The sequence below is a fragment of the Poecile atricapillus genome, chromosome 1 (genome assembly GCF_030490865.1).
Source record: "Poecile atricapillus isolate bPoeAtr1 chromosome 1, bPoeAtr1.hap1, whole genome shotgun sequence".
NCBI classification, from domain to species: Eukaryota; Metazoa; Chordata; class Aves; order Passeriformes; family Paridae; genus Poecile; species Poecile atricapillus.
In genome coordinates, this window is record NC_081249.1 from 13,324,190 (window position 1) to 13,385,137 (window position 60,948).

Below are 60,948 nucleotides of genomic sequence, written 5' to 3' on the forward strand. Positions count from 1 at the left end.
CACCTACATCAGACAACAGTGGCTTCTGACAGCTTCCATAAACACACTGCTAAACTCATAACCTGCCATAAGCAGAATGAAAGGTACTTATGTTTGATGTGCTTAAAAGTCACACTTACTGTTTCACGTGGCAGCAGATAAACAGTTCTCTCAATATTTTTCACTGTCACACAGCAGCTGACATAGGTGGTTGCAGATTCAATCCAAACTTTGCCAAACAGAAATACCACACCTAAGGGAGAAGGGCAAAGAATTCAATATGCAATTTCAAAATTTATCATTTCTAATCTTGCTGGAAGCAGCTTATAATGTATTCTTGCATTGAAACACAACCACTTCTGTGTTAGGTCCTTGAAAAACAAATCTTTCCAATGTATCAGCACATTCTAAATTGTTTTAAACACCAGCTTTACAAACAGACACCTGTATCATTCTTCATGTCTCTACCTCCATTGCTATAGTAACACCTGGTATGTAAAATTCAAAATGGCATTACACAGCCAATCTCAAAATTCTGTTCTGATATTCCATTGCTGCCTGTATTAGTTTGATAATCCCTGGAGAGAGGGAGGAAGGAAAGAGATGTCAGTGAAAGCTGAAGATTATCAGAATGCCTATGCTGTCAATCAATCCTCTAACATGTGCTATCTACAGTTTTTCACTCTTCAGCCAGACCAGTACAATTAACTCCTTTTCCCTACACTTCAGTACCATGAGACCAAGACTCTATTGCCAATAAAACCTTTAGAAATACATTTTGAAGACAACAACTAGAAGCTGATCTGCTTTCAAGTGGCTATTTTTAACAAATGAGGACACCAAAAGATTCATGACATTCCTAGGAATCCTGGATGCCAAGACAGCAGTTGTAACCAAGGGAGACACTCAGAATGATTATACAGAGCAGGATTAGTGGCAACCGACTTCACTGTGGACAGTTACGGTACATGCACATCTCTGAGCCTAGAGAACTTGGCAATAGCACAAAATGATGCAGACTGCTAATCAAATTATGTCAAACTTTAAAATAACATAGTACCAAGCCACCCAAATGTCACAAACACTTTGCAAATTACAAGTATAAAAAACTTCCAAGTACAACTCAGAAACCTGGCTTTACCAGGTTCCCTTCAAGCTCCAAACAATTTGGAATTTGATCATATGAAAGACACTCTTTCTACAGCATACTATTGATGAAAAAAGAAATATCCATGCTGAGACTGTCTCAGAAACAGGTTTTTATGCATAGAAGATTTTGGAATCTGCATTTCTCCTTGGCCTGGCAATGCACAAACAAGTCCTTGGTTAAGAGTTATAATTTATCCTTGCCAGGAGATCTATCAGGCATAAAGGCACCTTTCTTAATGCATTAGATCAAAGATAAATCAGTGAAGATGCAGTAAGATGGATGACAGAGTCAAAGTGACAGGCTATGAAAAATCATTTTCTGAGTGCTTGGAATAGATGTGAACAAGACTACTTTTGTCAAGGATAGAGAATGCTGAGGTTTTGAAGATGATGAGAGCAAGGATACAAGCTTCAGCTGCACAAAGTATCTTAAGAAATTTTAATACAGAGGCAATCTTGAAGATTTAGACAGTTTGAATAGAAGTATTGAGAAAGAGCTCCAATTGCAGATCTAAGTGACAGGGAAGATGAAGTTCTTGTCCCCAGCAATCTTTTACTTTTTTGTTAAGGGATAAAAAAAACCCACCTCATATAGGTTTGTATCATACAGAAAGATGAAACTGTGAGAGAGACCACAAAACAGTAGCTGACTGCTTGAACAGGCAGAAATATTAAGAGCATGGAGTAGTTAATCTGTCAGAGGAGTACATATAAGCAGGGGAGGTAGAAAGAAGGATACATGAGCCAGTCAAAGATAGGGTAAAAAGCTGCCCAGATTGCAAAGACAAACTTCCATCAACTCTAGCACAGACAAGTAAGTGGTCTTAATAACCAGACTTCACAGAATCACATTAATTTAGAATGGAAGGAACCTTTTGAGATCATGCAGTTGAACACACAGTATCACCCCCACAGACAGTAAAAGCGGAACTAGCTTTAAAGACTTTTCAGAGACACTTCATGCAAAACCAAAAAAAAAAAAAAAACGAAAAAAAGAAAAAAAAAAGCAAAAAAAAAAAAAGCAAAAAAAAAGCAATGTAGAGGTATCAAACCCTATCCCCTGCAAGACTATGGAAAGAAGAAAGAAAGAAAATATCCAAATAAATCAAAGCCTGTGAAAAGCAAGATCATGCTACTAAATGAACCAAAAGGTAAGCAAAGTCAAGACACAGAGAAAATGTCTTGCAGAGGGGAAAAAAATAAGGGCAGGTTTTATTCATTATTTCTTTAAAATGTTAATAGGATCACAATTCTCGAGTTCTCTGCCTAGACCATAAAGGGAATTATGAAAAGTAAGGCTCCAAAAAATCATTAAGTTTGAAAGAGTCTTATGATTATGCTATAGTATTTACTCTTCAGGCAATGCATTTGACATCACAGCAAATGAGGCATAAACAAAGATCATGAACATGTTAAACAAAAAGCAATATCAAAATTTTCCCTTCTACATTACTAATTGAAAACAGGTGCAGTCTTTATTATTCAATCCTGAAAAAGTCATAATGAGAAAAAAACACTCCTTGCATGCGAGGAACAGAAATCCTTTCATAATTATGTTCCATTCAGCAATCACTGACTTAAAAGACAAAAAAAGGAAAAATAACAATAGCGGGTTCTTTAAAAGTAGCAATTTTATATTAGAGCTATTGATTTCATCAAGATATCTATGATTATTACCACCCCCATCACCAAGCTGTTCAGCCCAGCACAGTCTCATATTTAAGTTTGGCATCCCTACTCACAACAAAAGGTGTTAACAAAGAAATGTATCTGACTCAATGCTTAAAGCTTCAACCGAAAAAAACCTCCAACAACATGTGAAAGAACCTTCTGGTAAACACACATGAAGCACAAACTAGAAACCCAAGATCCTAAAGCTGCTGATGAAATGAGGGGATAGATGGGACGTGCTCATAACAGATGTGAACACAAATTGTTTTGTCAAAGCTAAGATGAGAATGATGCAATTTGAAGATTAAGAGAGCTAGGATTCACACTTCAACTGCACAGAGTATTTTACCAATCTTAATTCAAAGACAATCTTGAAGATTTAGTTTGAATTAGGGAATAAGAAATACAAGACAGACCTGGTATTTTTCCACCTTCCTCCCTTGACAGACAGACCTTTCCTCTGTATAAAATCATGCAACTTCTACGATAGAGGCTTTTTAGTCATCCACGTGAATTTTAAGTTACTTTTCCAAAAACAAGAAAGCATGCTCAGTCATTGCATCACTGAGCAAGAAATTAACAACTTCAGCTTGTTCCCAGAGCATAGAAGACTTTAAGGACAATGGGTCACCAACACTGGACAGTGCTAGTAAGTCGCTTTTACTTCCCTACCTCTATACTAGGCCAAGAGATGACACTCTTCTCCCACTCACAGTGCCCTGCTCTGCAGACAGAGGTGCAGAGAAACAAGAGATGAACATCTTGGAGCACAGAGATACAGGGAACTGGACATAATTCAGTCAAGTCTGAAAACCCCAATTTTCAAAAAAGAAAATCTGAACAAAAAAGATCAGATCAGCATTTTCTGCCTTTAACTGAACAGTTACCTGGCTGACTGAATTGATCTTCATAAGCATCCAGCCAATAAAACCTTAAGACTTGATCATCACTTCCCCCATTCACAAGTGGAAGGAGATTGGGGTCCAGCTGAACTTCTGTTGCTACTAGATCAGCTTCGTCCTCATCAATTCTGTCCCAACCTGAGAGACCTGGGAGAGAACTTCTGCAGGTTTTGCAGAAGAATAAAAAAAAAACAATTAAAATTGTGCCTTTGCAATAATCATCATTTTGCTTTTTTTCCAGGCCTACACCTTTTGTTTTCCTTTCCACTACCAAGCAGCATTCCCAACAGTTGGGTTTCCTCAGGGGTCTTCTGAAAAGAGGGATGGAGTGACAGAAACCCACATTTAAGTATGGTTCTTGATACATCATACAAAGGCTTTAAAAATCAGTCAGCTGGTATTTCAGCCTTGGTCACTTCAAGTCTTTACATACCAAATACGACCATCCATCTATACAAGTTGCTTAGTGGTAACAACTAAGTGGATTATTTCAAAAAAACTACCTTTTCAGTCATTAGATGTTTAGGTCTTTTTCATCATTCAATTACTTTACAGTTTGAAATATTTTCTTATGTAAACATATGATTCAAGATTTTCCAAACAATTAAAAAAAACAAACAGGGAAAAGCCCACCTTTTTTCCTATTTCCAAAGACATAGCTGTTCACCATTACTTTTAGCAACAAAACTTTTACCTCCATCTATTAAGAAATACTTTCAGATTCACTTAGACCTAAGTATTGTCAGAAATTCCTTGTTTTTGCTTACTGACATCAAAGTTCAGTATTTAACACCTACATTGAGTCACCTCAGTGTGCTGAAACACATGGTGTTACATGCTAGATCCCAAAAATATCAAATATTTTTCAATTAAGTAACTAGTAGCACATTACCGCTCTTAACATAATTGCAATAAAAAAAGCATTGCATAGCATTATTACCATTCTGTCTATATCACAATTATCCCTTTGGCAAAGACAATTATGAAACTAAATCTAAGGTTTATGGAAATTGAGAGCTTTCTTAGTGGAAGAAAAAACGGGAAAAAAAAGAGATTCTTACAAGACAGATGTCTCCTTCTTCTCTGATTCAAGCTGCTCAGTCTCTTTCTTCTCAATTTCATTGTCTCTTTTCAAGCTTTCAGCTGTCTCAGGTATAGTTTCCACATGCTCTGCTTCCATAGGTTCATCAAAGTCCTCCTCATCAAAATCCATAATTTCCTGATCATCATCTGGAAGTGCTGCAGGTAGAACTAAAGGCTTGAATCATTAAAATGACACACTGCATACTATAGCAGTATGCAGTGATAGCACACTACAAGCATGACCATAATATACAGTATTAAGATAGAAAAAAAGTGTCACATTTAAGCTATCTAAAATAATAGAATTTAACAGGTGTTTTAACACTACTATACCATATTTAAAGAGTTTCCAGAACTGGATTTTGATTTACTTATGATACCTTTAGTAGCTTTCTCTCCTACTGCCTTCACTATTCCCTCATTTTCTATAGGTTTTTGCACATGCTTGGTGTCCTCATTTTCAGAGACTCTGACAGATTTTGCCGTATAATTGGGATGTTTAGGATGAAATGCAGCTGGAGGAAGAGTTTCCTTTCTGACATGAGCAGAAGCTTTCTTTGATATAGAGGTGATTACCTGAAAAACATTTCCACCATGAGTTAAAAATAATCTTGTAAGAGCAAAGAAAGAAAAAATAAACAACGAAACCTTTCACTTGCTATTTGCAGATCTAGTAACCAGGGCTAGAGGAGAACCTCCACATATTTTGCACCATTACCCCCTCTTACTACATCTCCCCTTTATTTTTCCAATTGCTTTTCATTTTGAACACAACTGTTGAGTAGCACTGGTGATTATTTTCAACGTTAAGAGTTGATGTCACACAAGGTTTCATACATCAGATGTGTCTAAACTATTCCATTTTCCTTCTACAGACCATTACAAACTAACTATCTCATTGTATTTCCAGCTATAAAGTCCCTTGCATTTACCAGAACTCCTAACAAAATGCTGGCCTTCCATCCTTAGCAGCCCATCCTCCTTTCACTCCAAAGTCCTCCACTAGGGAAAACTTCTAACCATAGTTTCAATTTTCCATTTGTTTTCCATTTCTGCAAACAATTGGTTTCTTATCCTTTTCCACGCTCCTGCTTATTTCACCTCCCATCCTCCTCTCTTTACCACAAGGGTCTTTTCTATCTTTGGAAAAGAGATAGAGCAGAAATTCACATTCATGTGATGCACTGACCATTGTAACAACAGTTTTATCTGTCAAATGTAACAGCTACAAACACCTACTTATACTACAGACACAACACTAATTGTACTGTTTGTGCGTTCACATGAAAGGAGATGCGGAAAAAAGCAAGTTATGCTGTAACACTGCTATGGAAACTAAGAAGAAAGTTAATTTGCAGGAGGAGAAATAAAAGCCAACCGTATACTAATCAACAAAAAACACAGATAAGTGCTAATCAATAAGAACATCTTTCTTTTCCCCTTTACCTTAGAAGTTTGGGATGGCACAGAGAAAGGATTGCGTGGTACTCCAGCAGATCTTTTCCTTTTCAGCATTATAATTGGTGGTGGACTTAGCTGAACTGTCTGAATATTGAAAGAACAGTGAAATTGACAAAAGGAAGAACTGTTTAGTGTTTTCTTTTGCCTTGGTTAGTAACATTTTTCCATCAAAGTGAAAGAGGGACACCAATATTCTTTGCTGATGAAGAAAACACCTCCTGATACAAAACTCAGCCCAATAAAATAATGTTAACTGAGCAATCAGCCCATGAAGATGCACTAGATTTTTTTGGGGAGGAAACTATCTGAGAAAAACTGCCATCAGGAAGTGAGACAGTTTTCAAACTGGGAATTTCAATACCTAACAATGCCTTTACTGCACAAGTATCAGAATAACTTGTGTTGTTTTTCATGCCTGCTGATGCAGTAGTATCAAACACGCATGCCCTATGAAAGGCAGAAGTGTTCTTTCAGCACTGTTCCACTAGAGAAAAACACATTTTAACTTATTTATATGTACAGGTATTTTATTCTCTAACCTTATCAACAGCTAATAACAAAAGAAATTTTACAAAACAAACAACAAAACAAAAAAAAAATTAGTAGCTAACTAGTATTTAAGTGAATAGAAACCATAGTGTAATTATTAGCATTATTTTCCCTAATCAATGCTCCACAAATTTGACAGCATTAAAATGCATTTCTTTAATGATACTGGGAAGGGAGCAGGGGGGTTGGGAGGGGAGCAGAGGGGTTATAATAGCCTCAGTCAGATATCATAGGGAGGAATAAAATAATAAGAGCACAAAACTAAGAGAATAACTTTATATTGGGACATCCTCTACCCTTTATTGCGCTGAAAAAACATGTTAAGATTATTATTAAATAATATTAAATAAAATATTAAAACATATTAAGATACTATTATGGCTGCAGATTCAGTATCTCACCAGTACAGCAATTTCAGCATTTGCATGTGAGCAATCCTTGTGGTTTTAAGAAATCTTGCTGAAAGAGCATTAGGTATTTGAGACAGTCCAACCCTGTCACAGCAGCCATCCTGCACTCCTGCCTCCAAGGGAATGTTAACCTGGTTCTCTGCAGCAAATGGTGGGAAGCAGGAGGCAGACAGAGGTTCAGGTTGTATCACCTGCTGAAACACTGTTCCCTCAGCTCCTCCTGTGAACCCACATAGGTCAGATGTAGATGTCCTACAGTTCCCTGGCTGAGGGGTGGTGACAGATACACAGCACACAATTCAGAGGCAGCCAAGTCCTCTTTCACTTCACAGTGACTAAAACTCTGAAGGCTGCATTAGCTCAGGCTCCACATTACCTAACTAGAAACCATTTGTAATCAGGTCATAGAGGTATTGCCTTATGAAGCAATACAGTCATGCAACATCTGCATGTTGCATGCATCTGCATGGTGGAGACAAGAGGCCAACAGCACACATATGTGGAATATATCAATGAGATGTGCTATGGAGGAAATCAGATTGTCTAGTTTCACAAAAAAATGCCTTTTTTTGATATGTTCCATGACAAATTAATAGATTAAGGTTGTTTCCACCACATTTTATTAACATACTTACTTCAGCACTAATATCTTGAAGAATATCCCCAAGTAAATCATCCTTGGACAGGTCCACAGTTTTCTGTAAGGTAAGATTAGCCAAACAATTCTGTTAAATGTGCAAACCCCATCAGGAGAATAGCAGTAAATGACTAGAGGATTTCCACAAAACACACACAATGTTTTCAGAAATGCTCCATACACAAGAGATCGTAATAGAAGCTTGTCTTGCTAGACAGAAGAAACTAAAATGAGCCGTTGGTTTACTCCACTCCCACTAAAACTGTGAACAAGTCAAAAATATTTAAATTCAAAAATGTAAAAACTTACATCTGTGTTTTTCTTCCCAGCACTGGCCATAAACATAGATTTAATTGTGTTTGACTTTGACACCACAGGTTTTTTCACGTTCTTTTTATCAGTTGTAGATGTTCTGCCACCTTTTCCTACCAAAACAAAAAATTAAAATTTGTGAAAATTACATAAGAAAAGTTCAGTGTTTACAGGTCCAGTTATTATCAGGGACAGATAGCCAAGGTAGTCTATTTCTTCAAGACTTCAAGGTAGTCTGGCTGAAGTGAAGCCTAGTCATCTTTCAGCTTTATAGCAGCTGTCCTGCACACACAAAAAACAAAAAACCCTCTCAACACCCTGTGTTTCCTAGTCATGTTAGAGATGCCTTTTGCATACTCCTGAAAAAGTACAAAGATACTTTACATGGAAGCATCTCCAGGGGGAAAAAATGAAGAGTCCAGGAGTTTGGCACTAGGCTTGGATTCTCAACATCAGGCTCAGTTTCTCAGTTTGCCACCAGATCCCATAAAAAAGTTGAGAAAAATCACATGAGCCTAGATTCTTACAAACATGAAAGTAATTTTAGTGGTCAAGAGAGACCACACATCTTTTAGGCACCAGCTTTGAAAACCAAGACTCCTTCCAGATGCATTTGCTCTAGAAGTGAATCCCCATTCCACAGATGACTGCGAGCAGCAGTGCCCCAATCATGCTGAAGCAGTTAACAGCGATGTGATCTCAATTTGTGAGCCTTCTTCCTCTGCATCACCAGGGCTGAACAAAATCCACGGGCACAGAATGACAGAGCTCCAAGTAATCTGTCATTTGGCCATATTTACGTCATATACTGATGACAGGAAGTTGCCCGTTTTGGGTAACTTTTAAAAGACCCTGGCAGACATTGTTCAGTGGTCACATGCAAGTTACCTTTCTTATTGGAACTAAGAGCATCATCATCCAGATCTTCATCAAATATTTCCCTTCCATCTTCGACATAACCTATCCCATCTGTAGAAAAATTGTTAAAAAATTGCAGTTGAAATTCTGTCTTCTGATATTCCTGAATTTTTTACATATTTAAACACTTTTCCCCCTTTAATATAGAGCAAAAGTTACAAAAGCAAGCATTACAAACTACAGCACTCTCAGCTGTATCTTCTATGAGACTAAATATATTCTTATATGTTTCATTAGAAATTACAATTTTATTAAAAAAAGTACTGTTATTGGTAACACTGATAACTGGAAATAAAATTTCAAGAACAAGTCTTCATGGAAAAATATTTTCATTACAATCCTTACAGACTATTATGAGAACAAAGCAAATATTAATTTCTATTAAAAGACTGCCTTTCTCTTGTCTCCTAAAACAAATTTTTTAAGAATGTAGTAACAATAACTTACCTCAAAGCATGAACATTATGAAGCCTAATTGAGTTATAACATTAGAACCAAAATAACCCTCCAAATTAACTTACCATCATCAACAATCCAGTCATCATCCTGACGGTCTCTGACCATCTTGGAGTATTCATCCTCATCTATTTCATCATAAACACCCGTGAACTCCTCAACCTACAGTTAAGGTATACTGAGGATTAACAGTTTCCATACCATCAATACTGCAAATCATCAGTCAGAACACAGAAGCTCCCAAGAATGCACTTAGGGTTCTTACACTGCTACATTGTTCACAACTAGTAAGCACAGTTATTCATTAAGTTTCTTTTTTGGAAGAGATAATAGGTAAGTTATCAATTTTTAAAGTTATCACAGTATACTGAAACTCAAAATCTACTGAAGCACTGGCAGAGATTTAATTGAAAATTACTTGCTTTATTGCTCATTTCATATTACCAAAAAAAATTTAAATAAAAAACCTAGCAGTGGAGACTTCTGACCTTGGCTCTGCTCTCAAACACCAGCCTGAGCTCAGTGAAAAGGAAAGGGATTTGATGTACCCAAGCAGAGTGCTCAGAGAAAATTTGCATGTTAATGATCTACAGACTTCTGATTTCTTTACATTTTTTCACCTCAATGAGGAAGTCACTTCCTGTTGCCATCACGATTGGACAATGTTACAGTATCAATGTTACACTGCCAGATTTCAGTTCCACCACTTAAATTTTGGTCTCTTTGTGGAGACACAGCATATCAATATTAACGGATTTCAGCTCTGAAATTAAAGTTTAAAATCATCTGCGATAAAAAAAAAGTACTTCCTGTCATAACATTAACTGTGCAATTTTAAAAATTAGTCCTTCCCTGTGGCATAGCACTCAAGCAATGGCAGGCATGTCTGACTTGCAGTTAACAAAATTGGGTTCGTTTTGAAAACAGAAATAAACAAATAAATTATATTAGAAACCAGAAAACTACAGCTACATTAAGGAAAACATACACCATTAAAAACACAAAAGGTTATCTGAAAGGCTTGTTTTGTTTCCCATAACTTTTACATATCTATAAATGGTGTTTAAGCTTCTCAGCCCACATTCCCTTTTAATTAAGAATAAAAGATGAGGAATTTTCACCTCATATTTTAATTTTTCCCCAGCTTTGGCTTTTTTCAGACGTTCAAGTGCTTCTTGCTGGCCCTTTCTATTCTTCCTCTCACGTCTAGAACGTGATGCTGCAAAACTTCCAGACTCAGTCATATCTGTATTTAATTAGAAACAAGAGAAATTAGTTTAACAATGAGCTGTTAGCTTTGGTACTTAAGTGTTCAGTGATGCACTAATAGATGACTGTAGTTTTGCTTAAAACCAAAAACCTACTTGGCTAAAAGCACAGTCACAGATGGCTCTTCCTAAGCCAATTCTAGAATGATACTGAAGGCATGGCCTGACAGGGAGCTCAAACAGCCCTCACATGCCAGCTCATGCTCAATGTGAAGCCACCACCTAGATTTCCAAAACACCTCTCAAATCTCATCAGCCTTTCCCTGTAAGGCATCCCCCCCATCCCTTCCTTGGGAATTTCCAGCTCCTTTTATTTTGCATGTCTCCATGACAACTCAGGAATACCAGACTTAGAGAAGGCCTACACTGCTACAAAGCAGTGATGTTTTTAGGCAGTTTCACAGCGTTTGAGTGTGACCAGATTGAGACAAACTAGTAAACTGTTGACAGCTGACACCCCATTTCCTCTTCCACTTCCTTCCCTTCCAAATGCTCTCCCCAGCAAGTTGCTTTCTACTTCTCCTGACCTTTTTTCTTCCTCTTCATTTGGGTGAGGAGCACTTATCTGACCACAATGGACCAAATCCAACTTCTAAAAGCAGACAGCCCAGGGACGAGGCTGCGGGTTCAGCCTGAGGAGCCGCATACGCCGTGCAGGCAGAGGAGACCCAAGGCTGGCCGGAGGAGCAGGGCAGTCCCCTCCTGGTGGCAGCAGGACATCACCTTGCGAACAGAGCTGCACCCCGGCAGCGCAGCCGAAAGAAGTCCGGATTTGTATTGCTAAGGGCTGGGGTAAAAAGGGCATTTACACTGCCTGCCGCCCCATGAGGGAGAACTGCAAAGACGGACCACTTTGGGAGCGCTTATCTTCCGCCAATCCTTCACCTTTACTGTATGCCAGCGCCTCAGGCAAGGCGCTCCTGTGGGACAAGCGCGTTTCCAGCCCCAGCCTGGACCACCCGCGCCCGCCGCTGCCCCCTGCGCCGAGAGCGCTCCCACCGGAGACGCGACACGGGAGAGCCGCGCCGCCCCCCTGCGCTCCCCGCGGGGCCGTGCGGCCCGAGCCCGCCCGGAGAGGCTCCGGCCCCGCCGAGCGGCCCACACGGGGCGCGGGACCCCCGCGCGGCGCTCTCCGCCCCCACCGCGACCGACCGACCGCCGCGCACGCGCGCTCCCGCGCCCGCTGCGCGCGCGCTCGCCCTCGCCGCCGCCAGCGCCGCTGCCCGCGCCGCTGCCCCGTCGCCCCTCCGCGTGACAGCGAAACGCCGGCGCCTGCGAAGGACGGGGACAGGCAGGAGGACAAGGACAGGGGCCCCGGCCGCCCCGCCGCCCCCGCGTCTCACCGTCCCGGCCCCGAGCGCCGCTCTCGGCCATGGCGCTCGCGCCAAAGGCTCCCGAAAGTGGCGCGAGACGGGAGCCCCGCGCGCCGCCGCCGGGGCCGCATCCAATCAGCGGGCGCGGGGGCGGGGCCGCCCCGGGCGCGGAGGGTGCGCGGCCCGCGGGAAGGGCCCGGCCGCGTCCCGCCCCCGCCGGGCCCGGAGCGGGAGCGGAGCTCGGAGCCGGGCGGAGCCGCTTCCTGCGACAGGCCTGCACCGCCGGCCGCCAGCCAGGCCTGGGCTGGGCCCGCCGCTGCGGCCGCGGCTTTGCAGCCGTTCGTTTGGCGCCGGGGCTCGCGGTATCCCGCGAGTTGCGCCTGAAGGATCTGAGCACGGCTCCGACTGCTGCACGGGCCCATAGCCCGTACGGGTCCAGTGCCGCGGTTGGGGCAAAGTCATGTTAAAATGCCTTGTCATAAATATATCACGTCTAAATGTGTCTGGTATTAAATACATCTGAGCTGGGAGGAGGCGGTGGTTGATGGCAGTTGGATAAAGGCTGGAGCCAGGCTGGAGCCTGAGGGTGAAGGATCAGCTGCAACAAAATTCTCAGCGGGAGAAACGGGGACTTCCCACACGGTTTCCATCGACCTGTAACCCCTGAAGGTCGAATAATGATCATGACTAACATATGTAGGAGTCATGGTCTTTTTGCATATTTAAGGTAGGTGTGATGCTCTATCACAAGTTTCAGGAACTTCTTCAGTAAATGACTCCCTAGAGTCTTTCAGAGGCAGGTAGTGGGTAGCCAGCTGAGTGACAAAATACGTTCATATATATGTGTGTGTGTGTGTGTGTGTGTGTGTGTATGTGTGTGTATGTGTGTCTCTGTGTATTTAATATAAATGTAATTTATATAGTTATGTGCACATATATATATATATATGTAATATTAGATGCCCTCCTGTTTTCCAAATCCCTTTTTCTTTTTTTTTTTTCTTCTTTGCTACAAATCAGGGGGAAAAAAAGGTATATTCAGACTGGATTTCTGATATCTTAAGAGGCCAAGTGTGTGGAAGGCTCTGAGAAAAGACCTGCCAGACTTTGTCTTGTATACCCCTGACTTGGTCAGGGTGGGGAGGTGGGGTACATTCTCTTCATTTTGATGCTACAGAGATATCTTTACTCAAATGTGTCAAGAGCACTTGCACAACAGCCTTCAGCTGAGGAGCAAGGACTGTGTCCAGGAAATTAAATATTTCAGTTTCAAGCATAAACGGGAAAAGGTTTTAAAAGCTTATTTAGCAATTTAGACAACTGAAGCTTTACAAAAGCCCTCTCTTCTAAAAGGGTTCAGATCTGTGTGCGTGCATTCAGAAACCCAGGGAAACTGATGTGGTTTGTGCTGTTTCAGCACAGACTAACCTCGATATTTTGTCCAAAAACATCAGTGCTGGCCATTCATTACTCAAAAAACCTACCACCATCTTTTGTAGAATCTTGTGGGGAGGCATTTACTGCTCATGAAAATATGCAGACACTGACTCCAGCTTCTTCCAAAGGCAGATGGCACCACAGGGCTCTTTCCTTAGGGCTGATAAGCTGTGGCAGAAATGTGAACTAATATTATTTAGTCTGAATATCCCTGATTGTTTTCAACTATCTGGAAGAGAGAAATTATATGGTTCTGAAAATTAAAATTATTTTCCTTCCTTTTCCACCAGGACTCCTTTGTGTTGGTAAGAGAGAAATAAAAAACCTCCCAATCCTCCAAACTTACATACTCAGGTGCTAGTACAACACTACCGCACTGCTGGACCTAGTCTTAGCTGGAAGCAGAAGAATGACCTATGGCAGCTCCCTGGTGCAGACGGAGGCTGGACACTGACAGACGGAGTGCCCATTGCCAGGGAGAATGAGACTCCTCCCAGCAGTACCTAGTTAGTAGGCCAGCTTAGCTGTAGCAAACATGCATCCTTGGAAACGCTGGCAGCCACAGGAAGAATGCCTCTCTGATTTGCTGTCCTGGTTTCCACTGCAATCGAGTTCATTTTCTTCCTAGTAACTGCTACAGGGCTGTGTTTTGGATTCTGGAAATAATAATAATGCAGATAAGACACTGATGTTTTGGTTGTTGCTGGGGAGTGTTTACACTAAGTCAAGGGCTTTTCAGCTTCTCACCCCATGCTGCTGGCAAGGAGCCTGCAGGGCACAAGGAGCTGGGAGGGGGCACAACCAGGACAGCTGAACCCAGCTGAGATTCCATACCATAAGATGTTCTGCCCAGTATATAAAATGAGGGGGGGAACTGGCCAGAGGCCACTGCTTGGAACTGTCTGAGCATCACTCAGTGGGTGGTGAGCAATTGCAATGTGCATTGCTTACTCTGTATATTCTAATTATTGTTCTTTTCTGTTCCTTTTTTTCCCCTATTAAACTGTTTTTGTCTCAACACCCATAATTTACTTTGGGAATTCTCTCCCACATCCCACTCAGGTGGGAGAGGGAGGGAGGGAGTGAGTGAGTGCTGTGTGCTGTTTAGCTGCCTGCCAGGTTAAACCAGCAACACCTACACACAGCCTCCTTCACAGGAGTGTGACACCATTTGCTTTACTTCTTTTTTTAAACACATGCACAAAACAAGATGACATCACCAAGTGTCATGTGGGATTCAAAATCAAAAGTTACTCAATTTTTAAGCTACAATACATAAACATTTATAAAATAACAATATCTCTAAATTCTTCAGTTTGAATAAAAATAGAATGCCACTGCATTTCATGTATACCTAGCCTTCACATGCTTTGGATTTTTTTGAATTGGCTGGGTTTTAATGCTTTTGATTAAAATTAAACAATACTCTTTGTCAGCTGTCATGTGAACAGTCATGTTTGTCATTCAGGTGATGCTGTGATTTGAGAGGGTACACAGTGATACAGTTAAGTTCCCAAACGGAAACTGTTGCCTTAGCTCCACTGTGGGACAGCACAGACCAAACAAAAGACTTTTTCATGGATGCTTGTTCAATCCTGACATTCATCTCTGGCCCTAACAAGAATGCATCTGTTTCCCACAGCACACCATAACAAGCATATTTAAATACTGCAGGGGGGGAAAAAAAAGAAGGTGGGGGGAGCGAGGGATGGGCTTTGCTTTGGGAAGGAAAAATAACCCAGCAAGATTTGGGACTTCCTCTGCTGAAGGCATTATCACAGCAGATTGCTCTGAGCTGATCTTTAACCTCCCTTTGGACAACCATACAAGAACAACTTGGCATGACCTTTGCTCAATTGTCTTTTAAGAACAAGGAGTGGGAATTCTGGTGGTTCAGAGCCAAAAAGATTCCCTCAAGGCAAGTGTGATAGCTGCAAAGAGAAGTGCCAGACAAGCATAGTAACGAAGATGGTAGGCAGCAAAAAACACAGTACAGAAGAAGAATCTCAGGAAACTCCCAGATTTCAACAAAAGGTGACAAAGATCTACTTTTTTTTTGTTTCCTCAGAGCTGTAATTTAAATATGTAAGTTATTAATAGTAAATACTGTAAACTCATTCCAAGTGTTCCGAGATAATATAAACAGTAGTTTACATTAGCATAGGAAAATACAGATGGAGTATCAAAATTAAGTTAAATGGACAAAATAATTACTGTATTGAGGATTATTTTTTTCTTCCTTTTAATGACTAGAGTGTGCTTGATCTGCTGCAAAAACAGTAGGACAAGAAGTTAAAACTCTCAGATTCAGGCGTTACACATTGAGCTTATGGTAGGTAATGCTTTTGATGATGGAAAACCATCTGTTAAAACTAAGAGTGGTGGTATAAAAACTGCCAATAAATCATGAATGACAGCAAGATAGCAAATTCATCTGTACTATGTCTACCTCAAAATGCTTAAACGTTATTATATTGCTGTTAAGTACAGACTGTATTCATGGAGAATTGTGTGTGTGTGTGTGTGTGTGTGTGTGCATGCTATTCAAGATATGAGTGTATATGTTCTATGTGTATGTTTCCTATGAACATAGAGTATTTAGTTATCTTACTTTTAATCTTTACACTGATCTGAATTAATGTACATTATCACTAAATTAACTTAAAGTTTTTCCTTCTAATTTCATCCAGCTCTGACCACTTCTGCAGCTCCTTACTAAACTGTGCTATGAATGTTACATTTCAACAAGGATTATTTTACCGCTTGGGGTACTAAACTCTTAAAGAAGCACAGATTTCATAAATTTAAAATGAAAAAAATCTCGAATTATTACTTTATATGACATCTTTGCTTTCAAAACTCTTCGCATATAGTTAATTGACAGAAGTATAAAAAAATCAATGCTTCTCCTTGTGTTTATCAATAATGATAACGCAGACATTTATGGTAAAAGGGAAAATTTCTTGTTTAACAGGCCTCTAAATGCCTTTTGTTCACTGCACAGCTCTTTTTAATTTCCTTCCTGAGTTACTTGCTAACAACAGGATGAAGAGAATAAAGTTGTTATCAGGATGTTAAGGCTCTGAAATAGAAAAAAGAACACACACTAATTTCCATTGCAACAGAAAAAAAAATCTATGGAATGAACATTCAGAGGCACTTTTTTTCTTTCTTAAACAAACACAATTCTATTCTGATTGCAGTTAAATTACAGCAAAGACTGGTAACTGGACCAGAATTGGTGGAATTATGCTAACTGGAACAGAGAGCAGAATCTCATCACCTGCTTGCCTAATGCAATATTCCTATTCAAGCATAGAAGGAAAGTACAAAATATTATAATGTACATTAAATAGGGAAGACAAGTGAGAGCAAACTCATAGAAAATGAGCCCTCACATAATTATAATGTCTAAGAATTAAGTCTGATGCCAGTGGTATTCAAGAGCGTACCGTTATTGCCACAGCATGAAAGTCTCTGTTTTAACTACTTTCAGCACTCTCTCTTTACAATTGCACAAAAATGAACAATTAATGTATAAGCAGAACATTATTGCAGAGAGGCTGTTACATTTCAAGACCTGGCTGAAGATCAAATGTGCTTCCATGGGTGAATACTCTCAGCATTCACTATTTCACACCACTGTGGCAGAAGGGAGGACAGCATCATGAAATGCTGCTAAGTCTTGTCATCCTGACAGCTCTGGTGCTGGACTGGGACTGGGGAACGCTGTGATCACACTGTGGGGAAGCAACAAGGGCCAAGTGCTCCCTGCAGTAGGGGAGCCTGGGCAGTAGGCAGCCTTCCTGGCAGGAAACTGGGGCCTTTTCCCCCAGCCTGAGGACTGTGAGCAGGGCAGCCTGGGGATGGGAGTCAGGATCAGCCAGAACATGTCCATGGTAATGAGACTCATCTCAAAACAAAGCACACAACTCAGGGTCAGGTCCTGTGATCGTAACCTGGGTTAGATGCAGCCCAGTGATCAGCAGGCAAGCTGTAGAATGATCTGGGTTTGAAGGAACCTTAAAGGTGATCTAGTTCCAGCCCTTGTGTCACAGGCAGGGACACCTTCCATTAGACCAGGTTGCTCAAAGCCCAGTTCAGTATGGCCTCGAGCACTTCCACTGGGGAATCACTAAACAAGTCCATTGAACAAGGGGCAGGTTCCAGGACAGGCTAGGGAGCCAGGTGCACAGCTGTGGCTGAGCTGGATGGAGACCAGCACTCCTACAGGTCAGCTCTAGCAAGGACCAATAGCACAGGCCAGAACCCAGAGCTCACGAGCAGAGGGCAGGGGACCCAGGTGGGGCTTGGTCAGGACTGTCAGTGCCCTCACAGCCTTGACAGCAGCTCCCATTCCCCACAAACAAGGTATGTCCTCACACCCGAGAGCTCAGAAAGGGACAAGGGATTTAGTTGGTGCAGGTTGTCAGTGGATAGCTTTATGGACACTCAACCAGGGCAGGGACAATGACCTACAAAGAGGCCACAGCAGATGGAACTAGATGGTGGAAAAAACCCTATAGACCAGCCCCAAGGGGCTGCCAGGTGGATTCTGAGAGGAGATTCACTCAGGAACTGGGGCTGGACAGGGGGCCAGTACAATGAGGACACCAAAACCAGTCAGGCTGACGGCACAGGTGGAATTGCAGAAGATCCCACACAGCCATGGGCAAGGCTCCACCTGGAGCCAGGGTCTGCTCAACTCAGGAAGGCCTGATCTAGCTGTCAGGTTTAGCAAGGGGCAGCTGCTTCATGAGGACAAGGACAACAATGACACAATATGGCTGGTGGGAGTGGGGGACTTGACACCCAGGGCTACGTCCCACAGACCCAGGCACGGTGATCTGTCAGGCTCAGCTGAGAGTCCAGATCATCATACAAGATTTTAGACCTGCTTCATCTCCACAGGCAAGGTAGAAACACAAGTCAGGTCAGGCCTAGTGGTGATGTGTCGCTGTTCAAGTGGCTTTTGGATCCAGCTTTCCAACACTAGCAAGTCACAAATTTTTAATTCCTTTCAAGTCCAGCTTTTGATTCTTCCTGTGGACACTAGCAGAAAAGTAACTGTGAAGCTGAGAGGAAAGGTCCTTCCAGTTAGGTTTGCTACTTGATCTACCTTAGTTTAGGCAAAATGGGAGAAGCTGTTCAGGAAGAGGCATTCAAATAATAACTAGTAAAAGCTATACTGGCTCCCACATAGCCATTTTACAGTGCATAAAGTAGATGTTTTAGTTTAAATAAAGTGTGTGTCTTTACCCAGATTATGAAACTCTATTATGAAAGTTATTAAGTTTTTGGTACCCAAAATGTTAATGTGAACCCCTAACAATCACTCAAATGGAGTTCACAGTATAATTTCTTATGTTTCACTTGGCAGGTTTGCCTTTGGAATAGTATGGGAAAAAAGCTGTGAAGGCACTTGCGTGAAACATTGACAAATGGAAAGATAAAGGTTGACAGGAACAGTGGAGAGAAAAAAAAAGTATTGGAGACTTGTAATCCTGAAAAAGATAGCATGACAGAATAGTGATGATCTGTCCAAGAAGTTTGAAATTGAGCTGGTGGAAAAGGAAGGCACCAAAGAGACTGAAAATGGATAGAAGTGAGTGCAATACAAATATGTTCAAGAAAGGTACTCTTAGCTTTGTGTGGATTTAAGGAGATTGGAGTGCTTATCTGGAAAGCCAGAAGAAGAAAAAAGGGATAAAAGGTATAACAACACAGTTTAAATGTAAATAGTAAAGAGATTTTTATTAAATAATATTTTGGCTGTAACAATGGGAGGGAGGGCAGAGAATATGAATCATTTAGACAAAGTTTATACTGAGATATATAAAGCAGAGAGATCTGTAGCATTCAGCATTGTATTTTTTTGGTAGCAGTAAAGTTGCAGCTGTAGTCCTATGCTTGCACCACTCTGTAAGAAATCTACAGAGAACACAAAATAGAGCAGGGAGGAAAATGGAAAGATTATAACATGTGACCTATGAGAGATTATTGCAGCTGGGACAGTTTAGTTTAGAAAAGTCAAGAGACATGTAACAAAAGTACTAACCTGCCTGCTGAATGTCAGCTCTCTACTCCAAATTCTCAAACTATTGTTTCAAAATCTTAACCACAGTAGGCATACAAGAGCCAAGGAGAGTAAATCTGTTCTCTGTGTCCAGTAGCAAAAGCAAGCAGTGACAGTAGTTTGCAGCAATGGAGGTTCAGATTAGACATTTAGAAGAACTTTCTGGTAAAAGTGAACAGTGGTAAGAGTGAATTAAATAGATAATTTGGGTTCTGGGAAGGGAAGGACCAACAGAGGTTAGCTAATCTAAGTGCTTTCTAACCTCTGAGTATCCATCAGTAAAGTGTCACTGCTGAGAATCCCTCAGCCTCCCCTAACATTTACTCAATACGTAAATGCTTGATTATTAAAATTAGCAAGGACAATCTAATAACGGGACAGACCAACTTAGCATTTCTCACACTAAGTGAGCATCTCTGACTCAAGAAGAATGAAATGAAGACAGATATCCTCTTGATCAAAATGCAACCATGATTTCTCACCATTTTCTTCAGAAGTGCCTATAAAAGTAATCCATGAAAGAGAAAGAGCACAAAGAACTTTTCCCAAAGCAGGTAACTCCATTTACTCAAAATAGTGCTACAAAGCACAGATGAATGGCATCACCAAAGCTCACTATTTTCAAAAATTTATGTACTTCAGATGATTTACATGTAAACCATATCAGAATTAACATGACATTATTAGTTAAACTCTCATATAAAGACTGACTAATTTAATTCTATACAAATATCCTGAGAATATAGATTTTATTAAACATCACATCTTCACTATGGAATTGTGGAAAGAGCCAGGTATAAAATCACACTGTACCAAATGCCATGGTTTTACTGTTCATCATTTATGGACTGTCATTGCATATAGAAAAACTTTGTGGATTTAATCTGCATATATTTTATAAGACTATTTCGTAAGTAGTAAATATTTTTGATTTATTCTGACAAAAAGAGGATAATTTAGAAGCATTGTGCATTCCACTGGAATGATGAACTGCTCTTAAAAATTAATTAAAGCTACAGTATCAGCCAACATTACATGGAAGCAGCAGAGTGATTGTTGTTGGAGGCAATGAAAACCTAGGGTGTAGTTTAATTCATAACTTTCATTCTCTACCTTTTTTTCCTACCTACATAGGAGGGGAAAAAAATATCAACCATTGTGGGGTTTTAATCTTGGTCTAAAAATATGTTAATTAACTAATTGATCATCTCAGCAATAAGGTACCTTTTTCTGCTATTTTTGACTATTAATTCTAGCATGTCTAGAAATAGCATGATATTGATAGATATATAGATAAATAAATACAGGGATTCATGCATACATAAATATGTATAGCATACATAGAAACACATTATTTTAACAAATCTGCTCTAGACATAAACCATTCCTTCATCTTAAAAAGTCTTACAATTGATCTTATGAAGTCTTGCAGTTAAAACCTTCAGTATATATTAAAGCTCATCTGTTATATATTCAGTAATTTATTCTGTTTTCTTGTAGAAGCTTGGCTTTGAAGTCAAACACTATTTAACCACACTTTTTGTTTCACAGTTTCATGATGACTTTTGAACAGAAATTATGTGAGGGTCTGCTTGTCTTTATTTTGACTCAGTTATAAGTCAGGAGACTTTTACAGCTTCTCTCAGGCAAAGACTATTTTAAATGCAACTTCTGCTGTGGTAACTGGTGGTTGAGATCCATGAAGCTCAGAGAGGGATCATGCTTTCTGTTTGAGAAATGAGAGGATTTAAACAGAACATCTAAACATATTTTTTTTATCTTTTATAATTAATAGTTGCAGTTTGAGAACTGAAGTTCTGTATAAAATAACCCAAATCGCTATGTATCAGGTGAAACTTTCCTAACAACTGAGGCTTTTCCCTGTTTTTTGCCTATTCAATTCAGACCTTGAAATTCAGTGCATTCAGGAGCATTGGTATCATGGTTTCCTGACTTGTTTCCCTGAAATTTACACCCTGAGACAACATTTTTATGCATCAGATGTCTATTCAACTCAAACAGCTGTTGCAAAGAGCTCAGTCATTAAAGTCCATGGTGATGTGTCCCTGTTACTTGGGAAGAAATGGAAGGAGGTTTCCCAGGAGACCATGATCAGCCTGGCACAGGATATTGGTTACAGAAAAGAAATTAGTTGCATGAACCTCCCCACCCATGACGCTTGCTCCACTGGTCTTTTAAAAGCTGCCTGACTTGTAAGGACTCACAGAAGACCATCTGTTGAGCCTTTCCAATCAAACCTAATTTGTATTTATTTTAGAGAGTGAAGAAGACACACTCCAGCCTTTTGAAAGCTCATTTAGCCCCAACAGCTAGAAGATGCAGTTTAAGTACCTTATTCAAGATACACAATATGTTGACTACGATTTTTAGACAAATTCCATTTGGACAGATATGACAGACCCTACATCCTTTTCTCTGGCATTATTTCAATTTCCTCTCTCTCCTGTAATGAGGTACACAATAATTTCTTTTCATGCTCTTCAAACAGAAGGACAGAATACATGAAGTATTTACCAGAGATGGAAATTAAATAAGCAGCATGAAAAGTATTCCACTTCCACTTTGAAATTCTGGCCCAGCTTAGATAGGTGATAACACTGCTGCAAGAGACACATCATTCTGTTACATGTATATGGAAAAACCTATCTGTGGAGATTAATCAAAATGCACCTGGAGTCAATAGCACACTCTCAGCATGAAAGCAAAGATGAAATTCGGCCTTTCATACTAAAAAGAAATAGAAGGCAAGGGAATTTACATTTCCAGTATATTGACAAGCATCCAGCTTCAAGAAAGTCTGCTTTCCTTTCATCTCTATTGCCGTGCACCTGCCTGGTCAGGGAGGGCTAGACTCTCACCCTGGATAAGTCCATACCTGGTGCTACTCCTTCAGGATACCAGCACCATCTCTGAAGAGCAGGCATATGTGGCTGGGTCTATAAAAGAGCTGCCTGCTACCTCTGACTGCTCCAGTCCTAGCACTGCTCATCTGTGCTGTCCAAATATTCTTCTAACAGCGTAACACTCCTGCAAATATTTTTCCTCAGAGAAAATGAGCTACAAATTTCAGGCCGAGTGCTGCATTAATCATGGTTTAATCATTTCCCTTGAGTATGCTTTCCATAATGTGTGAGTAGTTCTTGCAGAATCACTGATAAAGGAACTTAGTTAATAAGGAAAAGATTCAGCTGTGAGATTCACTTAGTTTGGCTACCTGTTTTTCTTGCTTAGTCACCTCTTTTGACATGTATTTTCCTTTTTTCTTGACAGCTATCTCATTCTTTCTTTTGCCATTCTCTTTTTTTTTTCTACTTTCTTTCTCATCTCCTCTTATTTACTTATCTACCCCTTTCCCCTAGTTCATGTATGTTTGTATTACACTTGGTTTTCTTTTGCACTGGAAGGTATGCAAAAGATAAATACATTTGAAATTCGGGTCTCAAGGGGAAAGACCCTGAGGAACAATTCTCTTGTAACTTCTCACAGGTCGGGATGGCCTTACATGTGTGTCTTCTGATGAAGTCTGATTTTTAAAAACAACACTGACAGTGCCCACTGAAGCTAAGTACTACTGAAATCCACTTCCTTGATTCTGTCAAGGTTAACAATAGCCAATGGAGCTGTCTGCTCTAAAAATTTTTAGCTTTATATTATCTTGATCATATTCTCGTGCTATTTAAGAGTAAGAAGGATGGTAATTTCACTTCAGCAGTGTAGAAGCTACAGTCGTGTGTGCTGAAGCAGCTGTACAGCACAACCGAAGATGTAGTGGCTCCTGGGCAGATGTCAGCCAGGTTCCACATGAAGGGCCTGGGAACTCTGAATTTGCCTATGATAGAAACATTTTGCTGCATTTAGAGACAGCTGCTACCATTACAGCCACGTTCTTTATCCATCTCTCGGCAGAACAGGACGATGCTTTTTCCAAAATATAATAACTTTCACTAAAAGGCAATTAATTTCTTCAGCACCGAGAATTTTGTACTCCCAGCACCGTGCTCCTCCTCGGGGAGGGGAGCGGGCCGTGGCTCTCGGGCAGCCCGGCGGTGCAGGCGGCGCGGCAGGCGGGAGCTGTCCGCTCAGCACCGCCCCGCCTTCGGCTGCTCCTGCTCCAGCCAAACCTCACCGTGGGTCGCTGTGAGGGGGCTACCGAGGCCGCCCGGCCCGGCTGTGCAGCTGCGGCCGGGGCCGGGGCGGACACACCGATGCGGTTCCTGGTGTGGCGCTGCCTCCTGAAGCGCTCCGGCACTGACCGCGCCTGCTGTGCTCGGAACACGGCTCGGGATTTGAGCCAACAGTGCCCTTGTGGCCAAGAGAGCCAGTGGAATCCTGGGGTGCATTAGGGAGAGCATTGCCAGCAGGTCAGGGAGGTGATCCTGCCCCTCCATTCAGCCCTGGTGAGATGAATGTATTTGGAGTGCTGTGTCCCGTTCTAGGCTCCTCAGGACGAGAGAGATATGGAGATCCTGGAGTGGGCAGTGGATAGCAACAAACGATTTAAGGGACTGGAACATCTCTCTAACAAGGAAAAGCTGAGGAAGTTGGACCTGTTCAACGTCTGCAAGAGAAGACTGAGAAGGAACCTCATTAATGTGTTTAAGTATCTAAAGGCGGGGCGCCAAGAGGACGGAGCCATTTGGAGGCTCCTCTCAGGATTGCCAAGCTTAGGGTAGAGGCAACGGGAAGAAACTGACGCACAGGAAGTTCCACCTGAACGTGAGGAAGAACTTCTTCATTGTGCAGGTGACCGGTCAGTGGAACAGATTGCCCAGAGGAGTTGTGCAGTGTCCCTCACTGGAGATGTTCAAGAACCTTTTGGACGCAGCCCCGTGCCCCGTGCTGTGGGACGGCCCTGCTCGAGCCGGGGGGCGGAGCCTGAGAGCCCGCGGTCCCCTCCAGCCGGGCCCATTCCGGCCTCCTGGGACTCGCGGGGGCGGGGCCCGCCCGCGGAGCTGCCGCGGGCAGCGCGCGGTGGCGCGGCGGGACAGCAGCCAACCAGGAGCCCGCATGCAAATGAGTCTGCCCCGCCCCCCGCGCGCGGAGCGGGGCGGGGCCCGCCGGTTGCCGTGGCGACGCGAGCGGCCGAGCCCCCGGGCGGCTCCCGGGGAGACCCCCCGCGCCGGGCGGGCCCGGGCGGCGGCCATGCCAGTGCGTGCGGCGGGTGCTGAGTCAGGAACAGGCATCCCCAAATCCTCCTCCGAGACCATGGAGGAGCTGGAACACACCTGCCCGCAGCCGCGCCTGGTGAGTCGGGCCCGGCCGCGGCCCACCCGCTCGAGCCGCCCCGGGTGCTGCGGGGCCGCTGGGCCGGGGGAGAGGGAGGGAGCCCCCGGGCGGCCGGTGCCGCCTCACGGCGGGTCCCTCTGTGCAGCGCCAGGGAACGGGCAAGTGAAGGCTGTCCGAGGTGGGCTGTGCCGTGCCGTGCCGGAACTCGGGGCAGTGCGGTGACAGCCCGGCAGGATTCTTGGTCCGCCCGTTAAAAGCCCGGATCCCCCGCGCTCCCGATGGGTCCGGGCGCGCCCGGGCACCGGCGCGGGTGCCGCATGTGTGCGGGTGGCGGGAGCGGCGGCGGGAGGCGTGCGGTGGCCAAGCCGTGTTACCATCTAAAAAGCTGCCTGTTTCCAGTAGTGAATGCAGAGGAGCGGCCCGCGCTCCAAGGAGCATGTGGGTGGCGGGGAGCGATGGCCGGTCCCAGCCTCTCCTGGTGCCGCTCCCGCCGGGAATGGCAGCCCTCGGCGCTCCTCAGTGACCGCCTGGCTCCGTTTTGCCCTGCGGACCGGTTCTCGGACGGGTTACTGCGCCCAGGAATGGTAAATCCCGCTTTTCTCAACTTCAAGAATCCGGCGAGGATTTTTGCCCGTTCGATTCAGGGAGTCTCGGGGAGCTGGGGGGACAGGAGAATGAGGGAGGGCCGGGAGAGTGATAACTAAAATAACTGCTCTGATGTTCTTTCCTTAAAGACTCCCTCAGACCGTGTAGACAACTTTACAAGGCTGCTGTACCCCAAGAGTTCAGGTTCTAAGAGATGTCCTTCTTTTCATGTGCTCATTTAAAGGATTTTGAGTATTTCCTTGCTTCTTATTTAAATCTGTTATTGTTCCCACCAGGAAAGATCTCTCCTTACCCCAGCATGGTATGCATCATTGGCAAGGTGGTAGAAAGTTAATAATAACAATACATAAATGCAATCGCAGAATTGTGGAGGCAGTGTCAAGATGTGAAATGGATGATGTATGCAACAGTTTAGTACTGGAAATTAGATAATTTAACAACAGAATTCAGTCACAGTGCTAATTAAAACGTATTTAAACATCAAACTTCAGTAATTAAATTCAACAGTATAGTTGAGACATTGTTCTGATATGACAAGAAATAGCAACAGTCATTGGAATTGACCCAAATTAATGTTTTCTTCTTGCTCATGTTATAATTAGATTCAGCTTTAAAGAAGACTGTTAATTTGTTCATGGAAAGCTTTTGGAGCTGTTTTAATAGGGAAAGTTAGCTCAGGTGTAGTTACTGCAGTGTGTTCGTACAGGCTGTCTAAGATTTCTCTGTCAAAAGCTCAGATATAACAACCTGTTTGAATATATTACTCTGTGTAGTCTGACATTTTAAAAGATTTTAAAGAGAGGAGTGACAATATGATACCAGTATTTACAGTATCATGCATTCCAGTATAATTTCTGTGGAAATTAAGGTGACAGAGTACATGAAAAAAACAGGATTTATTATGATGTTTTAGAACTTCCTGAGTACCAATAATGGACAATGGAGACAGTTTAAATAAATATTTGTGAAAAGTGTGTCCTTATGAAGTGATCCTTCATCAGTCATCAAATCATTGTTATCTTTTTAGGCCAAAAAAAAAAGTTGTCTGGTGAAGTATAATGCAATACATTGAACTCAGAGCATAGGGAGTGAGGCAAACGAGTGTTGTTAAGCAGTGTCTGAAATGAGAAAAATTAAGGGCAGGTGTTCTGAAGAGTTAAACGGAATCACCCCTTGACAGACAGTCTAATAACATGGACATGAAGTTCCTGTCAGATCTTTTTTAAGAGCTTTAAGTCTTGATCTGATCTCATCCTTCAAAGGCTGCATGTGCAGTGGTGGGCCAGTAACCTTGTCACCTAGATTATTAGTGTAAAGGAACAAGGGTGTCTCAGGTAACATTTTAGCATTGTTTGGACATCAGGATGATACCTCAGGATGGCTTTGGTACCTCAGAATGATATAACCAGTGGCAAGTCTGTGATATTTACTGATGACTTTTTAATGCTGTTCATTGGTTCTCACACATCTCTAAAATGAATTATCTGGGCTTTCAGGTTATATTAGGCTAAGTTGTAGGAAGCAGTTTTTCTTGAGAAATCACCTCAAATTTTAGAAGGTGAAAAGGGGTTGGTTCTTTTCTGAAACTGTTGTCATCCTTTTCATTGAAATAGGAATTATTTCTTTAAAACCTTAAAATTGTGAATATTTTCAATGGATATCTGCCATTAGACCTCTCATTTTAGGCTATGAAGTCTCCTAGCTTGTCAGGAACTGTCACATTAGGACTAAAGAACTGTGTCCTTCAATGATCAGTAAATCAGGGGACATTGAAGGCAGTTCTAGGGTAAGTTTACATGTGTATTGAAACCTGATGTTTTCCAGTGCCTGGTACTGTTGTAATTATAAATTGCCATTAATTTTTTGCCAAGACACTCTGTGCATTTTCTTAACCAGCTGGAACATTAATGAACATTTGTGTCAGTGAGAATTCAGTCAATTCCTCTGCTCCATCTCTGACTTAATCTTTGCCTTCTTTATGTTCTCAGCTTTTATGTATCTTAGTGCCACGAAAATGTCTGTCTGAGTGACCACATATCTTGGTCTCGATGCACAACAGAGAAACAAACCCATCAGAGTCACAGGTTTTATACGTACCGGTGATTTTAGGGATTTTGTGGTCAAGACAAAACCCCTCACAAATAGCATTTCTCCAATCCTGATTTGCATCCTTTTGCATTTATCCCTTTTCTCATCTGGACCAAACTACTGTGTTAGGCCACTTTCTCATCTGCTGCAGTCCCATTCATATTTTTAAGCCTCAGAATAACCATGGTTTGGTGATGAGGGGCCTTCACTGTTTTCAGTGGGATAAATGTGACTATGGTCATATCATGCCACACCCTCATGGTATGGCAGTTGTCCCTGGATAATTTTCAGTAAGCTGCAGAGTGCTGCCGTGGACTTTGGATCTCAGCCTGGGAATCCTGCCCTTAGGGTTTACCCGCGTGCATCAGTACTAAAAAGGAAAGCTCTTAGTTTAACTAAGAGATATCATAGCAAGAAATACCAAAGAGGAAATACAAAACCTTGTGAAATTATTTGCTTATTGTTTTTATAATTTATATATGCTACTTGGGATCAAGAGTTTGACTTTGTCCCATGTATGTAGCTCCTTGAAGGATTGGTGTGTCCTTTGAAAATTACCAGTCCTCACCTGAAAGAAACAAACAAGCATTTCAACACACTTTGTTCAGGAAGACAGTTCCATGTGACATCTTTCATAAAAGAAAACAATGGCAATTTATAAGGACAGTGCTGCAGATAAATCAAACCCAAATACACATTGAAACTTACTTGAAAACAAACTTCAGAATGTACTGCTTGGTCTCATCTTTCCCTTAGACATGCTAAGAGCTTCTTCTCCTTGTACTTCATGTCTCTATCATCCAACACAGGCATCAGTGAAAACATCTGGGAAAGTAAAGTACTCTTAGGCCCTGGTAACCTATGTCTTATTTTCAAAACTGTCAGAGCCTAACTGAGGGTTAGATAAGTTGAGGGAATTCAGGGCAATGCAACATACATTTCCATCACAGTACTTTTAAAAAAAACAGATGAGCAGAAACCCACCTGAATTAGCTGGGGTGAACTACAGGGGAGGAGAGGGAGTAGATAGGTAGATATGTGGTTGGTTTGGCCTGTGCTCTCAGGAACATTGGTGGGTAGAGGGCAAGGCAGGAGGAATTAAGCAGCAGTTTTCATTAATTTAAAGTGATTCTATCTTTCAGATGATGTAAAGAAGCAGGTAAGTGGTTTTTGTTCTGTCTGCTCTGCCATAGGCAGTGCTATCCATGAAATACTGGGCTGTTCAAGGGTATGTGACATCCCTACTACCCTTGGATGTCTGTTCTCAGGCAGCTGAAGCTGTGGCCAGCTCTCATTTCTTGTACAGGAATCGGCATTGGGACCCTGTGTGGAAGTATCCAAATAGTTTATTGGGGGCTTTTTTCCATCATCATTGCGAGGACAGACTAGCTGGATACTTCATCTATCCATATGGCAGATAAAACATGTTCTGCCAAGGCACTGCAAGTGTTGTGGCCATTTGAGGTTCACCCTTGCAAATCCCCGCATTGTTCCAAAATCCAGATTTACTTGTGTGGTGTTCTGAGATTCAGAGGCTACAGGGTTTTACAGGTCACTAGGAATTGAGTATTAAGTATCTTGGGGCCACTGAATCTGCAGTACTTGGAGAATGAGACTCAAGTACAATTGAATATGACAGATCTCACATAATTTTAGTTAGCTGCTGCTTTAGCCATTTTATTTATTTTCTTGTTTTTTTAGAAAAAAATTAGAGTACGTTAATTTTTTTTCCAATTATTCAAGTACATTTGGAAAACACTTTTTTTTAAATCTTATTGAAGAGTACAGGAGAACATTTTAGTGATTGCACACTGGCGTTGTATAATGGTTCAAGGAGTCACTCTACTTCTTTAGATGGTTTCTTGTTGCTGCTGTTAAGCAATGAACTCAAACACAAAATCTGAAACAATTGCAAGGAAGTGTGCATGCCTTGGACTCCTGTATTTTCATCCCTTCATATTTGCAAAGAATGTTTTATGAGGTTCTGATGCAACCCCTAGCATAATTTCAGTATTTTATTTCCATGAGCTTTCATAGATCTTCATATTCTTCTTTCCTATATCACTGGAAGGCAGTTTTAATCAGAGGAGCCAATGATTAATGTAGGGGGGCTTTATTCTGGGTAAAAAGTGTCCTATGCATCTGTTTCTCTCTCACGTGATGTTATTACAGGGGGGCTGCCATCTGTTTACTTCAATGTGGAATTAAGCATAAATAAATATGTAAATAGCCTTACATTTAAGGAGCCCAAAATTATTTAACTAAATATTTATTTGGTCTTTTAGAAGTCCAGGTTTTGCTCTGGATTAATTTTCATTTTCATAAATGTTGGCTACTATATAAAACCACAAACCCATAAAAACATGCCAAGTGAGGTTTGTGCTTGGGGACACGTAGCAATTTTTGCTGCACTTAAAAAAATAAATTGCCCATAGACATGAAAAATCTGCTTAGATTTCCCCTTATTACATCAGAGGACTTGGAGTTTATATAGGTTCTGAAATGCTACAGTTTCTGCAAAAACATGTTGAAATACATATTTGTGAGATACACAGAGCTACAGATACCTTTTCAGAAATCAGAAATGACCCATAATCACTGAGAAAACATTACATTCTATATAATGCATTCTGTGCTTGCAAATGCAATAATTTAGAAACAGGTTATATTAGGAGAATATTACCAACTTCTTAAACTGTGCTGTTGCCATTACTACAAAGGTTTGTATCATATATTTAAAAAGGAGTGGAAAAACATTGTAAACAGATTCTCTCTGCTCCCTTCTCAGGAACATAGACAACATTATAATATAACATACATAGAAAATGTAAAAAGAACTCAGCACATGCATGGATGTGGAGCAGAAGAAATACAGAATTAGGAGGCAAATACTGACTACACAGGCAAGAATATGTGTAGTGTATACTCAGACATCCACAATCGTGCACATTCACTACAGCCATAGCTGTCTATCCCAGTATGTCCTTTGTTTCCATGTAATCTGCTTTCCTGTTTTACACACATACAAACAGACAGTATAAGGTGAAAACCTCTTGAGAAAGGAACTAGATGAATCAGGGATCTTATAAAGAGGCCCATCTCCCTCCCTATAGGAGTTTTTCTGCTGACAGCTGAGGGACTGCAGAGTATGTGTCTCTTGTGCAGGAGGAAAAAAGGGTTTGGGGTTTTCTTGCTTCTTCATAGCTCTGTTTCTAAGTAATGGTTTATACAATGTGCTGTCCTTCATGTCTGACATAAAATAATTGCTAAATGTGAAGTATATCTGTAAAGAACAAGTAGAGATTGATTATTGGGCCAAATTTACCCAATAATTTAGCTATATAACTGGGTTGCTTTTAGAAGATTAACTCTTGCCTGTGTTAAAGCAGAGTTGGGTTCTTTAGCCATATATCAGGTGAATTTGGAGATGACACTAAGTGAGGTGGGAGTGTTGATCTGCTTGAGGGTAGAAAGGATCTACAGAGAGACCTGGACAGACTCATCAGGGGGCTGAGGTCAGTTGTGGAGCTCAATAAGGGAATGTGCCCTGTCCTGCACTTGGATCACAACAACCGCATGCAACATTACAGAATGGGGGAGGAGTCACTTGAGAGCTGCCCAGCAGAAAGGAACCTGGGGTTGCTGATCACCAGCCAGCTGACCATGAGCCAGCATGTACCCAGTTGGCCAAGAAGGCCGATGGCACCTGGCCTGTATCAGTAATAGTGTGGCCAGCAGGACCAGGGCAGTGATTGTCACCCTTACTCAACACTGGTGAGGCCACATCTCAAGTACTATGTCCAGTCTGGGCCCCTCACTGCAAAATAAGATACTGAGGTGCTGGAGTGTGTCCAGAGAAGGGCAACAGGGGTCGTGAAGGGTCTGGAACTGTGAAGAATGGCTGAGGGAACTGGGTTTGTGTAGTCTTGAGAAGGCTCAGGGAGAAGCTCATTGCTCTGTACAACTGCCTGAAAGGAGGGTATAGTGAGGTGGGAGCTGGTCTCTTCTGCTATGCCTACAGTGAGTGAGCCAGGGGAAATGGCCTTAAGCTGAGACAGAGGAGATTCCGATTAGATATTAGAAAAACTTTTTTCAGTGTTAGGGTGGTCAGACATTGCAATAGGTTGCCCAGGGATGTGTGGAGTCAACATCCCTGGAGGTGCTCCAGAGGCATCTGGATCTGGTGCTGGGTGATGTGTTTTGGTGGTTTAGGGGTTACAGTGGTAGTGCTGGGTTGATGGACTGGATGATCTTAAAGCTGTTTTCCAACCTTCATGATTCTGTGATTCCATACAGAAATGTACAAGTAAAAAGAAATGCATAGTAGACATTCAAAACACAGGAGCTGATGTTATCTTCACTGAATTGATCAGTAAAACAGAGTGGCATTAGAGCAGTGGTTACACATTTTTGGTCTGTTGACCATGTCCAGCCTTGAGCATTACTCCAGGGCCAGCAAGCACTTGCCACTGGGCATTAAATTGCAAATGCTCCACAGCCAGTTTGGTTCTTGGCGGTGGTGTCTGCAGGCTGATGATTGGCAACTAGTGTCCCTTTGAAGGAGACACAAACTTCTTTATCCTGGAATGCCTTGTATCCCTCCTCAGTGCTGGGATATCTGTCTGTAGCCTTCAGGACTGGAGATCATCCAGGCTCACGGGCTACACAGTCCCCTAGCTTCAGTGTGCTCTTCCCGTGAGTCCTGCCTGGATCACTGGTATGCAGAGCTCCTTCCCGCCACGCCAGGGGAGCGGGCCCAGGTGGATGAGTTGCCAAGGGTCACATTTCGCTTCCAGCTGGTGTTCATGGAGGTTGAAGTGCTTCATCGGCAAGTCTTTCACTTGAACTCTGCTTGACTTGGGGCCCATCCTACCTCTAGGATTATTTTGTTTTCTAAATAATGTGTTCCAGTTCAGTCGAAAGTCATGGCTGTCGTGCAAGAATCTTGTCACAAAATTCTTTGGCTTTTTGCAAATATTAGACTAGATTACATAATAGTTGTTCTAGTTTTATAATCTATGAATCTCTACATATATACATCATTATGCTTCTTGAAAAGGTAGTGGAAGCTGCTTTTCTTCTGCAATATCTTCAATTTGTAATTGCATCTTGCACTTAATTATTACTGACTTAATACTAATGATGAATAAAGTATATTTGATTGAAGATAAAGCCCAGAAAGAGCAACAAAGATAATTTGAAATGCTTGCAAACAGAATGCTGAAGATACTGTTCTTATAAAGTTAGTTTGTGATATCTTTAGTTTACATCCACCTCCCTGAGTCAGCAGAACTTTGAGAGAACAGGCTAGGGTTTTTTTGATACTGGCATTGATATTAGAACTGTTTGTAAAAAGTTTACCAGGAGACAACCACCAGTAACATTCAATTACAATTTAAATGCTCATAAATTTACCTGTTTGGGTCAAGCTTACTGACCCAAACTAGGAGACAGCATAGTTTTCTTTTTTGACACTGAACCTGTAAGAGAAGACCTTGGTAGTCCTTAATGTGGCCTTTCCACTCACAGAAAGTGTTCATACCTCAGAAACCTGGCATATATTTACTTTTCAATAGTTTTGATAGGTTCTCTTCTCTTAAATATTCCTTGAAACTGATGTCAGTATTTCCTGCCCTGTAATTATTGTTTCCTAATATCAGGAGCATGTTCCCAAAATAATCATTCCTCATATAAGTAGACCTTACCCACGTGATTTGTTCCAGTGAAATCACTTACCTGTTTTAAATACTGCCTCTGAGACAAAAGGTGGTTACAGCATCAGACCTCCCACAGAATTTCCCTGACAGTTTAATTCTTTCATAAGCATGGGCCCAGCCTGCTTTATCAAGTGTTGCCTCAGTAGCTGTACTGGTTCATGATCTGAAATTTTATTGACCTTTGTTGGTGGCAAAATCTTAGATGACAGTACAACTTTACCAAGAGGTGGAGAGAAAGTACTGTAGTTGCATGAATTAAAAAAAGAGCAGTAGCTCCTTCAATTAGCTGTGTTTCCTACAGTCACCCTGCAGGCAGAGTTAAGAAGGTAGGTGCATTATGGCTTGGATGGGTCTACATTTGCTAACTTAAAAGAATGTTTCTGTCTTCCTTGCTGCTGTGTTAAAAATCCAGCCCAACTGCCAAACATACAGAAAGCAAGCAAACAATAGCACAACAGGCTGTAAACAAAAGAGAAGGTGTGGAGGTGCTTGTGTTCTTGAGCTGTTATTTCAGTGGTAGGACTCCTCTTCCTCTACAAATCACCAACAACTCTCCTTTCAATCACTAGAAACAAAAGCATGAGTGTTATCTCATGCCTAGGAACTAAGTTAAATGGCTACAGTAGCCTGAGACTATGAAGAATGATAATAAAAAGGCAGCATCAAGATACACCTGAAAATAAGGTGCTTCTAGCTGTCCTGTAGGGCTTCCTCATTAAGTGTCCTGGCCCCAGTACCAGCTCAGGTCTACCAACCACATGATGCTCTCTTCTCTGGACTACTGTCTCACCAAATAGAGCAGTGGGTTACAAAGGCATTGCTGGGGCATGTGGAGCTGTGAGGTGTTTGCTGGGAAAGCACTCATTATCTGCCTTCCATCTTTTAATGTCCTGAAGTTTACTGAACATAATTTAGTTTCTTTGCAGATTTCCTAGAAAGCAAGTAAGACACTATTTAAACTTCTCATAGAATGAACAGCTTCTAATATGCAAGGGTTACTAAATATGATGGTTTCCCATACCTTAATTTTACTGTCTTCATTTCCAGGAAACATGACTCTTATTGCAAGAGCTTTTTATCATCTTCTGAAGTAATTATCATTAATAAGTCCTAGTATTACAATGTCTTCTCCGTTTGTGACATGTGATAAGCTTTCTCTCACATACTACTACAGGATGGGGCAGGTCTCAGGAGCTTACCTTGATCCAAAATACAAGGCTAATTTCTCTTGCTTGGCTAATTGCAAAATGTAAATTTCTAGAATATAAGGAAGGCAGAGATGAAGGGAAAAATCTATCGGACAGAAGTGCAAAGTCTTCTTCTAACCATCTGATTATTGGAAAAATTATAGCAAACTTCCAAAAGAACTTTAATGGATTAACCAAAATGATAAAGCTGCTATATAAATTATGTGCTGTTTTCTCACAATTCTAATTATTACTGTCAATAAACTGGAAAGAATACAAGTAATAATATACAAACTGAAAAGATTTGATAAATTATTTCTGGGTTTTAATAATTTCTGGAAATATTTTCTCTTACAGGTTTATATACAAACCAAATGGTCTCATTCTACTCATAAGATGTTTTTGTTAAGCTTAACAATAATTTTTCTAGGACAGATAAAACAAAATAGTAGTGAGTAGTCGTTTGGAAGCTATTGCTATAAATTTCCTTTGATCTGTCAGCACATGGTGTTTATGCTTTTCTCTGTATGGCTTTGACAGAATATGGCTGATTTTAATCTATTACATTTGATGTATTTTCATATCTAGTAACTGAGAAGTCAGCGAGTAAAGGGAATATTGACAGTTCTGGTTCTAAGCCCTGATCTGTAAAGTGAGCTTTAATGACAAACATTTATAAAAGCTGGACCGATGGGAAGCTAATAGAGGTTGTTCTCCATTGAGCAGAGACCAAAAGAAAAATCTCAGTGTTGCAAAGGTGGTTACATGGATGAAAGGCACCACTGTGTTTGCCTGGGGGGAAAAAGAGATATCTTCCTGCAAACCAGGCCTATTTTCTTCAAATAACCTCCAAGGAAACAACCTCTGCCAAGCTAGGAGCTGATTACCAGTTGCAGGCCTCAGACCATAGGCATTATTGTTTTAACATTTCTGCCTTCCTCTTTATCTCAGCAGGAACCAGGCTGTATGGGCTGCCATGTAACTTGACCTTGCTTGGAGATAAAAAGACAGATTAGCACCCAGCAATAGCAAAGCCAGAAGCAAAAAGACAGTATTTAGAAAATAAAGGAAAGAGCTGGCACTGTATGATTATGTGTAATGTTCTACACTGTGCAGCGTGGGTGGTCTGATGAACAGTTCCCCTCCATGAAACCCAGAGAGAAACTTGGGCTTGGTCATAGTCTCTCCATTTTTAACCTTGTCTGTGCAGAGATTCTGTGATTTCCATCATGAAGATACTTATGATGATGATTTCCTGTAACATTTGAAAGTATGGGAAAAAGATTAAGAAAAGAAAAACAGGAAAAAAAGGAAACCTACATAAAATGGCATTACTTTCAGTAAACAAAATGAATAGGAAATCAGCAGAAAGAACTGGATGTGAGTCTTTAATTCTTTGTTGTTGTTTTACTACTGTCCTCTGAGCTTTCCATGCAACAAACCAGTGAGCCCAGAGATCAGCAGCAATTGTGTGTGACATGCCCTAAAGTGTCTCAGGGATGCTAAAGAATGCTAAATGCTCAGTGATTAATCATTTAGCATCAAAATCTGAAGAAAAAAACGGTGTAAAGACAAAAAGGGATGCTGTTATGATCATCCATGGGTACTCAAACTGGTGTGGCAACTACACATCAAATGGTCACTGTCAAAATCCAACCAAGCCACAGCTGCACAGCCATGAACTCCCAGTTAAATCATGGTGGAGGCAAAGTGACAGATTTCCTTCAGCTTTTCTCAACCACCACTTCATCTCAAAAACAAAGCAAACCAAAACTCAGCTATGTTTTTGTAAAGATTTCAGGCCACAAGCTGTAGAAGTGTGTTTTTTTCCTATCAGACCATATGGCAGATAATAAATATCGGAGGGTCTGATAGCTGATAACTTCCTACATAGAAATGGTTAGAAAATACAAATTCAGTAATCAAGTTTCCTGACAGATAATGCCACGTCAGTCTTCACACATCCTCACACTGTCTCATATCTTTAGGTTATAAACTCCTCAGAGCAAGTACCCTTGTGGTGCTCTGATCACAGTTAAGAGTATTTTAGTACTATTACAGAATGTGTCAGACCAGAAAGGAGTCAGATCTTGTTAAATGGGACTTAAGGTTGCATCCTTGCCTTTGTTTTGAATGGCTCCTCAAAATTATAGGAGATTCTGACTAAAACCACAACAAAACAACCTCTACTCCCAATTATCTGTACTGATGCCAGTGGCAGGAAAGGGTGCTTGTTAAGAGGTGGCTCATTTGCAGCTTTCTAAGTCCCAGTTAGTTTTTACAACTGTTTCTTACCGGTAACAGAATACATTTTTCCTTAGGCCTTCAGAGTCACTGAGAGGGGTTAAGCTACTCACACCATCCAACCTGACTTTGTTCTGCAAACAGAAAAACTGTGTACCTTCACCCACCTCAAAGATGACCAAGCCTCTCTAGCAAAGAATTCAGTTACTTGACATGTTTAAAAAGCTTTATTTTCCTTACCATTCTACCTTGTGTGAACTGTGTGTGCTCAGGGATGACCAAAAATCCCCAGAGAGCAAACCAGCACGAAGTCTGGTTACAGCATTCTGCCACAATTAAATGGTTCTTCTACAACTACTTGATGGTGAAAATAAATTCACTTTCTTTGTGCTTTTTTCTCCTTCCAGACTCTGACGGCACCAGCTCCATTTGCAGATGAAACAAGCTGTCAGTGCCAAGCACCCCATGAGAAGTTAACCATTGCACAAGCCCGCCTGGGAACACCAGGTATGTGGAGAGAGCTACCTCCACAGGATTGTGAGCACGCCCAAAGCACTGCTTCTTCCATACAAACATCAACTAATGCTCATTTGTGCCTTCTACTCAAAAGCAAAAGCCTAATGTCTGGTGCTATCAGGTAATGGAGAAGAAACCAACAACAACAGAGCCATTATGTTCTATAAGAGAAACAACAAGAGAAAACATGTCAAGTTAGAGTTTGATGTTTTTGTGGATGTTGGTTGGAAGGAAGGCTTGCCAGCCCCCTCCAGCCAGCCTGAAAATTGTGTTATGTAGTAGCTACCTTCTGGATTCTCATCTCATACTGTCTCTGTATGCTGGAAAATTCTTTTTTCACTGATGTTCCTGTTGATCGTATCAGACCTTCAGTGGCCTTAAAGGTTACTTGCCAATTTCTTTATCTGGGCATCTGTGATTGGACTGGGGGAGTGGGATGATTTCACATGAAGTTGCAAATGCATCCTTCAGCCCTCCCATATTTCAAGAGGTCATTTTAAAAAAAAGTCTCTGTTTACTTATTCTACTTATTTAAAATAAGCTTTTGAAGTATGTACATATTATAGGAGCAAGCTGCAAGGAACTTGCAAGGAGCAGTGTTCTTCCATGGACCCTTGGATATCCTGAGTGCAGAGACATCTCTCTGCTGTCACTGATACACAGTCCATGGAGGTTTGAGCTCTGTTGCTTTCTTCTCCACTGTGCTTTTGCTTGGAGGTGGCAAAGCATGTCATTTGAGAAAGCAAGTCCTTTTTCTGTCTGGAGGCTGCTGCTGAAGGTGCTGTACAGAAAGAGTTACAAGGGTAGTAGCATGAGAAAAAGTAGTTATAGGCTTATTAGAGAGAAGAACTTGGGGAAAGTCTGAAAAAAGTGAAGTAAAAGGTTTACAGAGAAGAGGTAAGCAATATATTTTTACAGCAGTAATTTGTGGAAAAAGATTACTTACAAAATTACAAGAGGGGAGGAAAGGGAGATGATGGGAAAAAATCCATAAGGTATATCTGATTAGAAAGGCAGAAATAAAAGAACAAGACATATGGTGGAACTCTGAATGAGGCAGGAAGATGACATTTTTGCTAAATCAGAATATGGGGATGATGGATGATAATAAATAGGGTAAGTCTGAGGGAGAACAGCAGAGAGTACAAAGAACAGGAAATGTGCAGTATCAAAAACTGCAGGTTCACCTGTGGTGCTTTTGAATAACAGAACTGGGGTAAATCTCTGCAATCATCTGATCTGTGAACAAAATACCATCCAGTAGAATTAGGTGCAACTCATTTGGGATCTGAAAAATCGCTGTTGTGTTTCTTTCTCCACAGTTGACAGACCTGTCAGAGTGTATGCAGATGGAATATTTGACCTCTTCCACGCCGGCCATGCTAGAGCTCTTATGCAAGCCAAAACTCTATTCCCAAATAGCTACTTATTAGTAGGAGGTAAGATCAGAGTTATTTATTGCACTGGATGTTTGCTTCTGTGCTTCACTATCAGAGAGTTATTGCTGTGCTCCCACCCCCAGCTGATTATACTCTATGACTTGAATGCTACTTTCACTCAGGGGCTTTCTATAGGTGATTTGCCTTGAATTACATCTTACAATTGCATCAATTAAAGTAAAAGTCAAATTCTGCTCTCAGCAGCACAGGCACAATTCCCATTCTAGTTAAAGCAGGTGTCTGCATGGCCCTGAGCTTAAAATAGCTCCATATGAATAATTTACCTTTTTCAGTTATTTGCTCAAAATTGTTCAAAGATGGAAATGAGTGAATGAGAACAACCATTATTTATTTCTGGCTCGTTGGTCCCTTTGCCAGCCAGGCACAGAGCATGACCTCTGCGTGCCAGGTCCAGACCCAGCCTTCAGCACCTTCACAGAAGCTAAGTCTGGCCCATTGTCTCTGAAGACCCAAATGTAGGTCATGAGTGGAATGCAATTTCGGTTCACAGGTGTCCCCAGGCAGGTTACTTTCTCTTTTTTCCTTTTTTTTTTTTTTTTTTGTTATGAATCTCTTCTTTTCTTGTGTGCCTGGCTAACAGCTGTTCAGCAGTTGGCCTGTGCCAGAGGAGTCACTGGAGGGTGGCTCTTTCCTGCCTAGCTGGCTGTGCAAGCCCCGCTCTCATGAAGCCTCATAAATGTGCAGTTTGGTTCCATTTTCCTTGCACCTCCAGGGTTGAGATATTCCTCGCAGAAACATTTCACAGCAATCTTCATTCAGCTGCTCAAATGCTTTACAGTGAACATGAGTGCAACTTTCAGGTACTATAAGGTGCATTATTTTACATATTTGTCCCAAATAGTTGTGGGGTGGGGGGGAATATCCAACAGAGAGGAAAAACAAATCTCTTTATAAACATGTTTTTTAGTTTTACTCAAGTTTATGAAATGTGGCAATTCCCATGGAGCTTCCTGTGATGTAAAGGACAAGTCCCTTTGTTAGAAAGGAAACATTAAGGATTCTCTGGTTTCCTGATGAGCCAGACAACTTGTAGAAGAAGCAAGTGGAAGCACAAGACTGTAAGGTTTAAAAAAAAATGAAAGTTATGTTGTTTTTAAATGATTAGGGGTTGCCCCAGATAAGGGAAGGAGCTTTGGGGTGAAAGCCTGGCTCCTTCAAAATTCATGGCATAGCTTCACTTTGCCTTATATTTGGCAGGAAGGACAAAGCAGCCAGCACTCATCAGCACCTTCTCCCAGCAAGGCACTGTGTGTTAGCATGTTTAAAAAATGGACACCTTCCCACACCCACGTACAATTTGTGCTGCAAAAGCACCGGTGTCATATGTCTTTGTGGGCATCACAACCAACCCCTTCTATTGCTTCTTGTGAAGACAATTATTTGGACCTAAGATCAGTTTTCTTTTTAAAATGAACATTTATACCTTCCCAAATCAGTCATTAGAGCAGGATGACAGATTCAAAAGAAGTACAAAGAAAGGTATTGTGTCTGTATTGTACACAAACAAATAATAATCAGAAAATAAAATCAAACCTTTCTTCAGAATTCAAGCAAAAATTACTATTTTCCAATAATTTTGATAGACCTTTTCTTCTAGGAGAGGATAGCCTAAAGATGTCGTAAAGGCTGTAAATAAATACAACTACAGTCTCTGAAGGGATCTTTCTCCTGAATATGCTTTGTTCACTATTAAATTTCTTGTCAGCAGGCATCAAAACTGACAAAATGGGACAGACCAGCATTTTGCTTGCTGAAATTCATACGTATGTTATTATCTGCCTTTAAATTTTGCACAAGCTTCAGGGCCATCTAAGCCTTTCTACATTTTTCCTACTTTGAAAGTCCTTAATGACCATCACAGCAAGAACATCCATTTCAGAACTCAAAAAAGACTGCATCTTTGTCGGCACCTTGCCTGATAGGTTGATGTTTTCAATTTAGAAAGAAGCAGCAGCTGTAGGGCTGCTCTTACACTTCACTGCGGCACTGGTAATGTTGCATTTATCATTTGTCAAGTACATTTACAGACAAAGATCCAAAGGCACAGGTTTGACCTGTGGTGAAGGACAACCACTAGTAACACAGCTATAAATGGGTATCACATTATTCCATGTGGGGTGTCAAATGACTGTTGTAGCTGTAATGTTGGACAGAGATGATTGTGGAGAAGGTCACTGGTTTTAACACAATGTTATGTGGGTAGAAAGATAATACCTAACCTTTACAGTCCTCTGGTAATGTGGTTGTTCCTGCCCCTCATTTTAAAAGCAATGTGACAAAGTGTTGGTACATCCAGAGTTAAATATGCATGATTTCTGGACCTTTAACTCTGCTCATTTCAGTAAAGCATATGGCTTCTCCGAGTGCTTTCCTTGGGGCTTTCTTCAGCAACTTTCCATTTGAACATGGCATAAGCCTTACTTCTCTTTCTGTAAAACCTGCTGAACTCAAAGCTAAGCTTGGAGACAGATTCCTACAAAGTTTTCTATGACTTGTTTTTCTTTAGGGTTTATTTAATGAGAAACTGTCCCACTGTGATTTTGAGCTTTGTTGGCAAATTCACTTTTTAGAGTGTTGTTTACATAAAAATAAAAAGCAGGAAATTGCCGACAGGAAATGGAGGCCCAGAGGGGCTGAGGGGTCTTCATCTTTGGAAACCCAACTGGACATGGCCCTGAGGAACCTGCATTTGACTTCTGGGAGCAGGTGATGTCAACTGGTTTTCCTGCCTCTACCATTTTGTGATACCTGAATTTAGTGAATACTCTCTGATTGTCCAAGCTGTGTTCTTTGATTGGTTTCAAAGCATTGGCCATCACACCTGAAGTATCACAGCCCATGAAATACCCATTTAAGAGGGGCTTGGTTTACCTTAGCACGTAAAGGATACCACCTGAGGTGTCTTACAATATCCTACTTGGCCTGTGGCTGCAGCTCCAGAAAGAGAAGGTTCTCTTGTTATTACAGAGCTGTATCTGCCAACTCCAAGCAGATCTTTTAGATGCCCTGGAACACCCCAAAAATTGCTAAGCTAATCATTAAGTGCTTGATGGATATATCTAGGAATTATCAACTCCTGGTCATGCTAATTTTACTGAATGTGGAACCATTTTGCTCATACTTCTATGTTTTAGTTTGCAGTGATGATTTAACTCATAAATTCAAAGGCTTCACTGTGATGAATGAAACTGAGCGATATGAAGCCCTCAGACACTGTCGCTATGTGGATGAGGTCATCAGAGATGCACCCTGGACACTGACACCTGAGTTCCTTGAAAAACATAAGGTACATTTCTCCCCTTATCTCTCCCTTCCCCTTTGCAGACCAACAGTTGGGAATGAGCAAATCTGAAATTCTGTTAGGTGGAGCAAATTATTTAATTCGGTGAATTCCAGTCACTGAAATTAGGTGCATAGCATTCCTTACCTCCATCTCTGTCAGAAAACATACTTATTTTGCCTTTTTTTCTCAGTATGCTGAGATGATTACTCTGCTGGGATTTTTGAAGGGTAAGATAACACTGAAAAAATTACTGATAAATTGACTTTTAGAAAAGGAGATGGTATACCAGTAAAGTTGTCATCTAGTGACTGAAGTCCTGAATTAAAGGCATGTTTCTTATTAATGGCAACAGGTGTAATATGTAAAAATACTATGTGCTCTCTAAAAGTCAGGACAGTGTTTTACCTGCCATTGATTGCCTTGCAACACATATGGATCTTAACAAAAGCATAATGAAGTAGGATGTATTTTAGTGTCTGCATCACTGAGTGACAAAATGACAGCATGACAGTACTAGGTATACATGTATATATGTATATATGCACAGCCCTAAGGACCCAAAATAAATTATCCTGCCTCCATGGTTTTGAAAGCCAAGGCTTCACCACTTGCTTTTGCAGTAGGAATAAAAACAGGAATGGGTTTTCTACTACATTTCACAGTGAGCCAGTCAGAGTGATGTGGTAGCGGCAGTGCTTTTGGAAAGAAGACTTCTGTTTTATCATAATTGATCATACAACACAGCAGTTGCAGGCCCAAATCTAAAGCAATCACCTAGTACAATACACTAGGTGATTGCTTTAGGATGAGAATGTGAAAAGCAAGTTAGCTGAAGTCAAGAAAAGGGATAACTCACCATAACAGTCCCCCAGTGGACCAAAAATTGGTGATGGTGGGATGTGATTCTTCTTCTGTTCACTGGCAGATTGACTTCGTAGCACATGATGACATCCCGTACTCTTCCGCTGGATCGGATGATGTATACAAACACATAAAGGAGGCAGGTAAGGGCAACTTTACATTTTTAGCATCTTCCTTTTCAGCCTCAGCTCAAATTCTTTTATTGCCTTTTAACCACAACTGCTGGTAGAGAAGCAATAGAGATATCACATTGTCTTATATCCTAATGGTAGGTACTGCTGACATGAACAGAAAGAAAACCTCCAAGGACATCCTTGGCTGAATTCCAGCCATTCAGATCTAGCACAAAATAGTCCCATCTGCATTTTTAAAACAATTTTATAGTGCTTGACTAAGACTTTTGAATGGATGAAAATGACTTCAGTTCCCATAGCAGCCCCGACAACTTTAGTCTGTTTTTGATAACCATGAGCTGATACCTCCTTGACACATCCCAATCCTGAATATGGGCAAGCAGAGGCAACCTTTTGGAGCTATTAGGATCCACTTGCACTGAGGGTTCTTTTAATTACACTGGCAGAGGGTTTAAATCAGTATCAGAGTAATTAATTTGCCATGACTGTTTTGTAGTTTGGTTGACTACCATAATACACTGAACATGAAGATGCTGAACTCATGAAGAATTTGTGTTTTTTCAGTTCAAGGAAGATTAATTAAATTTGAGGAGATAACATTAAGCCACTATTTGCCAGTAGTAGCTATCGTAATACAGTGAACAGTGCAAGGAAGAGGAACAAATCACATCCTTCTGCTGCTGCTCCCTGGAGATACTGCTTTGAACTCTGGCAAATCCAGCCTCTCTGTTCTGCATAAACATGTATATGTTTATGCAGAACAATCTGTCTGATGATCTGATGTCTGATCTGTCCAGAGCAATCTGTCTGATGGCAATATGCCATGCAAAGTGACCTTCTCAAACTATGCAATGACAGTTACAGACCAGGTATTGACCTAAGCTGAAGGAATAAGCTTTTTATAGCAGCAGTTCTTGATCTTTTTCCACTTGTGAACCTCCCTGTGGTATCAGACTCACAACCCTCCTTTGGGAATGATTGTTCTATAGTTTCAGAGCCAACGCCAGCTTCCTTCAGTAGGCAGTGAAAAAAGGCCCCTCTGGTACGAATGGGTCACCAAGGGACATACTGCACACATGCTGGACAGGCAGCTATTTTGCTTTTCTTCTGTAAGGTGCTGAGTGCACAGGGCAACATGACAGGAGCTCTTGGTGTCACTGGATCATTACCAGACTTGGTGTGAGAATGCCCAAACTTGGCACACCTCTCTCTGCTGTCGTTGAGCACAGGCACCATGCACACACGACCCAGTGAGAAGCTCAAACTTTGCAGAAGAGAATACGGACTTGCAGCTTCAGGGACTTGTGTTCCGTTGTGTCTGTCAACACGAGATACCAGGGAAGCATCTTGAGTCTTGTATGGCTAAATTTTCTACATATAAACTGGGAATAATGTTAACTTATTTGTGATGAGTTTTGAGATCTAGTGCTGTAATAGTCCCTAATGCTCCAGTCCAGAGTAACGTTATTGCAATAATTAATTTCCCCTTTCTCCTAGGGGTTTAGTTTTAAATAGACCAGTGCTATTGATGCATTTGCACATTTTTCCATAGTTCCAGTACTCTCATTTTCCCACATCAGATTGTTGGAGAGCAGAAAAGCAGATGGGAACCAGGGAGCTCCTTGAGTAGATTCTCATGGGTTCGCAATTCCCAACTACCTTCTGTGGATGGGAGGGCATATGGGCAATGGTGAGCTGTGTAACAGTACACTGACTAAAACTGTGCTCATCTATGAACAATTAGCTTGGAAAACATGGATCAGTCCATCACACAAAGCACATGAAAGGAAAATCAGTGACTAAGGGTCATGTCCACCTACAGTTCCACAAACGGCTTAACAAAGCTGGGGTTTGGATTTTGTCCATCTATTCTTTTAACTCCTATCTGTAAAGGTTTCTGGTTCAAAATGGGTTTCACTGCTTCCAGAAATAGTTTCCTAAGTGACTGCTGCAAGCCTGAAAAACAGCGATCAAGGAAACATGTCTGCTCATGATTAAAGTAATCTATTTTTCTAGCAGAGTATTAATTAGAGATCAGAAAGAAAAAATATCACATAGCATTTAGTCACAAGAGGCTGTTAAGCTTCTTGATTCCTTCCCTGAGTCTTTTTCCAACCTGTAAAATTAGGTACCTACGTTTGCTTAAAGTGAACGTGAGGATTAATTTGCCAAGAGTTATTACACTGTTTTAAGACAAAACATTACTTTCTTTTCCCAAACCATCTCCAGTCTTCTCTCTTTCATCAGCAGTTTCATGTTGCCATTACATATAAGTGAGAGTAGTAATTTTTTGGTAGCCCTGAATAACTACTAAACCAAGGTGTGCCTGCACTGTGCTACTATTGCATTTGTGAATTGCGTTAACAGTTCAAGTGCTCGTGCCTTGGTGAGGAGCAATTAGAAAGCCACATATGTCTCAATTGTGTTGAGGAAAATACAAGCAGTATTGATAAATTAGCAAGTTTTCTTGGGGACTGATTTGTCAAAGTAGGAAGGATGGTCACGCAGCCACTGGCATGACTGGATGGATGTGAAACACTACCATTTCACTTCATCTTCCTGTTATAAACCACTGGCAACTCCAGGGTGTTTTCCAGTTACTGTAATGCATCTTTTTCCTGGCTTTTGTCAAGGCCAGAGGCTGGTCTGTTCTAGTTAGCAGAACAGAGACTGTCAGATGGTGCAGCACAGGAGTGGAAATAAAGGAGAGCAGCAAACCTCCCCGCTCCTTTATATAACATTAAATAAGGGCTGTGCGTATGGAAAGAACTGCTCAGTGAATTGGCTGCAGGTGTGAAGCTTGGCCTTCCTGGATCAGGAGCCCCTGCCAGTCTAATAACTTTCACATCACAGCTGACACTGTACAAAGGGCAATTTTTAGTCTTTCTAAAGACTTGAGAAAAAAGCAAGTAGTATAACGACCTTGCCTTCCCCAAACTCACAGAAACAACAGGAGAGAACTAGGAATAAGGCAGAATTGCAAGCTTCTTACCTTTGTCAGGCATTTTTTGTGTTCATGCTCAGCTATCTGCCGCAGTGCCTGGTCCTGCCAAGCTTTATCAAGCAGGCTTTCTTTTCCCATTTTGCTCAGGAATGTTTGTACCTACGCAGAGAACCGAAGGTATCTCCACATCAGATATCATCACACGGATCGTCCGGGACTACGACGTGTATGCCCGACGCAACCTCCAGCGAGGATACACCGCCAAAGAGCTGAATGTCAGTTTTATAAATGTGAGTACTCTGATCCACATTTGCTCCTCAAACACTCTCCTAGTATCCTGAATGTAAAGTTCCTCCTGCTGTTTTTAAAATAGCTGGAAAGAACTTAATTTAAAAGAAGCTGGTAAGCTGAGGATAGTTTTAATTGCTCCTATTAATTAGCAGCTTCATTTCCATCTTACACTTCTAACAAAAATGCTGCTACCTCTTCCTCCTTGATCTGTAGGTGACAATGACACACTAGGATGGAGCCCACCCTCCCACCAGAGACTGCTCAACCATTCACCCAACACACAATCTCTTTCTTTATTCCTATTCCAAGAAGGCAGCCCAGAGAGCATGGATTTTGAGATCCAAAGTTTTTCCAATGTGATAGAATTAAAAAAAAAAAACAACAAAAAAAACAAAACACAAAACCACAAAAACCCCCAAAACCCTAACAAAGCCAGTCACAGAGCAGTGAGATTACTAGGAAAAGCTAAAATGGTTTTCAAAAGACAAGGAAGTATGCTTGGGAGCTGGTACATAAATGATGCTGCTGTAGAGCTCAGAAGCCACAATGGCAAGAGTGTCATGTGAAAGGATAGCTCAGATTATTCATCTTCCATATACTGACCTGCCTCTCCAATGAGGAATAAACACTATGGAAATTAGACTTTATCGTCCTTCATTTTCTGTTTCAAGTCTTGATTTAAAACCTCAAGCTAACCCACAAAACTGAAGCCTCTGTTGTGACTAAGATGGCTCACAGCAGGACTTCTCACCTCCTTCCCTGGAGCTTGGAAGCCCCCTTGTGAAGGACTGAATTGTGTAATTTCATTAGAGTTTCTCTTTCTTATCTTGAAGTCTGGCAGATAAACCCCAGATCACAGGGCATAAATATTTATTTCACTGTGCTTTTTTTTTTAAGTCTTCTACACCTTTAATAAAAATCCTGCTTGTAAGTACTCCATCCAGAAGGATCACTGTTGCAAATATCCATTAAAATAAGGCATTCTGGATGCTTGGAGATCCTCAAATTTAGCAGCTGTGAGGTTAAGATACTGTTGCATAAGTTATGCTTGCCCCCATCTCAGACACTGATGTCTCTCCAAGAACCTCCTAACATCTGATTGTTTAGCTTACAGTAATTGAAATGCAGAAATACTGATTTGCACCAGAGACTGTTTGTCTCAAAATTAAATCCCCAGAATTTCACAAGAGCACTGGTTTCCTCATTAAAGGGCTGATCACCCTTTAGGTACAGAGGGAGTTTGGTTTCTTTGGACCTCGGGGATTTAGTTTGTGCTTGTGGCTTGCAAAGACAGTACTTTTAGTGATTTGTGAGCTAGAATAAACCCCACTTCAGTGCTTGTTTTTAAAGTAAATTCAAGTGGCCATTAAATGGAGTTAACAGAAAATTAAAAGCCAGTAGTGATCTGTGCTTCTACACAGACCACCACACTTTCAAGAGCACAGGCTTGCTTATTTGCTTGCACCAAAAATTTGTGGAGCACCCAAGCATTTCAATACAAAAGCTCTTTAATGCTGAAGTATTTCAGAAGCTTTTGCCAGAAGCTCCCTAATACTCTTCTTCTCTCTCTCTTTTTCTGTGCAGCTTAGCAATTAGGAGTTGTTCTCTTTTCTGTGAAGTTTGCTGGTCGCGAGCCACTGGCCTACACACATCTGTGTTGCAGCCAGAAGCTCCTGTATTATCCAGGCTCAGAACTGATGAGAGTTTTCCCTCTGCTCTGCAGAAATCCACCCAAATAAACATTTTGGTCCAAGTTAATACCCAGGCTGTCAAGTCAGCAGCATTTGCTAGGAAACATAGGGAGATTTGCCTTTTGCCTACTGTTAAGTTTGAGCTATTAATTTCTCACTCCTATCCTTTACAAGATTCATATCAGTTTCAAAGGGCATTCAGTTTGAAAATACAGAAAGATTCATGTAGAGGATTAAAACACAGTAATCACACAAGACATCTTTTCAATATGTACCTTCTGCACTTCATTCCACAAATGTTCAACTTGCATTTATAAAAATAATGTGGGAATAGCTAACCAAGGTCATATGCATTAGGATGTATTAATGCAAATTTTTTTTCTTCTTCTCAACTGTCTGTGGCTAATTATTTCCAAGGTTTTTTTATTAATCTTTGATCACGCTTTTAAAACAGGAGAAGAAATACCGCTTTCAAAACCAAGTGGACAAAATGAAAGAAAAAGTCAAGAATGTGGAGGAAAAGTCAAAAGAATTTGTTTACAAGGTGGAAGAGAAGAGCCATGACCTCATTCAGAAATGGGAAGAAAAGTCCAGGGAATTTATTGGCAACTTTTTAGAGCTGTTTGGACCTGACGGAGCTTGGGTAGGTATTCTGCCATCCCAGGAAATCTGAGTGTTCTTATTTCTTCTCTCTAACACAGGTCAAGAGCAGATACTTCTGCTGCAGTCTTTGTCTCGAAAGCCAGCACAGCAGGATAATGGCAAACCTGGCTGCTGACGTTACTAATACATACCGATACTGCAACAGAAGGATTTGCTGCTTCTGGCTCTTGCTTGCTTGGGATAATACCTGTATTTTGTGAAGGTGTGATGGTGAACATAATACTGCATTCAGAAGAGCTGCATCACAGCACCACACAGGCAAACAGGCCATTACAGTCTATTGGCCCCATTAGCATTAAGTGCAACACTCTGACATCAGAGATATACACTGGAAGTAGTGAGGAAAAACAGGACCATTGAAAAGGTTTTCAGTATTTCTCTTCATGGTCTGTATTCAGCAGTAGAAGATTATAATTTTCTAACTTCAGAAACTACTGATATAAAGTTACAAGAAATTATTTTACATGTCAGGTTCAGGCTCATCTAACTGACAGCAGGGAAGGCTCAGGTGGGACTGAAGCACTTGCAAAGTTCTCCTTGGTATGTGCTAGCTTCAGAGAGCCATTTACTAAAGGTCCACAAGTGCCTTGTAAAGTTCAGAATCTGCAACAGCATCTTTCTGGAGAGAAATCTGCTCAAACTAAACCCATGCACTGAGTGGTGAGTTGGTGACACTTCAGAGCCCCAGAAGAGTCCTGGCCCACATCAGTCAGTTCTGATAGCTTCAGAACTGTCAAACCTCAAGAAGCTTTGTTTGCTTGTATGACTTTGCTTTGCTGCACTGAAACTGTAACAAAGCTTAAATTGAATGTAGAATTTATCTGTGTTGTGGTGAAAGCCCACAAAGATGGGGGCACCTTCAGTGGAGGCACCATCTCAGACATGCTGCTCTGGTTGCAAACTCTGAAAAAGGCACCTTCTGTTGCAAGGAACTCAGCAGATAATTTTTTGGAAACAAACACATAGGAAGAGTTTCAGAGCTTTTGTGAATTAAGTAGCTCACATCAGTGCTGTGTCTCAGTGCTACCAAGTCATGCAGTGCCTGCCTCTTACTGGCATTCTCATCTTTGCACTGACTTGCCATGTTGATTACCACTCAGTTCAGAAAAACCTAAAATTAGGTTGTAAAAGCTTCAAAACAGAGACTGTGTCATCTTACAGCTACTTCTGTCCATGCAAAGGCAGTGGTCACTGAACAACACAGGCCCCAGCCACATGAACAATGAGCTTATTTAACAGTTTGTTCATTGACACTGTCATGTTCCTGGGGGAGGGCAAGAAGGTAACTCTTCTGATGAAATGCCCAGGTTTACCTGCATTGTCTACATCCACATGAAGTTTCCTCTGTGAGTTGTTGCCCACAGAGCTTGGTGTTCCCTATGTGGGATGGTCCTTCAGCCATATGTGCTGAATAACTAAAGGTGATGCTAACAGAGCATGAGATACCCACAGGGCACGAGATGACTTTAGCTGTGCAGAGAGAGGAAAAGAATTCAAAAGCATTGATCCTGTTTCCTGGCTCTACCCACTTCAACACTGCACAGTAATGACATTTTTAAAAACCTTTGCTGATAAAACATTTTACCAAATTCAGTTAAGGAAAAGGTGCTCTGCAAAGGTCTTTTAAAATCTAGAAACTTGTTTCCTGAGTAGGTGTTTGACCACAGAGTAGGAAGTCTGGTGCAATCACAGGGACCTTTGCTAAGAACAAGAGTGAAATCTCTTCACAGTGTTGTAGGAAAAGCATCAGTGACAGCAAGCTGAGAGGTGGTGTAGCTTTTTTAAAATCAGTTTGAGCCTTGGCAACAGGAAAGACTTTTAAAATAATGATAACTTACTATTAGTGTCAAAACTGTTATTAATGTTAATTTGCCTTATCACTGTTAGGTAGAAGTTGCTTTTAATGTTGACATTAAAAGTACAGGAATCGTTATGGGCATGCTGGATTCCTAGATCAGTAATTTGCATGCCATTAATATGCTATTATTATTTCACAAATAATTATTATAATATACTTTATGCTAGCATCAATTTTCTAAAAGTAAGGGCTATGTAACCCACAAAAAAAAGTCTGTCTGTGAAAGAGGTCAAAATGTCAGTTTTCAAATGTCTAGCTGTCTGTAATTCATGGGCAATTTTGCCCACCTGTGCAATCCCCTTGTGCATATGCTTCCTACAAGAGAGTCACAGAGAGGTCAGAAACAATGATTAGTGTGGCATGAAACTTTCCTGTGATGTGAGACACAGCCTGGCACGCAGGGCTTAATGGCAGAGACACCACTCCAGGGTGCAGGTGTCCATTCCAGCTCCTCTCAGACACAAGCAGGTGCCTACAGCTGAGGTCAGGGGCGAGAAAGCACAGCTCGTAGGGCAGAGTTTCTGTGCCAGTCTCTCTCAGAAATGTCCCTTCAGATGAGGTGTCCCTTCAAGGGTCTGGCTTCCCCCTGCGCAACACACAGAGGCACTTGGGGAGGGTTGCCTTCCAGACAGCTGAATCACCTCAGACATCTGAGGTGGGGCTCAGAGAAGACAGGTTGCAACTGGAACCTGGGAGATGGTATTTAAGCCACACCACGTGTCTGCAGCCTGGACCTAAAATGGCCTTGGAATAATGAGCAGCTCAAAAGCAGAAGCCTTCTCTAATAGCCGGCACTTGCTTTGTAAAGCAAAGGGGCATCAACATACAGGCAATAAAATTCAGAAACAGGCAAAATATTTTTTTCCCAGTAGCAAGTTTGCCTAAAAACAAACCCTAAACTGGTTGGGTGTACCTGAACTTGCTTGAATCAAAGCTTTGAAATTACTTCCCTACCTCTGGTAAAGGACAGCAGTGCATCCAGCCTTGTCTAACACTCCAGTACTCCAAGGAAGTCATTAACACTTGTTCTTCAGCACCCAATGGCCCAAGGAGCTCCTTGCCTGCAAAGGGCATGGCTGTCTGGCACTGCTAGGGCACAGCTGGAGGGAAAGAGGTGTTTTGAGGCAGGTGAATGACACCACCTCCGTCTCCTGCAGAGCTGTGGTTTTAGCTAGCAGCCTGGTGGTTCCAGCACTAAGGCAGGAGGCGACATGGAGGGGCTGGGTGCTTGCCCTGCTGAAGGTGTGAGTATCCGTTTGTTCAAGCAACAAACTCTTCACTGAAGGCCTGGGAAGCAGGTGTCCTACAGCCTTGCTGAGGGACTTAACAGGAATGTGGGATTCCCCTTCCCATCCCTGACTTCCTGAGACTAAGGCACAGTCCAATATTCCCTGCTACATGGGATGGTGCAGGCCAAGCCAGGCTGGGATGTCTTCCAGCACTGCTACCACACCACCACAAAGCACCCCTGTGTCACGGAGTTGTTTGAAGTAACAGAAGGAAGTCAAAGTTTTTTGATTGGCTAGGAAAAAGATATTTCATATCAAACATGTTTTGGTTTTTTTTTGTTGGGGATTATCTTCAGTGAGAGGGTGAAACAAGCCAACAGAACAAAGAGAAATTTTGCACCCCTACCACTGAATTGCAAACAGGCTATGGGGCTTTTCCAGCCATAGTGACATCCTTGCAGCTCTCAGCTGCAGAAATCTTCCACCATCTGAATGCTTTCTGGCACCATTTATCAGGAGCAACCACCATCTGCTAACTATTGAGATTTTTAGGAAGTCTTGACTAATTTGGACCTAGCAGTAATGCAGGGGTAGGTTACACACCATCGGGTTTTATGCATGAGAGCCTTGGTAAGTGTAGCTCCAGGCAGGAACTGTTCTGCCATTCCACACTGCGGCAACATCCAGGCTCTAAAACTAAGTCAATAAAGGCAAATGTGATGAAGATGTAAATTAGGAGAGGGAGCTCACAGAGGAACAGCTAAGTTACGTATTTGTGCTTGATTTTTAAGCCCTGGGATTTAGCAAACACCCAGAAACCCGAGGGGGAAACAAACATCTATTTGCCTCTCCACTGGCAGGGAATACTGAGCTTCAGAGAGGAGGAGAAAGAGCAACATAGGCAGCCAGGTACTCTGTGTCAGCACAGACCACAGCCACTGCAGAGGGAAGGGAAATACAAACAAGATGAAAACTTATCTGAGATCAAGTTTGCAGTTGCCCGAACAGGCAAACCCATATATTCTGCACAAGTATTTTCCTCTCAGACCTGAGTGGTAACGTAACTTTGTTGGGGCTGGATCTTCCTTTCAGCCAAGGATCACCTGTGACTCGACTGCCAGTTCTTCAGCCAAGGTTGAGGTTTCTTGCTCCCCATCCCCAGAAGGAGCATCAGGGCACTCGGATTTGGTATTTTCCATGTGAAGCCTACAGCAGCTGCACAGCACATACCACGTCTTCCATAACCCAGTGTGACGCAAGGCCACATTGCTGCTAATGAGTAGAGGCACTTGCCTTAGTGTAGCAGATTGCTTGACTGCAGAAGTGTCTCTTCCACCCTACCAGCTCTGGCAGGCCTCCACTCAGCTTTACAAAGCAAAAGTGACAATAAAGCTCCAAGCAGAACATAGAGCCTGCAAGTGTTTTCTCTTTTCAACAAACACCTGAATTCTGACATGCCCACCCTCAATTTATGGGTTTGGGTCGAGCCTGTTCCAGGGACCTGGGGAAGTGGCTGCCAGTATTTGGCAGGCACCAGGCTGTCTCCCTTGAGAAGGGATAGAGGGATAAAGTCTGGGAAAGCCAGGAAGCTCAGGAGGAGAGGGGTGGTCCTTCCCAACATTCTAGAAGGAAAAGGTTGTGGGAACTAGGAATGTTAGGTGTTCAGGCGGAAAACCAGCCTTTGGAGACAAGAGTGTGACCAACACATACAAAATCCACAAAGGGAGTCCCCGTGTGTGGCTCAGGCCAGTACACATGGCGTTCTCATGAGGTGGCCCGGCTGACGTAAAAAATGCATGCAAGGACCAGGTTATCATGAGCACAGCAGAGGCAAACCAGCCGTGCTCCAGGCTCTGTCTCTCTGCTTTCTCCCCAGTGAGAGGCACAGTGCAACCCCTGCCTGCCCACAGCCTTCCCCTGTGCACTACTCAAAGAGCATCTTTTCACTTTGCTTTTGCAGAAGCAGATGTTCCAGGAACGAAGCGGCCGAATGCTCCAGGCTTTTTCTCCCCGGCAGAGCCCAAACAGCAGTCCTACGCGAGGCCGCTCTCCATCCCGTTCTCCATCTCCACCCTGGGTCATCAATAAGACCTCCCCTCCCTCTTCTCCAAAAGCTGCCTCTGCCTCCCTCAGCAGCATGAGCGAGGGAGACGAGGATGAAAAATAAAATACCTATTTTTTTAACCATGAGACAGAAGAACAAGCTATGAACTCAACCACTGGATGGGGAGAAGCGTGAGGAACACCAGGGGTATCTCTGACAGCAGGGATGGTGCTCTGGGAGCTGTCAAAAATGAACTGGAGCACAGCAAGGGAGATCTCAGGAAGAGCTTATCCCATTCCCACTCCCTCACAGTGCTGGAAGGCCCAGCCAGCAGCACTTGCCAGGCACAGCCCCAGGGACTGACAGAAAAACACACTCGTGCAAGTTCCTGCCCCTGCCTTGCTGCTTTCCAGCTGCTGCTCCAGGCCAGGCCCAGGGGAGCTCCGCACCGAGGGCGGCTGGCAAGAGGAGCCCAGCTGGCTCCTGATCCAGACCCAGCACACAGGGAAGTGCTGCCTGCAGCTTGCAGAGAGAGAAGATGCAGTTGTACCCTGCTGACCTTGAACATCTCTGGCACGTGAAGGAATGGCACTGCTGCAGCAAATACGTTGAGAAATGGGGGATAAAGTTGGGGTTTTTTTTCCTTTTGAATAACATCTGCCTCAGAGCCCAAATCATGCACTGAAATGAAGAGCTCTCCAGGCAAGTTGGTGGAAATACATTTAACATATTCAGTGCTGCTTGTTGCCCAAGCCTCTGTGTGGGGTGTACGTAAAGAGTTGAGCTTTTTGCTTTATCAAATCACTCTCCATGTTCCTAGTGCCTGAACAGCTGCCTGATCACTTCTGGTTTTCTCCCTGGCTTTGCACTTGGAAGGCAAGAAAGTAAATGAAAAGACAACTGGAATGTGGTGGTCTAGGAAATAAGACAGTTTGAAGGTGCTGATTGTTTTTACTGATGAATTATAAAAATATCCCAAGGCCTTGGAACATGGCCTCCTAGGAAAACCTGCTGCTCCCAGCTATGTATCAGCAAATGACAAGCAAACAATGCTGTTGTCACATGGTACTCAGCCAGTTAAACAAACTTATCATCAAACTCTAAACTGACACACTGCCCCTGCAGAGGATCCCAAGGCTATTCCTCTACACTAACATGGAGGGGGAAAAAAAGGAAAAAACCAAACTGTTTGAACAGGTTTAGGCACAACTATTTTCTTTCTCCATCCATGACACCTGTACAGCCCAAGCAGAGATACAGAGGGTAGCACAGGTGAAGCTCTCCCCTCAATGCTGATCTTCCTAGTTGGCAAAGCCAGTCCTGCCTGACATTTGGTTCCATGTTCAGTCCCTCAGCTGGCACCTGCTGAGATGGCTGCAGGAGCTGGCAGGATTCCTGAGCCCTGGGGCTGCTCTGCCTCACAGCTGCAGGAAACCCCCAGCACTGTGGCAGGGCTGTGCCACTGATGCCATTTGGCTCGCAAGCTTGCCTGGCACAGCTGCCTCAGCACACTGGCATGCTTGAGGCTCTCCAGCCCAGCAGCAGTTTTGGTGCCAGGCCAGCAGGTAAAGGCTGCCACTGCCCCTGTCTCACAGGCAGCCTGCTGGGCACAGCCTTGGACAGCACGGGAAGGGAGCTGCAGCTGCCTGGAATTGTAAACCCACCAGGACACGCTGGCTGCTGTGGGCAGCACCAGTCAGCACTTGCTGGTTCCCTGCACAGGCAGCACAAGAAATACTGGAGGAAGGAGGGCTCCATGACAGTGCTGGAAAAAAACCGAGGGACCAACCAAGATGCCCAAGAAGCACGTGGAGTGGTTGTGCTTGCTGGCAGCAAGCTGTACTTACCTCGCTGAGTGACCTGGTAGGCAGACTCCTTTCCAGAAACCCTTCTGGGCAAGTAAATTACAGACCTTGGTACCAGGTACCCACACTCTGCTCACTCCCTAGTGCTTTCATCCCTCCTCCACTACCAGGTAACAGATTTTTCTTTGGGAACATTCTGCCAGACACCTCTCAGAGTACCACAAGATCAAGTATGCAGCATCTCATACTTTGTCCTCTGGAGTCAAACTAGTTCCTTCACAGAGCTTTGCAAAAATAGATGAGCAGGAAATAGGGTGGAATGTGCAAAGGGACAGCTACAGCTACTTCAGCTGCCGCCAGCTGTGTGCCTGATGGGACGATGCAATTAAGACCTTTCTCAGCCTTAGGCAACCTGTTACTGTAATTTCATACCTGGGATGCACTTGATAGTTTTTCTGATCTTTTGCAAGTCTTAAGTCTTCCCATCACAAACCACTCCACCACCACAGGAACTGCCTGCTTCTACTGGTGCTGTTGATAGACGAGCCATGTCCAAATGCAATGGAGGTGGGCAAGGATTTGTTGTTCTTGGCTTTTACCATTTTTCTTTTGTCCATTTTACTTTCCTAGCCGTTACTGTTCAGCAGCCCTTGCTCAGTGGTTTGAGTGGAGACAGCACCATGACTTGTAAATGGTAACTAGAGAAAAACTCACCAGTGACCTGTTCTTAACAGAAGATGTTTCTCAGGGTCACAGGTGGCTACCCAGCAACAAAGCCATATTCTGTACTAGGTATCTTGTTTCCATTTAGGATATCACTAAGCTGAAGCCTTTGCCCTGCTGGTACATTCATGTGCTGTCTCCAGCAAACCAGAATCTTACGGTGTCTGGACACGTGGAAGGCAATTTTGCACTTCTGAGTCATGGTTGGGTTTTCCTTTTCACAAGTGTTGCTTTAATTCAGTCCTATTTATCAGCCAAGCTCCACATGAACAATAAAGTGTATGACAGACACAGCTGCCTCTCCCCTTCATTTTACAGAATCTTTGAACACATGAACACAACCTGCAGAGGAAACCCCACTGATAGTACAGTGCCTGTCATCCGCATCCTTGCTAGCCCAGGGCTTTACACCCCCACAAAGCCTTGAGAGCAGCTCTGCCAACATGCCCAAAATGTTGCTGCTTGAGTTCTGCTGCTCTCTGCACAAAGAGAATCACCTCTCCTTGCCTTTACCTTGCCACCAGAAAAATGTGGGTGAAGGTGGGGAAGTGCTGTCCCAGCAGGAAAGGTGCAACATTAGACATCAGCAAGTCTGATACCTTCTTTACCCTGTCCCAGCACAGTGGAATCAGGAGCCACTATTTAAATTCTTACTTCAAAGTGGAAAAAAGAAACAGTGCTTTTGCAGCCATTCTGGTTCCACTGCTAAAAATGATCCCAGCAGCAACTGAGTTGCTCTTGTGGGTGACAAGATGATGTATGGCTGTGCCAGATGGAAAACTGCAGCAGCAAACATGAGCCACATGGACAAATCCTGACACTGGCTTTTGGACTTGACTCTTCCTTGAACCAAGTCAGTCTGGTATACGAATATTCCTGCTTTGCTCTTTCCCATTTGTCCTTTCTGTAAGAAGTCAGTACCTGCAGCAGCTCTAAAGACTATTTATTCAACAGTCCTGCCTCAGGCATGGAGAAGCTGAAACAGCAAGTGGAGGTTCAGGACTTCTTAGCCCAAATATTTTTAATTACAGAATAAGCAAATTTCAAAGTCACTTAGCATAGGACAGAAACTATTTAATGGCACAGAGTCCGCACCAAAACACTCCCAGAAAATACAAGGTTACCTGTATCACCTGAGATGGATTTGGGTCTGTTTTCAGTGGTGCCTTGGTACCACTTGCGAGATACATAAGGAGCATCCCTGGGAGCGAGCTTACAGTGTGCAGCCCAGCCCAGAGGGAACCCTTGTTTTGGTTCATGGCAAACTCCTCAGGAACAAGGCAGCCCCTGAACCAACACCAGGCCTGTCAGCTCAGCAGGGTTTGATGCTACAGTAAATTTGCTTGTGTAAGGGTACCAAACCATCATGGAAAGACTCCTATGTGGCAGCACACAACTCCCTGACCTTCTTATAAAACAGAGCTGAAAATGAGGCAGAAAATAGAGCCAGGGCTTTGCCTCTTGCATGGAGATCCTTTCAAGCACCAAACTTCTTAGAATGCCAAACATCTTAAGAACTCCTCTTCTGACTGGATTTTGACAAGAGATTGCTTTCCTCTCAAGCACACACTCACAGGAATTTTCTGCCCTTATCTTTCCCAAGGGAAGGAAGGCTCTTTCCTGGTGTAAGGAAGGGTAGCATTAACATTTCTAATCCAAATGGAAATCAAGGCCACTGCCTCATGGATCTGCCTGAGGGAAGAGGAGACAGATATAGACTGAAATAAAAATAACTGAAAGCCTTTGGACATGCACTTTCAGCATGCTAATAGGGAATGTGCGACTGAAACTCCAACAGAAACTGAGGTGCTTCCCAGGACAAGTGCGTTTGCCAGATCTCCCTGCAGAATGCAGCAGGCGCCCATGGTACAACCAGTTCCTCAAATATGAGACCTGAACACCCCTTCCCCTGCAGTTCTTCATGGCCAGTTCAAACAATTCTTAAACACCTGGTATCTCCATCCCCTTTTAGATACTCTCTCCAACAGCATCAATCCCTGCTTCAACAAGGAATGCAGAACCGCAAGTTCTGAGCCAGGTGAGGCAGTTCTGCCTTTCACACAAATACAACTTAATTTTTTTAATGTTTAATGGGATTAATCAAGACAAAAATTCCATTATCTCAAAACAATTATTCCTGTGCCTAAGCACGTGACAGCAGGAACACTCAAAGGGAAAATACTCCCTGGTGGCACCAACTAGGCTGCATGTGCACATCAAGTCTCACACATATTTCAAATTCTAGAAACAGCTTTCATAGAATGAATTATGTCCTCTTCAGCACATTTTGTGGTATTTTTTTACCGTATTCCTGTGTTTCTCTAATCATATTTCTCTACAAACACTGGTTTTTCATAAAGTGACTGTGAACTGCAAAGGCATCATCTGCTCAGTAAGAGCAGATTAATTATAACCTGCTCTTTACAAGTCACCAGCTCTGATTACCAACAGGGGATGTTATTTTAATGTTCTACACACCATACTGGGCTCCAGCTTTTTCATTTCAAAACTAACACATTAACCAGTAGGGATCCAGTTACTTTCCTACTTGACCGTACTTAAGATAGTTTATATCATCAGTTTAAAAGTTAATGAGCTTCATTTTTACCAGTGTCCTGAGCTTGCACTTCTATGGTATGTCATTAAAAGCCAAATGCCAAAACAAAATAGGAAACTATCCCTTGGGGGAAATTTTCATTTGTTCCACTCATCCCCCCTTGGTTATCTAAAAGGCCTCTTACAAATTAGTGCATTTATATCAGAAAAGAAGCAACCTTTTAAATATTCATATTGTTCACATGCAAACAAAACTGCATGAATCTATATCCTGTGTAAGAACAAAATGCCCCCAGAATAGCTGGTACCAAATTAAATATAATTCAAACAGCACCACAAATCTTGAGTGGCTTGTTTTCATCTCCTTTTTCCTCCTCAAGAGAACCTTTCTTCAAATGACTCCACACCACAAACCTGTATCACAGTCACAGAGAAAACATGAACTGTCAGAAAACACAAGCTCACAGTCTCTATCTTATAAAGAAATGGAAGAAAAAATAATGCTATGAGGTCAAACAGCTCTATTCTGACACCTTTAAACTTCCACTTTGGGAAACCAAATCAGTTTGTCATTAAGAACGTAGAGCTGAACCACACAGGAGCTAATTGAAACCCAGCTATTACGCAAAGAATGGTGGTGGTACCATGCCATCAGTAGAACTGACTCCAGCTGTTCTGACCTGAATGAAACTGCACCCAGAGAACTACCCATGGTATCTTCTTGCATGTTGTATGCAACTGCTTACCAAGAACCCAAAAGTTGAGATTCATTATGTATTTGAGCACTAACAGCAAGACAAAATACATTTCAGAAGACCAGAACAAAGCATAACTCCAGCCTCACCAGTCACAAATGGCTGTCTGTTTTATGCAGGCAGTTTCCAAGTGCTGCATCGGAATGATCACAGACACTGAAGGGACACCCTAATCTGAAAACCAAGAAGGAAGAATTGTTTCTCTGGGGGAAAACAACCTGTAGTGCAACAACAGACAGAAACTACCACAGCTGTGACTCACACCTGGCACACACAGAGGGCCAGGTTCCTTTACCTCAGTGCAAACCTGACCATGCCTCGAGTGTTGGGCCTCCACCACCCCAAGGACCCCATACCAAGCATTCCATGTCTACAAAGAGATTTATTAACCAAAGGGTGAAGAGCCAGCTGGATCAGGCAAGGGAGGTGTTCAGGGGCAGCCGTACACACCCACAAGCCCAAGCCTGCCAGGACAGCTCTCACGGCACAACGTGCAGCATCAGCTTCCACAATCACAAGCATGTTAATGAAACTCCCCTGGAAGCTTCCAAATACTGAAACAGTCAATGTGTGACCTTGAAAACGGGCAGAACTGAAGCTTTCTTCTGAAAATGGTATTTTAAATCAATGTGTTGCAGGGACCTGCACATTTATGAATTTCGAGAAAAGAGTCCACAGTGGCAGATCAAAATGGAAAATCATTTTACAATGCTGAAATGCTGGCTCCAGCTGCACACTGGCAGAAGCACAGTGATGTGCCTGCTGCCTTTGGACTAGGAGACACATGAGGGGAGTAGCCTGAGCTAAAGAAATACAAAAATTAAGCAAGTTGCTAGGGCAGAAAAGGACTTTGGGATTGCTGTGACACTGTTTCTAAATGGCTGCTGCTCTTAGACAGTAGGCATTATTTACTACACTTCATGTAACTCCCAGAGAAGATGGGAGCTTAAGCTTAAAAAGCTTAAAGTAAAAACAGCCCCCGAGTTAGATCATGAATATAAACTGATCTGACATTAAAAAAAGTTTATTTTTTCTTATCAAGCATGCCTGACTTTATATGTCTTACTTAATTTAAAAACTGTCTACTACAAGACTTCTTTCCACTGAAAACAAATTGAAGTACTAAGTCTACAGACATCTAAAAAAGGCATGAATTGTATAACAAGAAACTGATCCCTTATTACAAATTGTTCTCCCACATATGCCTGTGTCCTAAAGCCATAAATCTCCATTATACTGCTGCTGCAACTGTTTGCTTTATCTTCTACAGGCAGCAACTGTCAAATATGCAGTACATGCTGACACATTTTGCAATTTTGAGCTGCTTAATTAGCTCCTCAGCTCCTGTGAATACCCCATCATGGCAAATGGTAAGCAGTGAGAAAGAACAACACACATATTTCTTCTCAGCTGAAGTTTTAAAAT

General features: G+C 42.2%; 2 protein-coding genes across 5 annotated transcripts in view; one reads left to right on the forward strand and one right to left on the reverse strand.

The window, feature by feature from the left end:
- POLA1 (DNA polymerase alpha 1, catalytic subunit) overlaps nucleotides 1–12,321 on the reverse strand; it is a 185,875-nt gene extending 173,554 nt beyond the window's left edge. The window contains exons 1-11 of one of the 2 annotated variants that reach the window (XM_058854715.1): nucleotides 12,139–12,321; nucleotides 10,649–10,773; nucleotides 9,593–9,689; nucleotides 9,042–9,122; nucleotides 8,151–8,266; nucleotides 7,840–7,902; nucleotides 6,231–6,329; nucleotides 5,165–5,360; nucleotides 4,763–4,952; nucleotides 3,687–3,862; nucleotides 120–232 (exon numbers count right to left, since the gene is read on the reverse strand). In XM_058854715.1, the coding sequence (XP_058710698.1) occupies nucleotides 120–232; nucleotides 3,687–3,862; nucleotides 4,763–4,952; nucleotides 5,165–5,360; nucleotides 6,231–6,329; nucleotides 7,840–7,902; nucleotides 8,151–8,266; nucleotides 9,042–9,122; nucleotides 9,593–9,689; nucleotides 10,649–10,773; nucleotides 12,139–12,169 (1,287 nt within the window). In that variant the 5' untranslated portion in view covers nucleotides 12,170–12,321. The remainder of the gene's footprint in view (nucleotides 1–119; nucleotides 233–3,686; nucleotides 3,863–4,762; nucleotides 4,953–5,164; nucleotides 5,361–6,230; nucleotides 6,330–7,839; nucleotides 7,903–8,150; nucleotides 8,267–9,041; nucleotides 9,123–9,592; nucleotides 9,690–10,648; nucleotides 10,774–12,138) is intronic. The other variant, XM_058854724.1, reaches the window with a different exon arrangement.
- Nucleotides 12,322–24,605: 12,284 nt separating this feature from the next.
- Nucleotides 24,606–56,503, forward strand: PCYT1B (phosphate cytidylyltransferase 1B, choline). 3 transcript variants are annotated; one of them, XM_058829984.1, is made up of 9 exons: nucleotides 24,761–24,886; nucleotides 25,268–25,452; nucleotides 37,118–37,217; nucleotides 38,549–38,665; nucleotides 41,821–41,972; nucleotides 42,895–42,973; nucleotides 46,056–46,198; nucleotides 48,345–48,533; nucleotides 53,601–56,503. In XM_058829984.1, the coding sequence occupies exons 2-9, from the start codon at nucleotides 25,324–25,326 to the stop codon at nucleotides 53,805–53,807; spliced, it is 1,116 nt and encodes a 371-aa protein (XP_058685967.1). In that variant the 5' UTR covers nucleotides 24,761–24,886; nucleotides 25,268–25,323; the 3' UTR covers nucleotides 53,808–56,503. The 3 variants fall into 3 exon arrangements, with proteins under 3 accessions (XP_058685966.1, XP_058685965.1, XP_058685967.1); XM_058829983.1 differs by lacking the exons at nucleotides 25,268–25,452; nucleotides 53,601–56,503 and adding an exon at nucleotides 52,733–53,041 and having other exon boundaries at nucleotides 24,606–24,886; XM_058829982.1 differs by lacking the exon at nucleotides 25,268–25,452 and having other exon boundaries at nucleotides 24,613–24,886.
- Nucleotides 56,504–60,948: the final 4,445 nt, after the last annotated feature.

Coding starts and splice junctions, on each gene's coding strand:
- PCYT1B (XM_058829982.1), top strand. CDS start 24,650: ATGCAAATGAGTCTGCCCCGCCCCCCGCGCGCGGAGCGGGGCGGGGCC. Junction 24,887..37,117: donor CCTGCCCGCAGCCGCGCCTG/GTGAGTCGGGCC, acceptor TTCTCCTTCCAG/ACTCTGACGGCACCAGCTCC. Junction 38,666..41,820: donor TAGCTACTTATTAGTAGGAG/GTAAGATCAGAG, acceptor TCTATGTTTTAG/TTTGCAGTGATGATTTAACT.